Consider the following 72,089-nt stretch of genomic DNA (forward strand, 5'->3'; position numbering starts at 1 on the left):
TTACTAAGTACAGATTCAGTGATCACCAGCAGGCCATAGAAAGACGACGACATAAGACGTGGTTACAGTGAATCTGTAATGAATTTAGATTAGGAGCAGTTGAGATGGGGGAACACTTCCTCATACACTGTGACAAATGCATGTCCTTAAGAGACTCACTGCATGAAAATGACAAATTAATAAATATTACTTGGTGATGGACCTACTTCGTTTTTAGAGGCATATCATATTTATAAATGCTACAAACTAAGAGTTAATGAGTGAACACACTTTTTCATTATTAGTTCCATTAATATGTTTATATAAATATATATATGTTTTTGTTTATTTGTTTTGCTAGTTTACGTACAATGCTTTTTGCAATATGTACCTAACTATGTCATGCCAATAAAGCAGTATGAATAGAATTGAATTGTTTGAATAATTTAATTATTTAATCCAAAAACTATCCTTACTTTATACTTTATTTCTAAATAATTTGTTGTACCTCTAAAGAAATTAGTTTAAATACGTTAAGATACACAGACTGATCTCAGGCCTGTTTGTCAGGTGAGTTTGATTGTGGTTGGAGCTGAAATCTGCAGGACAGTAGCTCTCCAGGAGTAGGGTTGGAGACCCCTGGTATAGATGATCCTAGCAAATTAATATATATATATATATACTCACACACACACATTTATTATATATTTTTTTTTTTTTTTTTTAATTTGTATATATTTTTTTGAAATGATGCTCTCTCTCTCTCTCTCTCTCTCTCTCTCTATATATATATATATATATATATATATATATATATATATATATATACTAAGATACATTTAAAATAAAATATAAGTAAACATACGCAGACTGATCTCAGGCCTGGTTAATGATCCTAGCAGATTTCCTACAACTTCAGCACTTTGAGTAAAGACATGGACATCTGTGTGAAAATGCAGTACTACACAGCATTCAACATGATTTCCTTTCGCTGCAGACACTGAACTAACCTGTACCATCATGCCATGCTCAAATGACTCTGATCTTTCTCTGATCTCACTCTTCTCCACTCACCACACACATACACACACACATACACACATTTTCTCAATAATAAGCTGTAGTTTCTGCACAAAGGCCAATTACACCCCAGCTGCTAATTCAATCACAGTGACAATTCAGTTGGTCAATTCTATTTGTTTCAATTAGGTTTGACTCATGCAGTCTGATCACATTTTACTGTTATCTTCTCCTTTATGATGATTCTCTAGATAATTAGATAAATTAATATTAGTCCATGACATGTCTTCTTAAAGCCAGACTGTAATGTTTTAAATTCTTTCTAAATTTTTATGAAAATATTTAATGTAATGTCTTCAAACAATGGTATACAATGTATTAATTAGAATTAGTTACAAACCCGATAACACATCAAAGCTGTGCTGTTTGTGAGCTGCACTCTTATGTTGTGTGATATCCTTCATTATCAGAGTTCTAACATTAAATTCAAATTTTGCTGAATGTGGTCAAGGGGTCTAAAGAATCATCTTCCACTTCTCTTTCCCTTATGCAGCAATAACAGCATAACTCATCTATATATAGTACAACAACTGTCGATGCGTCAATAAAACCGTCAATACGTCGAGAGGAAAAAAGAAGAAAGAAGAAGAAGAAAAAAAAAAAAAAAAAAACTCAGTAGGCTACACATTTACCTGGAAAGTGTCGCTATGATTCACGTCGCGGTTCAGTACTGCATTCAGTTTTACTCCTGAGTTTGACTGATCTGATCTATCGCTCGAGATTTAAAGAATAAACGGACAAAATAAACAACACAGTATCTTAATGCTTTGCATTTACGAAAAGTTCGTGAAGCTTTAAGCGGATTCGTTAAATCACTGGTCTTCTAAACTGCTGAACTGACCCTCCCCGTTCTAGCCCTCGTCTGTCTGAGCTTCACATTAAGAACACACTATTAAAATAATTTCTGCAGTTTTGCACGCTATTTAACCTCTTTATCAAATATGAAAATATGAAACTATTTTGTTAACTGATTAGTAATAGCCTACTAAACATCACAAGTAGTGTTTACGTAATAAAACTATTGAGTGTTTTATATTGAATTAATGAAAATTTTTGTTTATCTTTTTATTTGTCCGTTTCCATCATCATCGCTCGGATACAGATAGTAAAAGAGATAGTAAAACCTCTCTGATGATAGGCTATTCATTTTGCGGATGAACGCAAAGCGGGCATTTTGGTTTCTGTGTTTCAAGTTAGTTATAAAGAATCAATTTTACATCAAGGGGATACTTTCGTAATAAAGGACTTAGCTGCTTCGGCTATTCATCATTAGTATGTAGCGAGCAGATAGGTCAAAAGAAATGGTATTGCAGTAAAGAGTGAGTATTCTTATCTCTCTATAGCAGGACACGCCGATCGATACAGGACCTGAGCTATACTACTCTTGCAATCAATGGTTGATTTTGTCTTCTGCATACATTAATAGAAGATTTAAGATCTTTTTGGACATAACTTTTGTAGAGGTGATGAAGTAGATAAGAAAAAACAAATCGCTTATAAGGAAACGTTAGCCTATACATAAAAAAACAGGGATGAGACATCATAATACAAGTCCAATAGCCTACATTGTAAGGATTTTGTATTATATTAAACTATATTCTGTATGAAATTAACATTAGGACCAAACAGATACGACAAATACATTGCAATAATTAGGCAATAAACAAATGAGAGAAAAAAAAACACATAATAAGAACACAAATAGCCTAGTCCTAATTAATGTTAAGCTCATAAACACGATACATTTGTTCTTTACGTGTGTTCGTCTCTCTCTCTCTCTCTCTCTGTGTGTGTTTTTATTATTATTATTATTATTATTATTATTATTATTATTATTATTATTATTATTATTTTAATCACTTTAAGGTTATAATTATTTATATATTATTTACCATAAAAACAAACAAACAAACAAAAAAATCTTTTTTGTGCTCATATTCATAGGCTATATGTAGGCTAAGTGTCTATTAATAATAATTTATTTACTGAGCGATTTTATCAGGTCAGTTTCATGCAGTCATGAGCATCAGATGACGGGCTGTGGTGAATTGGTGTCCTGCTACATCCTAGCGGTCGTTCTCCGCAATGGGCTCAACTCAAACCTTCACCAAGTCCCTCACACACGACACACAGTCTCACACATGGACACACACCTCTTCAGCGCCATCACCGACAACTAACAAACTTCTTGCGCTACCGCTTCGCCCAGCTGAATATAAACCAATACGACAGATACAACGGTAAAGAGAAAGAAAAGAAAAGAAAATTAAAAAAAAAAACTTTATTTTTTCTTTTTCTGCTTCTCGCGGACGTTCTTGAATCCAGCTGATTTGTATTTGTAGGCCTGGAGAGTATTTAAACGGGCTTATAGAAGACCAAACCTTCGGATTCCCGAAAGGAATGGATACAACGGATCATGCGTTAAACTTGTGAACTTTTCATAACTCTAACATTTTAACTTACTTTTTAAATACGCTCAATTTGTGCTGCTAAGAGCATTAAAACGGGGTGGGGTTGTTGTCAGTTAACCCATATTCGGGAATCTTTTATTTTTTTTTCACCGGTGGCGAACATCTTCATGTCTTTATCGAGAGAAAGAGAGGCGATGAATATGTTACGCGTTCATCGTATCGACTAATGGAAGAGTGGAACATGCGAACCAGCAGAAAAGTTATTCTGAAACGGAACAACCCGTATCACTCACTTTCTTCTCACTAACTGTTGGGAATATACATTTATCCCATTTAAGGTTCAGAGTAAAATCATGCTAAAAGTAACTACTGAGGATAAGCCATACAAAGCAAAGAAAACAATTGACCTTCATCCTTTTTCTCTGGGCGTTAGAGGTGATTTTGGGTGTAAGGTTTAATTTTAAGGTAAAGTAGTAAATTGCGGAATCCGTCCCTCATTTCCATATTAGTGTGCCCACTGGAGCTCTGCCAATCCAAAGTATCATTTACTGTCATAATGATACATCCACATAACACCAGATCAGCTCCGTTATTTTTTATTTAACTTGTCTTTTTTTTGTTTTTTGTTCGGATCTATGTTTGTTTATATGAATGAGGAAGATCTCGCAGCAGAAGAATGTCCCGTCGAAAGCAAGCAAAACCACAGCAGCTGAAATCGGACGAGGACGCTTCACTTCTGGAGCTGTTTCCTGAACACGGTGAGCGTGTGTGTTGCAATCCCTTTTCTGTGGTGCGTAATTAAATCAGCGCAAATAACTAACTCTTTTTAATTTTAAGGTAATGTTATAAAATTATTTTATTTAAAACTTATTTTTTTTCTGACTTTATATTTTAGCATATCTAAGTCAAAGCGGACGGTTAATATGACGTTAAAATGCTTCAGCTGAATTTACATTAGTGTAGTCCTCGATAGATATACATGATTGAAAATATTTGGACTGATTTTCTTAAATGTGGCACTCATATTTAAATAACAAACAGCAAACGATGTATTTTGGAATTTATATGAAATTTCAAATATTAGCTAATATAACAAACAATGACAAACTAATAAAGCTAATAACAAGCATACAATAAATTTGCAATACAGCGAATATTGTTCAAGTTGACAGATTCACCTACAAAACCTAATTTATCTGGTGTGTTTGTGTGTGTGTAATTATGCAGAAGCATCCTAAAAACAGGTTTGTTGCGGAGTCACTCCAAACATTTAACTGAATTTCTTTACGAAGAAAAACGGGCTGATTTTTTGCTTAAAAAGCTTTTCTGCTTTCATTTTATATATATATATAAATATAAGCTATATATATAATATATATATAAGCATTGAATTTGTTTCTTAGTTTTTTTTTTCTTTTATAGCTTTAACAACAAATATTTTGACAAACTTATTCACTAAATCACTGCCAAAAGGAAAGAAGGAAAGAAAAGTGTCAGTTTCACATGTGTAATTACAATGGCACAAACTCACTGACATTGCACTCATGAATTAAAACAATTCGGGCTTCTACATGTTTCTATTTTCTACAAAAACAGTTTCTGGTAAATCAGTTAATAATTTTAAATCATCATCATCATCATCATCATCATCATCAATTAATCACATGAAAGAAAAACCTACCTCATATTGCTGTTATTAAGGCTCAATCACTCTGAACATTCTTATTGTAACATTTCTTCTAGTTTTAAATATCAGCTACTTTATCATATTTATTACTAAATTATTTATTATACTTTTATGTATCTTTTTTTATTTATTGTATAAGGTTAGTATTATGACATTATTATCTGTTATATGTTATGACTCTTTAGGAGTCACTGTATTTCCTATGTGGTGTTAATCTGTGACAATCAAAATGAATGTCAACATTAAAGCTCCTCATGACTCAACAACCTCATGACTAAGTGTGAAGCAGTAAACAAGCAAAATGTCTAATAGACACAGCAGCAATACATATAAAATGTTTATTTAAAAAAATAAATTAACAATAGTATAAATATGCATGTAATCCAGATAAATTCATAAATCTATTAATACATACATATTTGCCATTCTTGTAACATACATTATAATAATCGCAGTAAGTCAAGAGAGAAATAACAAGAATGGCACATTGAAAATTTAATGACAAATTAATCTAACATATTTGAACCCTTGTAGTACTGAGTATTTTATATCGACTTGCATTTTGTTTTTTGGCAGTATACATGTATGATCTGGATTCTAATGCATATGATTAGCAACAGAAGTATTGATTGTCTTCCATTACAGTAATCTAATGATGCGATAGGTCATGCTGTGAGAATTTGGTCTGACTAAGGTCTAAATGTCCAGTACACCATTGTCATATTTTACTTGCAATGTTTTCCAGTAAGAATGTTTAAGTAACTTCATCCTTTTCTTAATGAGTGCAGTGTTTCTTTAGACATATCCTCTGTTCGTCTTTGCACAAGTATTTAAATGCTCATTTTGATTATCTTTCAGTTGCCTGGGTTTTGAGAGAGAGAGAGAAAAAAACTTTTGTGTGGGAACTCAGTGATGTGCCAACAGAAACACTCATTGTCCCCAACACCCCCACTGCACTTAACCTTTGGCTTTATGGCACCATCATGGGTGGCCCATAGATGTCAAGATTTAAATACATTTTGTACATATGTTTTGATGACCTGAGGAAAGTGTCTTACATATGTTCTATGAAGTATTAATTATAATAATCTTACAATGTTGTGTATGTAGAATACTTTCAGCCGCTTTGGCTTAAGCGGAAAAATATCACAAACAGTATTTATTTATAAAAAAGGTAGTCAGTGAGTTTCATTTTAAACATTTGTAAGTCTAGGAATTTGATTTGTTTTAGGATATGTGTTATATTTTATAAGAAAATTTATTTTGGAATGGTGAAGACTGAGAAATGTATTTACTTTGCTCTATCTTTTTAAAACTGAAAGTCAAATGCATAATCTGGTATAATATAACATCTGGTAGAATATAACAGAGGTATGTGTATGTGTGTGTGTGTGTGTGTGTGTGTGTGTGTGTGTGTAAATATACTCATCTGGCATAATAGCATTTGCTCTTTGTTAAAATACAGAATTACATCCAGGAAAAAAATTAAAAATAAAAATAACAATTTCATCATATAATCTATATCAGTCTGTATGGCACATATAAAAATATTTATATATAAAAGAAAATAATTATGATTAAATAGTTATAGTAAAAAAGAGAAATTTAGTTTGTCTTTGAAATAGACAGTATAGGAATGTGTCATATTTATTTATAGTTTTCTTTTGTTCTCTTTTTAAAAATAGGAAATAAAAAGATTATTATTACTATCCTTTTTTTTCAAAATATGTAATCATTTTACAGTAGAATATACAGAGTAATTAATCTGCTAAACATTACTGACTGCTAGGTGGTGAAAAAGGAAATACAATAAAAAAGCTGACAGGTCTACATGGCAATGTTTAACACTGTTTATTTTTTATGTAACATAATTAACAAAAATTCATACCCAACCCAAACTCCCAGTCAAGCACATTACGAGATAATTGCCATGAAGCATGTGATGCATACAAATGCACAAAATAACTGCCCAAATTTCAGAACAAATGTATGATTTAAACAGTTCAGATATGATTAGGTATGAATTAGGGCTTGTATGATATGTCAACTGTACAGAACATGCAATAACTTCAACAGCTGTAGTTTAAGAGAAATACAGGTATATTATATAAAAATGTTTGCAAAACATAGATTACATATCTGACAGTACTAATGAAATCTAAAGTTTCATGATAGTGGTAAATCAAAGTGAGACCTGATTTGTACATATAAAGTGGCCTTGGCTTATATGAAAACACTGGAAATCAATGACTTGCATTGAATCCCTTATAAATTACAATGTCCACAACTGATAGTCCCAAATTAGATAGAGACACTGCACAAAGTCAATTATTAGCTCGCTATATAGAGAAGAGTGGAATTATCAACATTTATGGTTAAGATGAACACAATCATTAGAAAGGGTAAAACTGATTTGATTGTGCAAAATAATAATAATAATAATAATAATAATAATAATAATATATTAATTTTTCCCTTCATTTTCCACTTCTTCTCAGTCATAGGTGAAGGACTAGATGATTCAGACAGTGGAAATGAGAGCCGCAGTGGGAGTGAAGGGACCCATGTGTGTGAAAAGTGTTGTGCTGAGTTCTTTAAGTGGACTGATTTCTGTGAACATCTGAAGACCTGTACCAAGAACCCACTTGTGTTAATTATCAGTGACAATGAAGTGACTTCAGACCAAGCACAGGACTACTTACCTGAGCCATCACCCATGCCCAGCAGCAGCAGTGAGCTGGCAGAAAGTGAGGATGCAGTAGAGGAAAGCCACATGCCCGCTGAAGGTGTTGAAGGAGCAGAGATGATACTGGACCCGTGTGTTGTCCTAGAAAAAGAATATGAGCCCATGGAAGTGGAACTGTCTCCTGAGAAACCCATAAATTCTGAAGATCAAGTTACACTGTCAGAGCCAGACATAAGCCTGCCTCAACTTGAAGATCATAAGCACTCTTCTGGGGCAGGATTCCCTATACCCAGTACTAATGTCACATTGGGAACACTGCATGGAACCCGTGTGGCTGTGGCTCAGTTCTCTCAGAATGCCCGGGGAGCACTAGTTGGTGAAGCATCAACTATGGCCATCCCTATGATCCTTGACCAGCTCATGGCCTTGCAGCAGCAACAGCTCCACCAGCTTCAATTGATAGAGCAGATTCGGAGCCAGGTGACGCTAATAAACAAACAAGCCTCCACACAGACAGCTGTCAACCATCAAGTGGACCACAGCATGACTGCTGCCTTAGAAGTAACCTCATCTTCCAACATACCCACAATGCCTGCGCAGCTTAATCTACGTAGCTTCATTACACCTTCTGTGCATCAGCTGCCTATTCAGGGGCCTCCCTATTTAAATGAACAGGTCTCAGCCTCATTATCTTCAGCTCTGGAGGTAGCCTGTGCCAGTGTTCCTCAGACTGGAGACCAACTGGCCAGTTCTGGGATGAAAAACAATATCACAATGAATTGCTTATATCCATCAGTCAGTAATGTGGTTCCTTCTCAAATGCCACCATGCTCAACGTCGACTGGCAGCAGTAGCTGCGCCACTAGTAGCACAGGAACTGGGGGTGAAATAAGTTGTGGTATTTCACTTCCAAAAAACACACCTAGTCCTCTAACACTGACTCATGGAAGATCACTAACATCCCCCTCCAGCCTTCCTCTTGTACCTCACAGCTCATCCAGCAGTGTTATCTTCCCTAATCCTCTAGCCAGTATTGCAGCCACAACAAATGCTCTTGATCCTCTTACCGCCCTAATGAAGCATCGCAAAGGAAAGCCCCCAAATGTCTCTGTGTTTGACACCAAACCTAATTCAGAAGATCCCTTCTTCAAACACAAGTGCAGATTTTGTGCCAAAGTGTTTGGAAGTGACAGTGCCCTGCAAATTCATCTTCGTTCCCATACTGGTGAAAGGCCTTTCAAATGCAACATTTGTGGTAATCGCTTCTCCACAAAGGGTAACTTAAAAGTCCATTTTCAGAGACACAAAGAAAAGTATCCTCACATTCAAATGAACCCTTATCCAGTGCCTGAGTATTTGGACAATATTCCAACTAGCTCAGGTATACCTTATGGCATGTCATTGCCCCCAGAAAAACCTGTTACCACATGGCTGGACAGCAAACCTGTTTTGTCTACAATCCCGACATCAATAGCACTGCAACTCCCTCCAACAATACCCAGTATTATAGGAAGCTATGGGGATTCAACTAGTTTTACCCCTTTAAGTAGGTCACCTCAAAGGTCATCACCACCATCAAGTGAGTGCACATCTATGTCTCCTAATCACCTCATTGGTGAGGCCAGTATTGCACAAATTTCCAGTTCACCACAGCCTAGTATGGTGAGTGACACACCACCAATTCTTAAACCTGAAGCCCTTCATCTACCACCCATCTCCACCACCAGGCCTGGAGAAACCAGCATATTGACTACTACCATATCCCAAGTGATTTCTACAACCACAGTTACAACCATAACTAGCACCAGAACACAGATCACGGACTCAGCAAATACTCCCTCTGCTGTCTCTCATTTATCACTTCAAACGGTTTCCAGTCATTTTAAGCCCAAGTTTCCTTTTGGTGGCCTCCTGGACTCTATGCAAACATCAGAGACCTCTAAACTACAGCAGTTGGTGGAAAATATTGATAAAAAGATGACAGACCCCAACCAATGTGTCATCTGTCATCGTGTGCTTAGTTGTCAGAGTGCTCTGAAGATGCATTATCGCATCCATACAGGAGAAAGACCCTTTAAATGTAAAATATGTGGTCGTGCTTTCACAACCAAGGGTAATTTGAAAACACACTTTGGGGTTCACAGATCAAAGCCTCCTCTCCGGGTACAGCACTCTTGTCCCATATGCCAAAAAAAGTTTACTAATGCAGTAGTTCTGCAGCAACACATCCGCATGCATATGGGTGGACAGATTCCAAACACACCCCAACCTGAGAGTTTTCAGGACATGGATACAGATCTCTCATTTGATGAAAAGAACTTAGATACCATTAGCAACTATGATGAAGAGCTAATTGATGAGATGGACCAAGCAATAGAAGATGAAACAGATCATAAAGAAGGGAACGTGGACCCACCCAAAAAACATTTATACACACAGATGTCTCCAAGCACTTCACCCCCAACCTCTCTTATATCTAGCATTGTTGGTTTGGAGAATGAAATTAAGCTTACTGACTCAACAGTTAAAACAACCAATTCCTTCAGCCTGATGCCTCCAGAAAATGTGAGTGAAATAGATGGTGAAAATGAAGAGATGTTTAAGAATGATTCATCTTCCACTGTAGGAGACTTGGAGAATCACAGTGTTGGGAGTCCAGCACAATCTGAATCGTCTGGCTCTATGCAGGCTCTGTCTCCTACTTATAGTCAGTCTGAGAGTCATCGCTCCAAGTCCCCTACTCAGTCAAATAACAGTGAGGATGAAGCTTTGCATCTTCCTTCAGTGAATGCAACAGTGAAGTCTGAACAGTCAGATACCCCTTCTCCTGGATCAGAAAACACAGGCGCATTAGATCTCACTGCCACACAGCACACTAGGTCATTTGTCAAAGACGATAATCCCTTCAGTCTGCTGTTCCTGGGAAAAGACAGAGGTAGTCATGTATATATTTGTAGACAGATGTGTGTGTATATACGTATAGTATATATATATATATATACACACACACACACACACACACACACACACACACACAGTTATTTAAACTATTCTTCTTTTATTTTACACATTTTTAATGCCAGTATATACATTAAAAACAAATTCAAGTAAATAAAAGAAAAAAAAGTCCTGTAATTTATTTGTGTACTATTATTACAATTTTTTTTTTTTTTTTTTTTTTTTTTAAATACTCAGTGTTTTGTGATCTGAGAAAAGAGCAGTGTAATTTTTGAGTGTGGACAATCAATAAATCACCGGCCGTGTGTGAGGGGCCCCACTTGCCAGTTGGCCCCCAGATACCTACCACAACCCCTCAGACAACAATAAGCCCCAATCTTACACCGATGATGGCACCACCTCCACATCCACCTCGGCGGACCCCCAAACAACATAACTGCACATCTTGTGGGAAGAATTTTTCATCAGCTAGTGCTCTTCAGATCCATGAGCGCACTCACACAGGAGAAAAACCATTTGGCTGTTCCATCTGTGGCAGAGCCTTCACCACAAAGGGAAATCTGAAGGTATGATTAAAATACATTTAGCCTATGTGTGTATATTAATTTATATTTATGGTATTACATATAGAAATATATTTGTTTGCAGTGGTGGACAGTAATTATTTTTAAAGTATATCTTTCCACTTTATAAGAGTATTTTTATTTTGTGAAACTTTTACTTCACTACATACCAAAGCATAGTATTTTACTTTTTACTCCACTACATTTCTTAAAAATGTCATTCTTCATTATTTTGAACTGGAGAACTCTGAGATGTGATATCAGTGTCTGATGCATTGACAAGCTGATTCTTTTCAATTAACCTGTTAAATCGGTCTGTAAGTCACACTGCAGTCAGATTGCAGCTGTTCTTGAGTCAACAACTCAGGTCAACAACTCAACTGATTCAAATGATCTGGTCAAAGCAAGTCTCCAGTTAACAATTCAGTGAATTCACAAGTTTGACTCAAAACGAGCAGAAAACATGAGATCCACGGAGCTTGAGAGCGCATGTGACTGATGGCTGTGACTGATGTAAATAATATTGTTTGTCAATACACATTTTGTTTTTTTTTTACTTTGTTTTTTTTGCTAGTTTGCACACCTAAAGTATCAATAACCTAAGTTGATATTTGAATGTATTTAATGTTTTGATAGTGTATGACAAGCCTCCTCCCACAGGTACTTTGAGCAGTAGGGTTATATAAAATATATACTATAAAATGATGAAATATAAAATATAAATATATGAGTAAAAATTACAAAAGAAACATTCACCAGTCAGTACTTTTTTACTTTTAATACTTAAGTACATAAAAAATGTAATACTTTTGCACTTTTAATTGAGTAAAATCGAAACAGAGAACTTAAAACCTTTACTGGAATGATATTTTATTAGGGTATCTGTACTTTTTATCAATTACTTGATTTGTGTATTTCATCCACCACTGGTTGTTTGCAACAAATAGAAAATCACACTAGATAAACAACACCAATACAAAGCTTCGTCATGAAACTCTAGATGGTGCAAGCGATAGGTTTTAACTCAGTCTGATATAATTACATAATCATTTACATGGCACAACTGATTGGTTTCTCTCAGCAGCTAATGAGCTTGCTGCTCAACATTCAAATGCTTGGCTAGTGCTTGCTGTAGCAGTTACAGTGTGCTTCAGAAACCCTCCATCTTTTCCAGCTCCACCCCCACCTAGATCTGCTACAGGGTAATTTCATGTTTGCTATACATGGGGTTTATTTCATACGTTATATGTGCAGCAGCAGTAAATCTTACATGCTCACAGGAACGTGGATGTATAGGTAGTAGCAATCTCGGTACTTGCTCTGCCGCAGCAGCGTAGCAGATTTGTTCTGCCAAGACATTACCATTGCCATCCATATTACTATATTAAACTCTCCAAGAGTTATCATGACAGAAATCAAATGTAATAGAATGAATGATATGATTACTGATCAATTTTCAAATGAATTACTGTTAAAACACCTATACTGTAATTACTGAATTTGTACAATTGCAGAATATGTAAACTAATTAGAGGAAAAGCACAGAAGGTACATAGGCATTGAACCATATTGAACCACTGGAACCATATTGTATTTGTATTGACTTTCCACAGCGCTTATCAGATCTTCTTCTGAAAAATGTTATCAAATGTTTTTAGCAATGCTTTAGCATATTGACAGATGGTGATCCTGCACCCAGGAATGACCACAACACAGCCCTTCATTGTCAGCAAAGGCCATAATGAGACAAGCTCTTGGCCTAGGTACAGATGCTCAGCAAAGACCTTGAACATGTCATGCCTGGACCAGCTGGGACCAAAAAGCAGTTTTATTAAGAAGAATGTTCATCGTCAGTGGCATTCACAGACCACTGAAGGGGCAGGGGATAAATTTTGTTACCTTTGATCAACGTTGAACTGACTCTGAATAACACTGAAAAACCTGAATGGCACTAAAGGTGATCAGACAGACCAAACCATAAATCGTAGAGACTTGAAACTTGGAGGGATGGTAGTACTCACACAATCTACAATGTCACCAAGGGTCGGCCCAATTGTCCTGACGGTGGTGCTACAGCGATCAAAAATCCATAATCACTCATAACTCAGAAATGGGGCAGCCCTGACGTAGCCGTATGATAATTTAATTGAGCTGTTACAGCCATTATAAAGTGTTTGAATAGCTTTTTTAAAATACTCTCCAAAACCAAACAAATTTAAAGTCTCCAAAATAAAGTTATGATTGATCAAATGCTTTAAAAAAGTCAACAAATAAAACAAAACTATTATCTGTAATAAATTAGCTATAATCAATTAAATCTAAAATGAGCCTAATATTATTACAAATGTGTTGACCTTTCATGAATCCTGATTGACAATCATTGACAATTATAGGATCAAGACATTTCTTCAATCTCTCGGCAAATATACGTGCAAAAATCTTTGCATCATTATTAATAAGTGTAATTGGACGCCAATTTTCTAAAAATAATAAATCTTAATTAGGCTTTGGTAATAAAGTGATCAAGCCTTGTTTCAGTGAATTATGTAAATAATCTTGTTGTATTGCTTCATTAAATACACCTAACAAAAAAGGTGATAATTCTACTTGAAAATATTTATAAAATTCACTAATCAAACCATCATTTCCAGGTGACTTAGGGTGCTTTCACACTAGCACTTTTGGTGTGCACCCAGGTTCGATTGACGTCAGAGTTCAGTTCGTTTGGATGATGTGAACGCTGTCTTCCGAACTCTGGTGCGCACCCACGAACCGTACCCAAGTCCACTTAAAAAGGGTGGTCTGGGGTACAGTTCATGTGAACTCCGGTACGGTTCGCTGCTGATGTGAACGCAATCGTATCAAATCGCGGAAGTGATCTGCTATTAATGACGTATTGTTTGATAAAAATGTGTGTTTGTGTGTGTCTTTCACTCACTTTCCTCACGAACGTGACTGACACGCTGCAAACAGAGAGCTGTAACTTACAGTATATCTCATTTCCGTTCGCCTTCAGCGTTCTTTAGATCATTTGCAGTACATTTGAAAGACAGATGTAAATAGCGTAATGTTCCGAAGCTTTGTAAACAAAACGAACGGTTAAAAACGTAAATATATAAAAGTGCAGAGAGCAATGTTATGCATATGCCGCCTTCTCCTGCACTGCCGTTACTAAGCAACTCGGTAAACACCTGCTGGCTTGATGACGAAAATGAACCGCGGTTCGGACCCAAATAACATAATGTGAAAGTCGTGACATTTGCCAAGTATGGTAACCCATACTCAGAATTGGTGCTCTTCGTTTAACCCATCCAAGTGCGCACACACAGAGCAGTGAGAAGTGAACATACCGTGAACACACACCTGGAGCAGTGGGCAGCTATATATCCAGCACCCGGGGAGCAACTGGGGGTTCAGTGCCTTGTTCAAGGGCACTTCAGCCATGGGTATTAAGGGTGGAAGAGAGCGCTGTTCATTCACTGCCTCCCACCTACAACTCCTGCCAGCACCGAGACTTGAAAATGCAAACCTTCGGGTTACAAGTCTAACTCTCTAACCATTAGGCCACAGCTGCCCCAAGTGAACGCAGTCCAGTGGGGGCAGGGGAAGGGGGGAGCAGTCGAACTCTGGTTCAGACCAGGCAAGCGAACGAAGTGCGAAAGCACCCTTATTGTCTTTTAATTTGTTAATAGAGTGAAATACTTCATTTAAAGAAACCTCTTGGTCGCACATTTTACAAGAAGACTCACTTATCTTTTGAATGTCATTTTTAATAGATTCCAAGAATGACTGTGCATTACTCAACTTCTTAACATAGGAATATAATTCCTATATTCATATATTTGATCTAAATCTAATTGTAATTGTAGTAATTTATTTCTCTTTTCTTGATCTATATTAGAATTTTCATAAAGGCTTATAATTTTGTGTATATTTTTTTCTTCATTTTCTCGTTTATGTTTTGCTATTTCTTTTCCGCTCCTTATGGGTAAAGTTCTTATTTTATACTTCATGAATTCCCAATTTGTACCAAAAGAGTAAGATTTGCTTCCTTCCAGGAATCTATGATAACCTTTTATTGCTTCATCTCTAAACTGCACATCTGTCAATATATTCTGATTAATTTTCCAATACGTAAAATTCTTTACATCTTTGGATTTAGTTGTATTTAATGAGAGAAAAATAGCTTTGTGATCTGTAAGAACTGATGGCTCTATGGAAACCTCATTAATGTAATTAATTAAATTCCTTGAAAATTAACCAATAGTGTATACGTGACTTTTGAGAAAGATTTCTTTTACACCACGTAAACTGAATTTTTTCTGGACACTTATGTCTCCATATATCAATCAAGTCAAAAGTAGAACATAAATTATACAATTCTGGAAGAACAGACCTGTTACTTGGACGGTGTGGATAGCAATCCTTTTTTAGAATCCCATATTATGTTGAAATCCCCTCCAAGTACTAGTTTTGCATTACTATATTGTTCCACTGTTTCTTCAATTTGGTCTTGAAAGTTAAAAAAAAATTTTTTTTTATTTTGTGTGGTAAAATTACTTGCATATATATTCCCCAAAATAAACAATTCTGCATTCTTTTCAATTACCAATATTACCCATCCACCCGAATCGTGCATTTTAGTTTGAATTATTTTCCCCTTAAATGTACCTTTTAAGATTGCAACACCAGCTGCTCGATTACTCCCATGTGACATTCATAAATCATCCCCCCATTGACATTGAAATTATAATCTGACAAAGATGCATGTGTTTCTTGAATATAATAAAAGTCACATTTATATTTACTGCAAAACAAAAAAAAAACTGCTTTCCTTTTCAGCAAATCACGAATTCCCCTGACATTTAAAGATAAAACTGACAAAGATACCAGTGTGCTATATTAACAACTTTAGGCTTAACAAATGTGAAACAAAACATGTTCCCAAAACCTCAACAGTATAACTTCAACCCAGACTGGCCTTAATAATACTTAACTTAAATCAAAACCTTTAAAAGTTATACTGTACAACATAACATTTTATCGTTATATTTCAAATAACAAAAAGATCCATTCTGTTTGTAAATTGAAATAAACATTATGTTCTAAATGTCATAACTCCAATGATGACTGCATTGACACCAAAATATATAATTATGTCCATATACAGTTCTTGATCAAGATATACGCATGTATAATCATATTTAAGGAGGTATTTCCTTTCCATCAATGAAGGCTCGTACGCCTATGAAATAAGCCTTCTTTCCTGCCTGCTGAGCAGCCTCCACTTTTGGCCACAGTTGTTTACGTATAGCTTTGTCCATGTTCATTAAGTCCTCGCCAAACCGTAGTTCCTTGGAATTCAGGTAGATGCTGGTTTTCACTGCTTTCCAAAGCCTGTCTTGTAAGGATCTGAACACAAATTGATGTTTTATTAAAAAGGTTTGGGAAAAGCACGTCAGATACTTAGCCTAATCAACACTGGTGGAGCACAATCAAGTAATCAACACCACAATATAAATACCGCTGACTTACCACTATCCACTGACAGTTTATCAGCATTCGGTTTGCACCTTTTGCCATTATATGGCAGACTCAGCTTCTCCTATTTAGAAGATGAGATCTATAAAGGGGATTTCAGTTCTCTGGCCAATCTGCCAGGCCCAGGATAGCTCCTTCTCCGGCAGACACCGCCACCGAGCTCCATGCTTCATTGCGGCCACTGCTCTGCTTGACCAGCCACACGCTCCCCACGACGCCGAGACTTAACCTCGCCTCTACCGGCATCACTTCCAATTTTTCCCCTGCATCTTTTTATCTTTCGGCCGTGCTTACAATCCTACAATTCTTCCAATCGGAATGTTGACCGCATTTAATCCTGAGGCAAACGCTGATTAATTCCGACGCTCCGTCTTCACGAAAGGTCAACAAAGCGGATCTGTATGATCTAAGTTATTCGTCTCCCAGCAATCAGCCAAACCTCACTCCTAAATCCACAACAACAGGGCGGCCAATATATCGAGCAAAATTCGCAAGACCCGAACTCGCCTCGCTCGACACCTCCATTGCCCCGATGCACACAAGACCCGGCTCTCCTTAAGCGCTGGCTCACAGCGGCAGGCTTCCAATGAGCCTGGGCCGTGCCGCTGATCTCACCGCAGCAAAGCCTCACTGGTTTCCCGCTTCGACTCAACCTTTTACCACGGCTCTTCCGGCTGCAGCGTAATATGCAGCCAGGCCTCAAGCTCTTGCGCTAGCAGAACAGGCCGTGTTGGAAATACATTTTTAGGTAAAGTCGCTAAAAGGTGTCGTTGGTCACTGAAAGTTGTTAAACGACATTGTGACACAAAGGATCTTGATGTTATGTTTTAGCCACATCGCAAACAGCGTAGAATACAAAGAAATTTCTCAGATTTTATTAATTTTCGCAAGTATTTTTATTTTATTTTATTTTTCATTTATTTTAGATTAAAGTTTGATAAGGTTTGAATTTGAGAGAGATTGATTTGTGATATGTTTATAAATGATTACCGATTATAGGCACATAAGGTTTACCACAAGGAAACAATCAACAAGTGCAACCTAATTCACATGTGACGTGAGTATTACTAGGCACCTCTCTCTCTAATCTCTAGCCAACGTGCCGCATCGACTAGCTTTTCAATACTTTCTTCTTCATGTGATTAAGAAGAAATGCATGTCTTTTTAACATCTACGTAATAACTTTTAATTCTTTTTTATAGCTAAGCTCAGACTTTTTCAGATAGTTGCCTATATATATATATATATATATATATATTGCTATGTGCTTTGGGGAAACAAGTTGCTAGGGTTGTTTAGGTATTGCTAAATCTAAATAACAAATGGCTAAATTGGCAACACTGCAGGCTTCCCGGGCATTTCAGCATTTTCCGTCAAAATGTCACAAACCACCCTTTCCCGTGGCCTGCAGCTGAAGCAAGCCTGAGGCTGCCGCCGTTTGTAGCACAGGCCCACACTTATAGTTTTTTTAATTATAATTTCTCCTTTTATTACAATCGCGGCCCCCGCTCCTCTCCCTCTCAGCTCTCTACTTCATTTAAAATCACAATATTCTCTTTTTTATAGCAACATCACTGCCCGTTCCACCAAATGCTGTTGCCTTGGAGCCACCTCCAATGGTTCACAACATCCGGGCTCAAATCCTGGCAAATGCGGAATTAGATCCTTCATCTAAGGTCATCACTAACAATTAATTGGGTAACAGAGTTTTCCGTGGATTATTCTGTTGATTAATCGGATAAATATCATTTATTTTGATGGTAGGAAAAAAAAGAAAAAGAGGGAAAAAAAAAAACACAAACAATAGCCTTTTAAATGACCTAAAATACATATATAATAGCAATGAGGCTTTGGTGATTGGTTTAAATTAAGTATGAAAAGCAATTATTGATACTGTCCTATTGAACAAAACTTAACATAATGTTATAAACAATGTAATGTACATGCACATTATATCAGAAGCCTCCAAAGGGCACCAACGTCCCGACAATTGTTTCTACATGTCACTGTGCAGTCTAATCCTCATTTGGCTAAACATTTAATTCAAATGTACACAACCTTTAATATCGGAAAATTCTTTATGACAGAAATGCTACTGCAATCATAAATCCTCGAACGTGGACATCAAAATTTTGCCATTTTTCATTACGTTCAGCCATTTCACTGAAATAATCTGTTCAGCTTTCTCCCATAGGCAGCATGAATTAAAGAAGGGTTTATGATCAGCCCTTTCGAAGCAACACCTTCTCAGTTTTGCATTAGCCCATTGAAGTGGGTACTCTTTTCTGCGATAAGAAAATCCCAATCGATCTGTCAGCTCCATATAATTCACCATTTCCAAGCATAATCACCTCAATTGCTCTGAATGAATTCTCTCTCTCAACTGTAGAACAACGACCATGCAACCAATAAGAAAAAAAAAATAAAAAAAATCATGGGTCTTAGCACTTGGCTGGCAATAGTCAACATCACCTCAGCTTTCAAAGCTATGCCCATGCATCCAGATTCATGGCACTTATTTGGGGTACACTGACGCTTAACTTTTGTATGCAAGCCACACCAAGATTTTCTGACACATTATCGGAAGCATCTTTTTGGATTTGCTAAACAATTACGCAAAGTAATCATCATAGCATCCACCCTTTTAGACAACTCAAATTGCTCTGAGTATTGAACTCCCGGTCATGTGCTGCAAGAGTGTTCCCGGCGGAGCAAATGTTTCTCTTTCAACTACCGGCAAGGCTCACCCATCTGATGCAGCGAGTATTGAATTCCCGTCAGATGCTGCAATAGCTTTCCAGGTCGAATTAATGTTTTATTTCAACTAACGGTGTTGCTTACCCGTCCATGCAGTGAGTATCGAACTCCCGTCGAAGGCTGCAAGAGCCCTCCTGGTCAAGCATTCTTGGCCTTTCTGTCCGACTACCGGTGAAGCTTACCCATCCGTGTTGTGAGTATTGAGCTCCCGTTGGACGCCGGTGACAGCCTCCCGGCCACAAAACTTTACCTTTCTGTCTTACGGTCAGCGAGGCTTACCCGTTCGATGCTGTGTGCTCCCATCGGACACCGGCGAGAGCCTTCTGGCCAGACAACCTTTACCTATCCATTTTACAGTCGCCAAGCTGATCTATCCAATATGCAAGTATCAAGCTCTTGCGGGAGGCCAGCGAGAGCCTTCTTTTCCATTCTATGGTCATCGAGGCTTACCTGTCCGATGCCATGAGTATCAAGCCCCCATCGGACGTTGGCGAGAGCCTCAGGGCCACACAAACTTACCTTTTCCATTCTACGGTCGTCGAGGCTTACCCGTCTGATGCTGTGAGTATCGAACCCCATCGGACATCTGCGAGAGCCTCACGGCCACACAACTTTACCTTTTCTGTCTTTTGGCCAGCGAGGCTTACCCATACGATGCCAGGAGTTTGAGCTCCCATCAGATGTCAGTGAGAGCCTCTCGGCTAGACAACCTTACCTTTTCCGTCCTTCGGCCAGCGAGGCTTACCCGTCTGATGCTGTGAGTATCGAACCCCATCGGACGTCGGCGAGAGCCTCACGGCCACACAAACTTACCTTTTCCATTCTACGGCCTGTCAATCCGACTTACGTTTTTGGTCGCTTTTACTTAACAGTTGGAACGGGATCTCCCTTTTCTATAACGACTCATTCGAATCTTCTATTTCTCTACAGCTTTACACTGACACCGCTCCATCCGCCGGGTTCCGTGGATTATTTGGTAACGAATGGTTTGCAGACAAATGGCCAAACGAAATTCTTAACCTCCCTCCTGAAGCTAAATCTTCTGCTCTATTCGAGATTTACCCTATCGTCATAGCCTGTTTGCTTTGGGGAAACAAATGGCACCGTAAAAAGATTTCGTTTTTATGCGATAGGAAATCAGCAGTCGATATTCTTAATAAAGGTCGTTGAGATTATTCTTTTATCAATCGTTTTTTAAGACGCCTCACATGGAATTACGTTATTAATAATTCTATTCTCAAAGCTACATATGTTCCTCTTATTGATAAAAAAGCTGATGCTCTCTCACACTTTAAATTTCAGGAATTTCTTGTCTGTTACCCCAAAGCTCACCCATCCAGTCTGCCTTGCCCCCCATTCCGTTCAGCCAAACTACTCTAGACTAAATTTGCTCTCTACATATCTGGAAGCTGCTAGCAAATATATGAGGTTTGGGATTGCCAGATCTACACTGAAAGATTATGACTCTGTGTGGTCTTATTTTTAAGTTTTATGCGCCTTTAAAGTCCACTGTGTAAATGCCAGTAAGTTTCAGCCTCCCACTATTAAAGCAACTATAGCAGGAATCCAGTTCCATCTTTGTTGCCGAGACCATAGAAGCATCAGCCTCTTCAATCATCCTTCCATCTCCCTGCTCATCAAAGGAATCTCGAAGGCTCATCCAGGGAAGAAAGATAAACATTTACCTCTAACCCTTCCACTGTTACATAAATTACTGAAACATCTCAGACTTGGGGTCTTTGGGACTTATTCAGATGTCCTTCTAGACTCAGTCCTGCTCACAGCTTTCTATGATTTCTTGAGGTGTGGGGAATTTACTTGTAAATCACTTCACTTTGATCCTAATCATGATCTCACCATTTCAGACATTTTACTTGACAGCCACCAATTTATCCTTATGCTTAAGCACTCAAAGACTTAAATCTGATAAAGGTGTCCTTATCATTATATCAAGTATTAATTCTGTCTTTTGTCCTCTCCTTTCCTTGTCTCGGTACCTGAAAACCCGGCATCACACCCTACATGACGACCCATTGTTTCTTAAGAAGGATGGCAACCCCTTGACAAGCTCCTGGTTTGCCTCTAAATTCAAGCAGCTCTGTCGGCTTTGCAGTCTTGATCCAGAAGTGTACACTCCGCACTCAATCAGAATCAGCGCAGCAACTACAGCAGCGCCTAAAGTATCGACCTCCACTCTTAAAGAAATGGGCCGTTGGTCGTCAGCTGCTTACGAACAAAATATCAGACCTAATTGCAGAGATACGATTGAAGGCCAAAAGTTAATGAGTTCTTAATGTATTGTAAGCAACACTTGAATGCTTACTAGGTGTTGCTGGAAATAATAAACGTAAATCTGGCATTACTTTTGTCTCCATACTTAATTCTGCATAGCATTTCTAAATCCGGCAGCCAATTATCTTAGACTTTAATAATAAAAAAAACAAAAATTTTTTTAAAAAGGCGTGACAAGTCCACATAGCCAGTAAACTTAAGTTCATGGCTCTCGGGGCAGCAGCAGTAGCGCACTAGTCATGGCAGATAGATCTGCAGGGTTGAGGGGTGGATTATATGTTAAGTAGCCCACAGCCTGCTTTTCTCTTTCTAGCAGCAGCAGCATGTTTCCCTTTATTTTATGATCTGTGCATTTAGCCAAAGCAATTCTACTTGCTCTGCAGCAGCAGCAGCGTACCAGATCTAGTCTGCCATGGCCAAACATCTGCTTCTAATTTTATCAATAAAGCTTTTACAATCCTTTCCGAGAGTTGTCATGACTGAAATATGTTTTTTCTGTTTTGGAGGGATGATTATTTTTAAATCATGTAATCATGGCTAGTTTTTGTACATTTCATTTCATTCTGTAACCTACTTGTTCTACAGGTCTGTGTGTACTAGTGTTAAATGCTACTATTGCTGTTTGACAGCGTTAGTAACGTTTATGATGTTAATGATAATATCATGATAATTTTTGCGTTTCTCTTACTGAATGTTGTACCCTGTCAGCAAAAACCTGTCTATGGGCTTTTTTGATTGCTGTCAGTTTAAGTGGCAGTGATGCAGTGTTGCCAGATATTGCTACAAAAAAAATAAAAATAAAAATAAACCAAAATTATTTCCAATCTTTTGCAAATAGGATAAGAAAGATATCGATGAATAAACGACAACTTACTACTTTATTAACTTTCTAAAATGTTAAATTAAGTGGAAAAGATGAGTCCAAAGATGCTTATAATAGCTGGATCTGGCAACAAGGCTGCGCCCGCAAATTAAGTGGAAAATTTGTGTAGAATGATTCTTTTTATCAGCATCTCATAGCGATCATTTTCATACCAGGGATGCTAAACATTCTTGCAAACTGTCTAAACTGAATTATACATGCAGGCATTCATATGAGGAGTTTAACAGCAAATTAGTCATTCAGAAAAGGAATGTTATTTTTGAACATGAAAAATTTACTGAGGTCTGGACCTCGGTGGCCTCATAGCTGGCTATGGGCCTGTTTGATCCCCCTGATCTAAGTGGTTACATGCTTGCTAAATTAAACATAACTCCTTTATAGGCATGTGCTTAAAGGCCTTAAAGCGCTTGAACTCCGATAATTGCTGCTTGCAGATATATTTTATTTTAGAGCTGCTTTACAGGAGAAATTAAACAACTGAGAAACTGAAACTCTTTATAGCTGAGTTTCCATAATTAATTTCTCTATTTCCTGTTTATCTCTGTGAAGCTGCTTTGACACAATCTTTATTGTATAAAGCGCTACAGATATTGTCAAGCTACGCTGTTCAGGGAACACACTGGAGTCAGGAGGAAACATTTAACAGAACACATAATCAAAGAAACACTGGGAATAATCCACAACAGGAGCTTGAGAAACACATGAGACAATAAGTACCCGACCAACACAAACTGAACAGACTGGGGCCATAAAGACAGGATAACGAGGGACAGACCAGTGTGGGGAATCAACTAATAATCAAACTAAACAAGGACAGGAAACAGACCAAATAAGGAAAAACAGGAACTGAAACATTTGACAAAACAGGTCAAATTCTTAAGGTCAAACAGGTCAAATTAATTACATATGTAATTACATGCAGGTATTTTTAAAATATAAGTACAATGTAAAACCTTGTATGTACACAATAAGTGCATTGTACCAAATTATTAATTGAAATGTAAGTACATAGCAGTTAAGGCCACTTAATATAAAGTGGGACCAACATTTATTTTAACAGATCTGCCACTAAGGTGCTTGGCACTGTAATTCTCCTTGCAGCTATATTGTTACTAATTTTACTTGTTAATAACTTCAGATGAGATTAAATTTACTAAAGCAAGTTTTCAAAGTTATATGTAATTGGTATACATTTATAAAGCAGACTAATTTTACACAAGTATACTTAAAACCACATCAGAAATGCATATAAATACAGAGTATCTATATATTTGTTTGTTTGTTTGTTTGTGATGCATATAAACTGAACGAGCATTTTCATTTCAGGTCCACATGGGAACCCACATGTGGAACAATGCCCCAGCCCGGCGGGGAAGACGACTGTCCGTGGACAATCCGATGGCTCTCCTAGGGGGAGATGCCATAAAATTCAATGAAATGTTTCAGAAGGATCTTGCAGCACGAGCAATCAATGTAGACCCAGGCTTTTGGAATCAGTATGCTGTAGCCATTACCAATGGACTAGCAATGAAAAACAATGAGATCTCTGTAATTCAGAATGGAGGCATTCCATCCCTTCCCATTAGTCTAAGTGGTGGTGGCATTCCTGCTGTAGGTGGAATGTCAGGAGGGATGGAGAGGTCTCGCACTGGGAGCGGCCCTCCACTTACTGGACTTGAGAAGACCGACCTGGAAGTGAGAACTGGACATCCCTTCTCCAGATTCAGGGAAGAGGACAATGGAATTGGGATTAACTGATGATGTACATTAAGAAAAGGATACAGAAAAAAGGGGTAATGAATTAATACAAATTTGGAAAGTAATACTTAATCCAGTTTGAGGTATGTATTGTATTTTACAAATGAAGTCTGATATGCTGTTTAGATTTGGAACTGCAGTATTTAGTGTTCTTCAGTCCTACTATACATTCATTCATACAAAAACAAACAAATAAAACCTTGAGTCTCATTTGAAAAAAAAAATTGTCAAGAAAGGTTTGCATGGTTCTTACTGGTTTCTATCAGTATGTTTCTTTCTGCAGTGGTATTACCATCTGACCTATATATGTGTCAGCTGACATGGGCAAAAAATAAAAAATAAAAAGAAAGAAAAAAAGACGATATATTTCTATGTGGACAGATAATGGTTGCTCACAGTACATGAATGGGGGGATGGGGGGGATGGGGGGCATAAAATTTGAAATCTTTGCTTTTTCATTCATTATTTAGATGCTTGACCAGATAAAAAAAAGGTGTTACTATTTAATTTTTGCATAAATTTTCCAGCCATGGTCCTATATTAATGTTCTGTGTCTTAAAATTTATTATATAGATTAAAAGCAGGTATTAATATAAATATATATATATATATATATATATATATATTATATATATAGTATATATATATATATATATATATATATATAGTTGTTCTGAGTTTCTATTCATTTATTTCATTTAATTTTTGTTAATTTTAATTGTAAATATATATTGAAGTAAATGCAGAAAAAAAAATCACTATACCAATGCAATCATATTGAGGAGTGTTTTTTTTTGTTGTTGTTGTTTTTTTTTTTGTTTTGATTTAGATTTTCTTTCTTTTAGAGGTGTGTTTTTTTGTTGTTGTTGTTTTTTTTTGTGCTTCTTTTTATCCTTTGTAAAGAAATAAAACAGCCCTATAAAAACACTTTGTGTTAACAGCAAGTACAAACATAACTGGAATGAATATTTTGTAACACAACACAACACAACACAACACACACACACATAAGAAAAAAAAGAAAACGAAAGAAAAAAAGAAGATTTTTATGTTTGTAAATGCACATTTTAGAGGGATGGTCTTGTTTGTGAGATTGTATTAATGTGGGACTGAGCTATCTATGTTTATTTCATTTATTATTATTATTATTATTATTATTTTATTTATTTTTTCATGATCACTTGTAAGGTTTGTAACTGTGAGTTCTGGATGTAGCACAAAAATATGAGCTTTCTGCCCCCAAATTTCAGGACATTATGTCCAGTCAAGCTCAAATAAAATAAGAACAGATTCTGTTTAATGCTGTCTTTGTTTCTACTTATGACCATTGCTTTTCCATCATTAATTTTGTCTCAGAATTTAAAACAGTTTTAACATATTAATTAAAATATTTCTGTAACCAAAATTAGAGCACTATCACATAAATATGCATTGGCCCCAAAACAAGTATTACTCACCTTTGGAGACTCACAAATTTCTATATTTCATGGCAATTAGATACCAGATATCCAAACAGTATTTCTGTATTTGTGCATTTCTGTGTTAGAGAGAAAAATTTGTTATGTACCTTAATGCACATATGTATTTAAAAGTGTGATATTGTGTGTGTGTGCGCGCGTTACAAACACATACATTTACTTGTATGGGAATCAGCATCAGAATGAGCTTTATTACCAGGTATGTTTACACATAAGGGGAATTTGTTTTCGTGACTGAAGCTTCCGCAGTGCAACAGAATGACAGCGACAGAACAAAAACACAGATAATAAAATAATAAGAAATAGAACAAGTAAGGAATAACAATATACAAATTGACAATTGTACAGTAGGTGGACATCCAAAACGTTGTTTCTACCGCCGCTCGTACCGCCGCCGCGGCGTCTGCAAAGTGCATTTGCAGCTTTTGACCGCTGAGTGGCGCTTTAAATCACACGTTTTCAAACAAGCGCATCAAAGCACATTTTCACAAATAGACGTCAGCTTTGCCTCACCGAAGTGTTATATTTGATTGCAGGTCGGGGAAAATGAAAGGAAAAAATACTTAATATTCACAGATGAAGTTTAGTCCTTATGAAGATATGTGCGGTTTCTTAGAACGAATTCAAGCAGGATAAGTGTCAAGCCTATGAGCCTGTGCTTATATTTTCTCTACACCATATTTTAGATTAGACACATTTAAATAGTGTGCAGTATTATTTATATAATATGAAATTATGTGTGTTATATTATTAAAAAGAAAATGTGGTTTACTTTGCATTGGAGCATTAAAAGTGATAGCCTATTGTGGAGCTAGGCTTGCGTGGTTTTATAAACTTATTTTCTTTATTTTAGTAAAAACGTAAGGCACTGTACAATTTCGCTCCCATTATTTAGGGCCTAATTAAAACAAGAAACGAATAAATTAAACCGGCACGATTTAACTAAATCATTGCAACTCTAAAGAATGGATGGATTAATAAAACGTCCTCACTTATCAACAAAGTGCACATGATGTAAAAAAAAAAAAAAAGAGCTTTACTAATTGACAACTTCAGTGATTTTAAATGGAGTCTTCTTTTGCTTGCTTTCATATAATTTAAGTAAGTAGTTAAAAATAAATAAATAAAATAAATAAATAAATTGCAGCCGCATTTAAATGCAGGTTTGTATAATATTCCGTAAAAATATCAGTGCAATATTTGCTCTGCATGATGCTGAGTGCACGCAGCATTTATTCTTATTTGTCTACATATTTTATATTCATTACAAATCTTGTTTGGTTTTATTTTGGATAATTGCATGTAAAAAATTATTTACTTTGTAATGCATATGCAAAATGTGAATTATTATTTATATTCAAGTGTTTGTGCAAAAAATATTAATGCATGACAGGGAGGCGCCCTCTCGATCACGTAATTTTTTTCCTAATAATGAAATAACTGAAAATTGTGGCGTCTCACATACATGAGAAATATATCTACAGAAAGCTTGAAATGTCTTTTAAACGAAACAATTCAAAACGAAAGCATTATGTAATCTGTGAAGGTTGTATTTCTGTTTAAAGATGCGTCCATGTGGAGAGTCAGCACTGTGAATTTCATCTTGCAGCCGACAAGATAACATTTGTTTATTAATAAATAATTAAAATGTCTCCTTTTTCATAATTATTAGGCTACTTCTGCCTGTGCTTTGTGACGAACTTAATGCATGTTCTTGAGCGTGGAATATATTAAGGCTGGATTAGTTGTAAATTTAATATAAACTTGCGATTAGTTGAAATAATGACAAATGAATGACTAGTAAACTAGAAAATCTTACGTGGGGAAGCAGACCTATTAAATACCATCTAGACATCTCTGTTAAAGTTTTGAAAGAATTTTTTACACGCGTTTTGCATAAATTCTTCCTTCAGAACGGTCTGTAATGGAGAGATGCCTTAACACTGAGTTTTCCTCTGAAAACACAAAAACGAAAATTTAAATAAAAATAAATATTTTATGTTTTGAGAATGATTGGGCTCAAGCATCCCCGCGCGTTTGAGACACGCTGCCGAGCAGAGTATGAGCGGAGCGGAGTGATTCTGACTGAAGAGGAGCGGATTTTTTAAAGGTGCCGAGCAGTCGTGGTTTTCACTCGCTCCAGCACCGCTCCATCACGAATACAATTCATGCCAACAGCCCGTAATATAACTGGCATATTTAGCAATAATTCACATGATAAACATATTTAGCTATATCTTGATATAATCTCTCCGATCAGAAGACTATAATGACGGTAATAGTCGAGCGGGATGTTACAGGCTAGTTCTCAAGGGGTTTGTCTTTATTTTACTGATTATTTTTGGGTTAAAGCATGATTTAAACAGACACAGCACATTCACACGTAATCGCTGTCGCAATAATGCATTCAAAACAAATGTAATCTTACAGTAGGCTACTTCATCTGTATCTGATTTTGAATGAGCAGAAATCTGTAACAAATGCATCGATCTGTAGATAAAAATAACTGACGAAAAATGTAAACTGGTTATTTTCCTCACAAACAAAATTTGCACAGCAGAAAGCAGCAATTATACCTTTTAATGCTGACAATTTTATTAGTTTGGCGTTTGGTAGGACAAAAAGTTTGCACACAATAGCCTATTCCCCTTTGAAACTCTCCTGTAACTTTATTTATTTATTTTTATTTTATTTTAATAAGCTATTATGAACATAACATTTCAACTTTAGCCACGGAGTGAAGGCGGAGCAGTGTTTCTGGTATCAATGATCGCAGGAGCTTAGTGATTATTAAATGCTCGGAGCGCGGAGGGAAATTGTTGCTGCTCCACTCTGCTCACATAGGCCTACTGTACTGCCGAGTGAGAGAGATGTTTCGCCCAATATGAACAAGGCCGTCCGGTGTAGACACAGTTAGTGTCTGCTATATTTACAAATAATTGATATAAGAAATAAAAATAAATACATAACCTAAACCAGCGGCATAACGAGATGAAAATATAGACTAGAAAACTGATTTAGGCCTACACTTTGTCACGTAACGCACACAGACAGGTAGATCCAAATGCAGTGTTTATTAAAGGGTAATCCAAAATCATAAACAGTCCAGGCAGGGGTCAAAACCAAACATAAACAGTCCAAAACACAAAACATCCACTAGGGAACCAGGAAAAAGCAGGGTGACATGCAACAAGGACTCCGTAACAATGACAGAACAACCAGGGTATTTATACACAGGTGCAAACAATGTAAGTGGTGACAGATGAATACAATGAAACAGTGATGAACAGATAAGGCTAGTGGGAAATGTAGTTCTGAAGGGGGTGACAATAAGGGGAAGTGAGACCTCTAGTGGCCACCCAGGGAGACACAAACCAGACACCGTGACACTACCCCCCCTCTAAGGAGCAGCTTCCAGATGCTCCTCAGAACAAAACAAACACAAAACAAAGAGACCAGGAGGGAGGTGGACTGGTGGAGGCAGAACAGGGGGAGGGATGGCGGGCCATGCCCGTGTAGGGGAACTGGGACCGGCAGCGATGGCTCCCCTGGTAGCCCAGGTGGCTCGGTCAGATCAGGGGGCCATGGTGGACCCGAAAGTTCAGGGGACCACGAGGGACCAGGCAGTTCAGGTGGCCACGGTGGACCCGAACGTTCAGGGGACCACGAAGGGGGGACCAGGCAGTTCAGGTGGCCACGGTGGACCCGAAAGTTCAGGGGACCACGAGGGGCCAGGCAGTTCAGGTGGCCACGGTGGATCAGTCCATTCTCGTTGTGCAGACGGCCAGGGAGGAATTCACCATTTGAGTGGCCCGAACGGAACCTGCCCTTCGGGGAGCCAGTGAGGAGCAGACTGTGGCGATGGCCAGGTCACGGCATTAGACACCGCCTCGGGAACGGCCTTGGACAAGGACACCGCCTCGGGAACGGCATTGGACACGGGTATCGCCTCGGGAACGACCTCGGGTTCGGGCACCGCCTTGGGAAACGACCTCGGGTTCGGGCACCCGCCTCCGGAACGACCTCGGGCTCGGGCACCGCCCCTGGGAGCGGCCTCAGGAACGGCATGGGACAAGGACACCGCCTCGGGAACGCCCCTGGACACGGGCATCGCCTCGGCCTGTGCATCGGGCACCGCCTCGACCTCCGGAACCGCATTGAGCACCGCCTCGGCCTCCGGAACCACCTCGGGCACCGCCTCGAGCACCGCCTCGGCCTCCGGACCAGCATCGGGCACCGCCCCTCGGTCCCTGGACCAACATCGGGCACCGCCTCGGCCTCCGGGACAGCATCGGGCACCGCCTCGGCCTCCGGGACAGCATCGGGCACCGCCTCGGCCTCCGGGACAGCATCGGGCACCGCCTCGGCATCGGGCACAGCCTCGGGCACAGCCTCGGGCACTGCCTCGGGCACCGCCTCGGGCACCGCCTCGACCTGCGGAACAGCATCGGGCACCGCCTCGGCATCGGGCACAGCCTCGGCATCGGGCACAACATCGGGCACCACCTCGACCTCCGGAACAGCCTCGGGCACTGCCTCGGCATACGGGCACCGCCTCGACCTCTGGAACAACATCGGCCACTGCCTCGGCCTCCGGAACCATCTCGGGCACCGCCTCGGCCACTGGAACAACATCGGCCACCGCCTCGGGCTCCGGAACCACATCGGGCACCGCCTCGGCCTCGGAACCATCTCGGGCACAGCCTCGGCCCCGCCTCGGCCTCCAGAAACCATCTCGGGCACAGCCTCGGCCACCGGAACATCTCGGGCACAGCCTCGGGCACCGTCTCGGCATTGGGCCCAGCATCGGGCACCGCCTCGACCTGCGGAACAGCATCGGTCACTGCCTCAGCCTCGGGGCACCGCCTTGGCATCGGGCACACAGCCTCGGGCACCGCCTCGAGCACCGCCTCGGCCTCCGGACCAGCATCGGGCACCGCCTCGGCATCGGGCACAGCCTCGGCATCGGGAACAACATCGGGCACCGCCTCGACCTCCGGAACAGCCTCGGGCACCGCCTCGGCATCGGGCACCGCCTCGACCTCCGGAAACAGCATCGGTCACTGCCTCGGCCTCCGGAAACCATCCATCTCGGGCAGACGCCTCGGACACTGGAACAACATCGGACACTGCCTCGGCCTCCGGAACCATCTCGGGCACAGCCTCGGCCTCCGCCTCGCATCGGAACCGGAACCATCTCGGGCACAGCCTCGGCCACCGCCTCGACCTCCAGAACGGCATCTGGCACCGCCTCGACCTCCAGAACCACATCGGGCACCGCCTCTACCTCCAGAACAACATCGGGCACCGCTCGGCATCAGGCACCGCCTCGGGACCTTGGACACGTCCACCTGGACGGACAGCGGCTGACTGCTCGGGAACGTCCTCCTGGACGGCAGCGGCCTGCTCGGGAAAGTCCTCTGGACGGCAGCGGCCTGCTCGGGAACGTCCTCCTGGACGGCAGCGGCCTGCTCGGGAACGTCCTCCGGGCTTTGAGGAATGGCTGACGCCTGTCTCCTCCTCCTGCGGCCTCTATGATGGCATGCCGGTGGCTCCTTGACGGAAGACTCAGGCGTTGAGTCAACCATCTTGTCTGCCAACACAGGTGTAGATTTCGACCATCTTGTGCAGTGGTGCTGGCTGGCGGTCATCTCGTGCTGTGGTGCTGGGCTGGCGGCCATCTTGTGCTGTGGCGCTGGGCTGGCGGCCATCTTGTGCTGTGGTGCTGAACTGGTGGCCATCTTGGGCATTGGCGCTGGCTCAGCGGCCGTGATGTGAACACTCCTGGGAAATTCTGGGATCATGGCACATCCTGGAAAAAGTAACTTAATACTGTCTCCGCGGCCATCTTGGGCTGTGGCGCTGGGTGGCGGCCATCTTGTGCTGTGGCACTTGGCTGGCGGCCATCTTGTGCTGTGGCGCTTGGCTGGCGGCCATCTTGTGCTGTGGCGCTGGGCTGGCGGCCATCTTGTGCTGTGGCGCTGGGCTGGCGGCCCTCTTCTCTGGAGAAGACACAGGTGTGGTCGAAGTATCCCATTGAGCACGATGGCGCAGGTAAATGGGTAAACCCCAAAAGTCTAGGATCTCCAGCCCCTTCATCTCCCTTGAGGGCAAAGTGTCATCCAGACAATTGTTTAAAAAAGTCCTTCAGTGCTGCATCATTAAAACCCAACCCGACCGCCATGGTCCAAAACAATTGCGCCAGGCCACCCACCTCACTCTCCCCTTTGACGAAGGGTGGTAAGTTCCGGAGTCTCCCCCTCCGTTCCTCCATGGTGGCTGGGGGAAACGGATTCGAAATCCCACACCGCTGGATCTAGGGGCATGACGGAGTCCTTCTGTCACGTAACGCCACACAGACAGGTAGATCCAAATGCAGTGTTTTATTAAAGGGTAATCCAAAATCATAAAACAGTCCAGGCAGGATCAAAACCAAACATAACAAAACAGTCCGAAAACACGAACACCGAAACACGAAACACGAAACACGAAACACGAAACACGAAACACGAAACACGAACATCCCACTAGGGAACCAGGAAAAAAGCAGGGTGACATGCAACAAGGACTCCGTAACAATGACAGAACAACCAGGGTATTTATACACAGGTGCAAACAATGTAAGTGGTGACAGCTGAATACAATGAACAGTGATGAACAGATAAGGCTAGTGGGGAAATGTAGTTCTGAAGGGGGTGACAATAAGGGGAAGTGAGACTCTAGTGGCCACCCAGGGAGACACAAACCAGACACCGTGACACACTTGGTCTGTCCTCCGTCCATGACACTGACTCACTGCGGAGCTGGGCATTTTAAATCTGAACAGCTCTTAACGCCGAGTGGATTGGCATGATGGGCTAGTATTAAAAATAATATTTTTTATATTAAAACTTGTTTTGAACAATTTCTTTGTCATTTGAATATTGATTTTAAGTAGGGAGGCAAAAAAAAATCGATTTAAATTGTAAATCGGATTTTTTTGTGAAAATAATTATTTTCACTAGACCAAAATAATAAAAAATTATCAATTGATAATTAATCATTATTTTTGCCAAAATCATTGTTATTTGTGAACGTAGGCGTTTGCGGAAGGCTTTAAGACCAGGCGGAATCCTCCGTAAGCTGCTTCCCGCTTCACAGCGCGTGGGCCTAGCGCAAAACTGACCCAACATTACAGCAAGGCAGGAAAACATTCAGTCTGCCTGAAGGAAGAGTATTGCTTGGAAGTTAATGCTGTTAAATAGAGAGTAAAAAAAAATAATAATAATACAACTAGTGTAGGCTATCCTTAAACTTGGAGCTCATTATATTGAAGTACAAATCCAAACACCAGAAGCAACCTACAATCTCAGTGTGCTTTCACTGAAAAGTATGCATTTTTTATTTATTTATGTCACAGGGCTATATGGTGAAATAGTAATAATATTTTAGGTTGAAAACTTTAAGTGCCATTGTTTAAAAAAATGCATCAAATTTCATAGACCTTCAGTTTTGTCATGCTTAAAATCCATGCCAGTTGTAATTTCACGGATTTTAACCTCCTAAATTACTACCACCCACTTCTATAATGGTGTCAAATTTATTCAGACCGATGGCATTTTTATGACATTATTTATTTTTTATTTTTAGAATAGGCTAATGGTAACATAAATGGATGAATCAAAACAAATATAACTTTTTAACTGCAGGCAGATATAGGCCTATATTATTGTACATTACAAATATTTGGATCCCTTATTTTATTAAAGAATAAATACTTATTTTCTTCAAGAATAAACATTATAAATAAATAATTAAAGAAAGAACCCTTTATTAGCCCTTATTTGTAGGTTGTAGGAGATATGCGAGCGATTCATAGATTAAAAAAAAGAAAAAAGTGGGTGCTTGGTTTCAGAAAACGAATACAGCTCGTAAAAACTGCTCTGATTGATGAAAAAGTCATGCTAACTTATTAATTCATAGAAATAATTTAATTATTTTTTTTTTTCGAGATTCAACTTGAATTTTCAATACTATTAAACTGACTTTAAAATATCAAGGAGTTTATAAGTTGAAACGGTAAAATGTCACAGTGCATGCTAGACTAAATGAACTTCTGTCTTGTTATAGTATCCGAAGACTTGAGTGCATTGTTAGCATAAAAACTAACAATATAATTTTTGATTTTTTTTTTTTTAAATGAACAATTCCTGTATAAAATGTGACAGCAACCTTTATATCAACCATTTTGAAAATCGTCACAGCTGTAGCAACGCAGGAGGCAGATTTGAAGTTATATTTGTTTGTTCACGAAGTGAATGTGATGCACAAGTCATTTTAGATGCCATGGAAAAATAAAGCTAGATAAAAACATACACGAAAAACCGCTACAAAAAGAAATTACATTTGTGAGAGTTGCATTTTATTACATTCAGAAATAATAACGGCAGGCCCTAATAACGGCTATAGGCGAATGTGCCAACAGGATATTTTTAGTTCCCTATCACTTTACAACAAATCCTTTAAATTAAAAAAAATTATCAGAACAGAACAAGAATTACAACATATATAATTCTAATGGATAAATATAATTGCAGCAGGCTATTATAATATATAGCTTATAAACAACAACAAAAATAAGAATAATTAAAAATAATATAAAGCGAGACATTATGTTGGGCTTATCTCTCTCATTTGGGACCAAATCAAACATGTTGCCCATTTGAAGCTAAACTCTTATTCATTAGGTAAAACAGGCTTTTGATTTCACACGTGGTTTCAGTATCGACGACGAAAAAAAAAAAAAATCATAATTAGCAAAATTATGCCAAAGTATGCTCGCGCCGCATGGGCTCGAGTGACACGACTGATGTTTCAAAGAATATTTTTTTTTGTGCGGTGAGGCACCAGCGCGATTTCAAAGTCACCATTTCACACTGTATTGGTCACCCACAGTAAATGGCTAATTCAAAAAAGCAAAGTGTTAGGCAGTTAACATCAAGAATTCCGTACCCAGAGTTAATAAGAATTCTGTTGAAAAATGCTGGACCGTTCTCATTCGCTCTGCAAAGGGAACCTGAAGATTATTATTATTATTCTTATATTTTTAAACCAAGAATTGAACCGAAATTGAAAACCTTTCTATGGATATATATATGTATATAGTTTATTATACTATATATATATATATATATATATCTCTATATATATATCATCTCTATATATAATATTATAATAAAGGAGCTGTTTTGTAAAAACAATAGACAGCATAAGAAGCCTTGTGTAAAGGTTTTTTTTATTTTTTGATGATGTAGACTGAGCTAAGAATCTCGCCACCGCCTATGGCTTCTAAGGATATATAATCTCTATGCCCAATTTTATTGTTAGTTTTTTAAATCTTCATTTCATTTTACATTCGGGCACAGCTCGGCAACCGGAACCAATTTGCGGGCACAGCCTCGGGCCAGTTTCGCGAATGATTTTAACACGCGTTCTGATTTGCGTTAACGCCGCGGCCCTGCGGCGGCGTTACTGCCGCAGGCGCGGCACAATTAACCACGACCGGTTGTATAGGCAACCGCCTCTGGTAGATTTCAGCAATTCCTTAACCTTAAATAATATTTTCTTTTTTCAAAGTCTCCATCATAATGAGCAATTAAAAAGCGCACAGGTTAAATAATATTTTCTTTTTTCAAAGTCTCCATCATAATGAGCAATTATTTAACTTAGCTCGGTCACCATTTCGACCTCCGGTACCACATCAAGGAATTAGTCGGGGAAAGTGTTCTTGTTATTCTAACTCAGGCAAACCTGAGCAAAGGTCTTCATAAGACTAGTCTTTGGAGACCCCTGTCGGCAAAGTTTAGCGGCAACTGCCCACCACATCGGTGTAAATTTCAGTGCTCCTTAATAGGTGATTTCAGGTGTGTCCAGAATTAGGATCGGTGGCACCGCCTCGACCTCCAGAACCACTCGGGCACGCATCGACCTCACAGTCAACAACATCGGGGCACCGCTTCGGCATCAGGCACCGCCATCGGGAACTTGGACACGTTCCACCTGGGACGGACAGCGGCCTGCTCGGGAACGTCCTCCTGGACGGCAGCGGCCCTAATTTTTCGGAAGTCCTAATGGACGGGCAGGGCCTGTAAACTGGGATCACGTCCTCTATGGCCGGCAGCGGCCTGCTCGGAACGTCCTCCGGGCTTTGAGGAATGCTGACGGCCGTCTCCTCCTATTGCAGGCCTCTATGATGGCATGCCGGTGGGCTCCTTGACGGAAGACTCAGCGTTGAAGTCAACTATCTTGTCTGCCAACACCGGTGTTAGATTCGACCATCGCTTTGCAGTGGTGGCTGGGCTGGCGGTCATCGTCGTGCTGTGGTGCTGGGTGGCGGCCATCTTGTGCTGTTGGCGCTGGGCTAGGCGACCATCTTGTGCTGTGGTGCTTGAACTGGTGGCCATCTGGGCATTGGCGCTGGCTCAGCGTGCCGTGATGTGAACACTCCTGGGAAATATCTGGGGATCTGGCACATCCTGCATGAAAAGTAACTTATATGTCTCAGTGCCGGTCATCTTGGGCCTGTGGCGCTGGGCTGGCGGCCATCGTGATGCTGTAGGAATTGGCTTGCCGGCCATCTTGTACTTTGCTTGTGGCGCTTGGCTGGCGGGCCATCTTGTGCTGTGGCGCTGGCGATGGCGGCCATCTTGTGCTGTGGCAGCTGGCTGGCGGCCCTATTCTCTGGAGGAAGACACAGGTGTGGTCGATAAGTATCCCAAATTGAGCACGATGGCGCAGGTAATGGGTAAAACCCCAAAAAGTCTAGGATCTCCAGCCCCTTCATCTCCCATTGAGGCAATGGGAGTGTGTCATCCAGACAATTGTTAAAAAAGTCCTTCATTGCTGCTATCATTATAACCCAACCCGACCGCCATGGTCCAAAACAAATTGCGCCAGGCCAACCAACCTCACTGCCCCCTTTGAGAAGGGTGGTTAGTTCCGGAGTCTCCCCCTCCTGTTTCCTCCATGGTTGGATGGGGAACGGATTCAGAAATCCCACACCCGCTGGTGGTCTAGCATGACGGAGTTCCTTCTGTCACGTGAACCACACAGACAGGTAGATCCAAATGCAGTGTTTATTAAAGGGTAATCCAAAATCATAAACAGTCCAGGCAGGGATCAAAACCAAACATAAACCAGTCCCAAACACGAAAACAAACACGAAACACGAAAACAAAACACGAAACACGAAACACGAAAAACACGAACATCCACTAGGGAACCAGGAAAAAAGCAGGGTGACATGCAACAAGGACTCCGTAACAATGACAGAACACAACCAGGGTATTTATACACAGGTGCAAAACAATGTAAGTGGTGACAGCTGAATACAATGAACAGTGATGAACAGGATAAGGCTAGTGGGAAATGTAGTTCTGAAGGGGGTGACAATAAGGGGAAGTGAGACCTCTAGTGGCCACCCAGGGAGACACAAACCAGACACCGTGACACACTTGGTCTGTCCTCCGTCCATGACACTGACTCACTGCGGAGCTGGCAGTTTTAATCTGAACAGCTCTTAACGCCGAGTGGATGGCATGATGGGGCTAGTATAAAAAATAATATATTTTTATATTAAAACTTGTTTTGAACAATTTCTTTGTCATTTGAATATTGATTTTAAGTAGGAGGGCAAAAAAAAAATCGATTTTTAAATTGTAAATCGCGAGGATTTTTTGTGAAAAAAATTATTTTCACTAGACCAAAATAAGAACAAAATTATCAATTGATAATTTTAATCATTATTTTTGCCCAAAATCATTGTTATTGTGAACGTAGGCGTTTGCGGAAGGCTTTTAAGACCAGGCGGAATCCTCCGTAAGCTGCTCCCGCTTCACAGCGCGCGGGACTAGCGCAAACTGACCCAACATTTAGCAAGGCAGGAAAACATTCAGTCTGCCTGAAGGAAGACGTATTTCATTGTAAATTAATGCTGTTAAATAGAGAGTAAAAAAAAATAATAATAATACAACTAGTGTAGGCTATCCTTAAACTTGGAGCTCATTCTATTGAAGTACAAATCCAAACACCAGAAGCAACCTACACTCTCAGTGTTCTTTCCACTGAAAGTATGCATTTTATTTATTTATTCACAGGCTATATGGTTGAAATAGTAATATTTTAAAACTTTAAGTGCCATTGTTTAAAAAAAATGCATCAAATGTTTCATAGACCTTCAGTTGTCATGCTTTAAAATCCCATGCCATTTGTAATTTCACTGTATTTTAACCTCCTAAAGTACTACCCCAATTCTATAATGGTAAATTTATTCAGACCGATGGCATTTTTATGACATTATTTATTTTTATTTTTAGAATAGGCTAATTGTAACATAAATGGATGAATCAAAACAAATATAACGTTTTAACTGCAGGCAGATATAGGCCTATATTATTGTACATTACAAATATTTGGATCCCTTATTTTATTAAAGAATAAATACTTATTTTCTTCAAGAATAAACATTATAAATAAATAATTAAAAAGAAAGAACCTCTATTAGCCCTTATTTGTAGGGTTGTAGGAGATATGCGAGCGATTCATAGATTTTAAAAAAAGAAAAAAGTGGGTGCTTGGTTTCAGAAAACGAATATAGCTCGTAAAAAATTCTATGATGAAAAAGTCATGCTAACTTATTAATTCATAGAAATAATTTAATTATTTTTTTTTCGAGATTCAACTTGAATTTCAATACTATTAAACTGACTTTAAAAAAGTTTATAAGTTGAAACGGTAAAATGTCACAGTGCATGCTAGCCTAAATGAACTTCTGTCTTGTATAGTATCCGAAGACTTGAGTGCATGTTAGCATAAAACTAACAATATAATTTGATTTTTTTTTTTTTAAATGAACAATTCCTGTATAAAATGTGACAGAAACCTTTATATCAAACATTTTGAAATCGTCCACAGCTGAGCAACGCAGGAGGCAGATTTGAAGTTATATTTGTTTGTTCACGAAGTGAATGTGATGCACAAAGTCATTTTTAGATGCAATGGAAAAATAAAGCTAGATAAAAACATACACGAAAACCCGCTAAAAAATAAATTACATTTGTGAGAGTTGCATTTTATTACATTCAGAAATAATAACGGCAGGCCCTAATAACGCTATAGGCTAATGTACCAACAGGACATTTTTAGTTCCCTTCACTTTACAACAAATCCTTTAAATTTAAAAAAATTATCAGAAGCAGAACAAGAATTACAAATATATAATTCTAAAGGATAAATATAATTGCAGCAGGCTATATAATAATATAGGCTTATAAACAACAACAAAAATAATAATAATTAAAAATAATATAAAGCGATACATTATGTTGGGCTTATCTCTCTCATTTGGGACAAATCCAAACATGTTGCCCATTTGAAGCTAAACTCTTATTCATTAGGTAAAATAGGCTTTGGATTTCACACTTGTTTCAGTATCGACGAAAAAAATAAATAAAATCATAATTAGCAAAATTATGCCAAAGTTATGCTCGCGCCGCATGGCTCGGTGAAGGACTGCTGTTTCCAATGAATATGTGCGCGTGAGGCACCAGCGCGATCAAAGTCACAATTCACAATTATTGGTCACACAGTAAAGGGATAATTAAAAATGCAAAGTGTTAGCAGTTTAAAAAATCAAGAATAATAACAGAGTTAATAAGAATTATTTGTAAATGCTGGACCGTTCTCATTTCGCTCTGCAAATGGAACCTGAAGATTATTATTATTATTATTATTTTTAAACCAAGAATGAACCGAAATGGAAACATTTTAATCCGTATATACGGATTAAAATGTTTTCATTTCGGTTCATTCTTGGTATAAGTATATATATATATATATATATATATATATATAATGACTGTTTAAAAACAATAGCATGCATAAGAGCCTTTGTGTAAAGGTTTATTTTTTTATTTTTTGATGAGTAGACTGTAGCCTAAGACTATCCTATTTTTAGTGGCTTTTAAGGATGTTATAATGTATATTATAATGTTATTGTTGTTTAACGTCTTCCTTTCATTTTACAATTACATTCAGTTCGCAACCGTCCCTTTGTGCCACCTGGTGGTAGTTTCGCGAATGATTTTAACACACGACTGATTTGCAGTTAACGCCGCGGCCCTGCAGCGGTGGTACCCACGGCGGCATTACCCATTTTGGTTGTCTACCATCTGTATGTGCAGGTATGTTACTATAGACAGTTTTGTATGTACAGGTATATTATGTGCAAATTTGTAGTGTGGACTAAGTATGTGTGTTAGATAAATAAGTGTATGAGTGTATAAATAGTGTTGTGTGTTCCACAGTTATTGTCAAGTGTTCATGAGATGGATTGCCTGGGGGAAGAAATTGTTCCTGTGTCTGGCCGTTCTGGTGCTCAGAGCTCTGTAGCGTCGACCAGATGACAACAGTTCAAAGAGGGAGTGTTCTGGATATGAGGGGTCCAGGGTGATTTTGCCAGCCCTTTTGCTCTCTCTGGATGAAATCAGTTCTTGAATAGAAGGGAGGGTTGTACCAATGATTCACTCAGCAGTCTGGACTACCCTCTGTAGTCGTCTGAGGTCAGACTTGGTAGCTGAGCTGAACCAGACAGTAAGTGCAGAGGACTGATTCATTGATGGCGGAGTAGAACTGTTTCAGCAGCTCCTGTGGCATGTTGAACTTCCTCAGCTGGCGAAGGAAGTACAACCTCTGCTGGGATTTTTTCACAATGGAATCAATGTGAATGTCCCACTTTAGGTCCTGAGAGATTGTGGTGCCCAGGAACCTGAATGACTCCACTGCAATCAAAGTGCTGTTCATGATGGTGAGTGGGGGGAGAGCAGGGGGGTTTCCACGATCATCTCCACTGTTTTAAGCGTGTCTGCAGTCACAGTGCTGTTCATGATGCTGAAGTCAAGGTGTTTTTCATGATGTCTGTAGGCAGACTCGTCATCATGCTGAATGAGGCTGATGAGTGTGGTGTCGTCTGCAAACTTCAGGAGCTTGACAGAGGAGTCTTTAGATGTGCAGTTGTTGGTGTACAGGGAGAAGAGCAGTGGGGAGAGAACGCAGCCCTGAGGAGCTCCAGTGCTGATTATACGGGTGCTAGATGTGTATTTTCCCAGCCTCACTAGCTGCTGCCTGTCTGTCAGGAAACTGTTGATCCACTGATAGACGGAGGTGGGCACGGAGAGCTGAGTTAGTTTGGGTAGGAGAAGGTCACAAACAGGATGCTCACATAAGTCCCTGGTCTATCTAGATGTTGCAGAACATAATGCAGTCCAATGTTGACTGCATCGTCCACAGACCTGTTTGCTCTGTAGGCAAACTGAAGAGGATCCAGCAATGGTCCAGTAATGTCCTTCAGGTGGGCCAGCACCAGTTTTTCAAATGACTTCATGACCACAGACATTAGAGCCACAAGCCTGTAGTCATTTAGTCCTGTAATTTCGGATTTCTTTGGGATGGTGATGATGGTGGAGTGTTTGAAGCATGAAGGGACTTTGCACAGCTCCAGTGATCTGTTGAAGATCTGTGTGAAGATGAGAATATGGCATACTCTACTGACTTACTCTCCCTAACCTAAACTTTAACTCAAGCTCATAAAAGATCACTGCAGCAAAATAATAAAATAGTATTCTCTTTATGTACTTTTTTCTATTTTCCTGTAGAGAATATCTCTAGGAGAGATAAAATACTATAGATCTCACAGTGAGTTTAACTCAAGGAAATAAATACATAAAAAGTAAATATATGGTAAAAACCTTTTTTAAGGCAATGTTGTTACATGTGTTATATGTATTTACTATAGTAATTACAGTAAATTATGCATTATTACAAGTAACTAACTCTAAATCAAATCTTAAAGTACATGTTAGTAAACATAGTTAATTAATATTTGACCAAGTTAGTTAACCAAGATGGAGGCGCATACACATCGCGAGGCTCAGTGTCTCTCCAGTTTTTGCAATTCTGCAGTATTTTTCCTGCTCATCTCAGGTCTGTTTGTACTGAACAGCTTTGTCTTAACATCGTACTCCCGATAGGAGCTTTTGGATATTGGTGTGCACTTTTCCAATGGTTTTATCACCAATCTTCAACTCATCCCTGAGGTCTTCAGAACACCCGAGGCTACGCACTCTACCTGGCCGGGCGGAAGTGCTCGCAGATCATAAACAAAGGCGGGGGAAGCACAGAGGTCTAAGAGCTAAGGTAAAGCTAACACCTCTCCGGCTGTCTTTACCCAGCATTTTCCTTGCTAATGTGCGGTCACTGGTGAACAAAATGGATGAGTTATGACTTCGCATCACCGACAGTAAGAGGCTATTGGATTGCAATGTCATGGTTTTCACAGAAACATGGCTACACAGCGACGTAGCCAATAATGTCACAACTTGACCCCAAAGAACTAGTTAATTATAGACCGATCTCGAATCTCCCTTTTCTGTCCAAGATACTAGAAAAGGTAGTATCCTCACAATTATATTCCTTCTTGGAGAAAAATGGCATCTGTGAGGGTTTCCAGTCAGGATTTAGACTGTATCATAGTACTGAGACTGCTCTCCTTAGAGATACAAATGACCTGCTCTTATCATCTGATCATGGTTGTATCTCTCTATTAGTGCTATTGGATCTTAGTGCTGCGTTCGACACTATTGACCACACTATTCTTTTGCATAGGCTAGAACACTTTGTTGGCATCAATGGAAGTGCATTAGCATGGTTTAAAATCGTACTTATATGACCGCCATCAATTCGTAGCAGTGAATGAAGAGGTATCATATCGTTCACAAGTGCAGTATGGAGTACCTCAAGGCTCAATACTAGGGCCGTTACTCCTCATGCTTTACATGTTACCCTTGGGAAATATCATCAGGAAACACGGTGTTAGCTTTCACTGTTATGCTGATGATACTCAGCTCTATATTTCTTCGCGGCCTGGAGAAACATACCAATTTGAAGAACTAACGGAATGCATAGTCGATATAAAAAACTGGATGACAAGTAATTTCTTACTGCTAAATTCTGAAAAAACAGAGGTGTTAATTATAGGACCTAAAAGCTCTGCATGTAATGACCTAGAACGCTGTCTAAGACTTGATGGCTGCTTTGTCAATTCTTCGTCATCAGTTAGGAACCTAGGTGTGCTATTTGATAGCAACCTTTCCTTAGAAAGCCACGTTTCTAGCATTTGTAAAACTGCATTTTTCCATCTCAAAAATATATCTAAATTACGGCCTATGCTCTCAATGTCAAATGCAGAAATGTTAATCCATGCGTTTATGACCTCAATGTTAGACTATTGTAATGCTCTATTGGGTGGTTGTTCTGCACGCTTAGTAAACAAACTCCAGTTAGTCCCAAAATGCAGCAGCTAGAGTTCTTACTAGAACCAGGAAGTATGATCATATTAGCCTGGTTCCTGTCAACACTGCACTGGCTCCCTATCAAACATCGTATAGATTTTAAAAATCTTGCTTATTACTTATAAAGCCCTGAATGGTTTAGCACCTCAGTATTTGAACAAGCTCTTGTTACATTATAGCCCTCCACGTCCGCTGCTTCTCAAAACTCTGGCAATTTGATAATACCTACAATATCAAAGTCAACTGCGGGCAGCACCTATTTAGCGCCCAAACTCTAGAATAACCTACCTAACATTGTTCGGGAGGCAGACACACTCTTGCAATTTAACCCTCTGGAGTCTAAGGGTATTTTGGGGGCCTGGAGAAGTTTTGTCATGCCCTGACATTTGTGCTTTTTTCAGTTTCTTATAAATATCTAAATGGCTAAAGTCTAATCTCACTGTAATCAGCACAAACTGGGCTATAATAATATGTGAGCAGCATGTATGTACATGATTTTTTTTTTTGTGATATATTTTGTTTTGCGTGGTTAGTGAAAAACTAAAAATGTTAAATCACTTGAATAAGGCAATAAAACACATACAGAAAATTGGTTCCCGGGACTTTTGAGAACTGGAGCTTGTAGCCTAGATTTTTTTTTTTTTTTCTAAATGATGTGAAAATCATCTTGTTTACTCACTAATAGAAAACAATATATTGATTTTAATTTTCTAAGACACTTTTTGTTGGTAAAAGTCATATGCGAGTAGGCGTCAACTATCATGAATTCACACCTGAGAAAACAAAGGCCTGCATAATGAGCTGCATAATGAGCCATTCAGTCAGCTGTGTCACTGAGAGGGATGAGTTACAAGAAAGAATGTGAGGACAAAATAAATGTATATAATTTTATGTTTGTAGTTTATTTAGAATATATTTAATTATCCCACAACATAATTTAATATTCACTTGTGAGTGCAGTTAAACAGTTTATTAGGAACAATCAAAGCTGACTTTCAAACTGATTTTTTGCATCATTACTCCAGTCACACAATCCTTCAGAAATCCTTTTAACAATCTTATTTTATACAAAAAAAAACATTTATTGTTATTATTATCATTATTATTATTATTATTATTAATGCTGAAAAGAGCTGAGAATATTTTTTTCAGGTTTTTTAGGGGGGGGGATAAATTGAAAGAACAGCAATGTTTGTTACATTTGTTACAGTTACATTTATTGGTACATTTATATTATTTACATCAAGCTTTTGAATGGTATAGTAGTGTATATTGTTATTGAAACTTCATAATATTTCACTTGATTATACATTTAGTCAGGAATTATAGTTTGGAAAAAGTCTTTGGAAAAAGTCTAACTAGTAAAATGTTTACACGTTATGTGAAAACTAGTACAAGTATATAAATAAATAAAAATGAGACTTACTCATGTTTATGATCTCTGCTGGATAAAGTGCTTCATTCTTTTTTTTCTGAGGAAATCCAAATCTCAAATCCTCAACCACATCACATCTTTTTGGGGTGAATTATGTTTCATTCCTCTCATCGCGAAGCAAACAGTAAGATATAAAAAACTTGAAGAACAGTCTCGCTGCGTTGTCTTCTGTTGTGTGGGCGTATTCAAAAGCCGCGCGCTTCAATGAAACATTTGAATCTCAAAAGCGCGTTTAGCGCGGGGGCGTGGTCGCATTAGAAGATAATGAAGGGAGACGTGAAAAACGGACATCGCGTTGTTTTTCATATGGATTACTTTATCACAGAATATTTGTTTTCGGCAGCACTTGTTTAGTTTAAAAGTAGACATGCCAGGCTTTCTATAGATATCTCTCTCATGTCTCTGTGTTGAGTATTCACTGAGTTACAGTTCATTTTAATGACGCGTTTGTAACTGAAGATAAGCGCAGACAAAGGCTGCAGACAGCACTCCTGGTTTGTTATCTTTATTTTATAAGTGCAAAAAGTTTTGTTGTTATTATGTCTGTATACAAAAAAAAGTAGACCCTTTACAGATTCGATTGATGTATTGCTCTTATCTTTACGATCAAAACTGAAAGTTCTTTTCGGGGTTATCAGGAGAAAATACCCCAAAACGCGTATACGCGTTAATCGACTCCAGAGGGTTAAATCTAGATTAAAGACCCATCTCTTTAACCTGGCTTACACATAACATACTAATACACTTCTAATATCCAAATCCGTTAAAGGATTTTTAGGCTGCATTAATTAGGTAAACCGGGAACCGGGAACACTTCCCATAACACCCAATGTACTTGCTACATCGTTAGAAGAATGGGATTCTACGCTCATATTAGTCTGTTTCTCTCTTATTCCGAGGTCACCGTAGCCACCAGATCAAGTCTGTATCCAAGTCAAGAGGGTCACTGCAGTCACCCGGATCCAGTATGTATCCAGCCCAGATTATGGATCAGCACCTAGAAAGGACCTCTACAGCCCTGAAAGACAGCGGAGACCAGGACAACTAGAGCCCCAGAGACAGTACCCTGTAAAGACCTTGCCTCAGAAGACCACCGGGACAAGACCATAGGAAACAGATGATTCTTCTGCACAATCTGACTTTGCTGCAGCCTGGAACTGAACTGCTGGTTTCGTCTGGTCAGAGGAGAACTGGCCTCCCAACTGAGCCTGGTTTCTCCCAAGGTTTTTTTCTCCATTCTGTCACCGATGGAGTTTTGGTTCCTTGCCGCTGTCGCCTCTGGCTTGCTTAGTTGGGAACACTTCATTTACAGCGATATTGTTGGCTTGATTGCAAATTATAGCACAGATACTATTTAAACTGAACTGACCTGCATGATGACATCACTGAATTCAATGATGAACTGCCTTTAACTGTCATTTTGCATTATTGACACACTGATTTCCTAATTAATGTTGTTCAGTTGCTTTGACGCAATCTTTTTTGTTTAAAGCGCTATATAAATAAAGGTGACTTGACTTGACTTGACTTGACAGATGTCCACACTGCATTGAGCAGGATCAACGCACGCAAGGCTGCTGGCCCAGACGGCATTCCGGGACGTGTGCTTAGGGCATGTGCAGAGCAGCTTGCCGGGGTCTTCACAGACATTTACAACCTGTCCCTCACCCAAGCAACTGTGCCAACATGCTTTAAGTCCACATCCATTGTGCCAGTGCCGAAACATTCCTCCTCGATGTGCCTGAATAACTACCACCCCATAGCACTCACACCTATTGTTATGAAGTGCTTTGAACGACTGGTCCTAGCACACCTCAAGGACTGCCTCCCACCCACACTGGACCCAAACCAATTTGCTTACCGTAGCAATAGGAGCACAGAGGATGCAGTATGCACAGTGCTGCACTCTGTACTCACACACTTGGAAAATAACAACACATATGTACGGATGTTGTTTGTTGACTTCAGCTCAGCATTTAACACTGTCATTCCCTCCAAGCTGACCACAAAATTTGGAGACCTGGTCATTAACACTTCCCTCTGCAACTGGATTATGGACTGTCTGACCAACAGACTTCAGCATGTTAGGTCAGGCCACACCTGCTCCACCACCATCACACTCAACACCGGCGTACCACAGGGCTGTGTGCTGAGCCCATTCCTCTACTCCCTCTACACCCACGACTGCAAGCCTGTGCATGGATCCAACTCCATCATTAAGATTGCAGATGACACCACAGTGATTGGCCTCATCAGAGACAACTATGAGACTGCCTACAGGGAGGAGGTACAGCACCTCACCTCATGGTGCGCTGACAACGACCTGCTCCTTAACACCAGCAAGACAAAGGAGCTCATTGTGGACTTCAGGAAGAAGAAAGGAAGCACGCACAACCCCATCCACATTAAAGGGATAGTTGTTGAACGTGTCTACAGCTTCAAGTACCTGGGAACCATCATCTCGGAGGACCTGTCCTGGACCACAAACTCCTCCAGCCTGGTCAAGAAGGCTCACCAGCGCCTCTTCTTCCTCAGGACACTGAAGAAGAACCAGCTGTCTTCAGCCATCTTGGTGAACTTTTACCGGTGTGTGATCGAGAGCATCCTGACCAGTTGTATCACAGTCTGGTATGGAAACTGCTCAGTTGCTGACCGCAAGGCACTGCAGAGGGTAGGGAAAACCGCCCAACGCATCACAGGGATAACACTTCCTGCTATTGAGGACATCCAGAGAAAACGCTGTCTATGTCGAGCTCGCAGCATTCTTAAGGACTCCTCTCACCCTGACCATAGACTGTTTAACCTCCTGCCCTCCGGGAGGCGCTTCAGGAGCCTCCGGACAAGGACTAGTAGACTCAGGAACAGCTTTTTCCCTACAGCTGTCTCGGTCTCCTTACTGAATTCTTCTGTCTGACACCCACCACCACCAACCACACACAAAACAAACACACAATCATTCATCACTCCTCATCATTACTTCTTGTGTAATAAAAAACAAACAAATAAACAAAAACAGTTCACTTGTTATTACTTGCACTACTGTCTGTTCATCCAGAATACTGAATGATCCATTTGCAAACTGGAATATTTTCTATGCAATTTTTACTGTCCATTGCACTAGTGTAAATAATGCTCATAGTTCTGCTTATAGTGTACATACAGTTACATAATCCATCTGTATAATATGTTCATAGTACACCCATCTGTATATCATGCTGATAGTATTTAAAAATCTTTGGACTCAGTCATTTTTTTTTTTTTTTTGGCCTCTAAATGACACCATATCTGGTACATAATCTGGTACCAAACCAAGAATATCATAGGCCTTATCTGTGAGCCTGTACCAGTGACCAAACGTAACAAGGAAATTATTGTGTCTGTTTGGAAAGAAATCTGTGTAAAACTTAATTAGATTTGGCCTTGAATCACATGACACACACACTCACATACACACACGCGCGCACAAACGCTCTCTCTCTCTCTCACACAGATGCAAAAATACATACACTCACACATTCAAGGTGCTCCAAATTTTCCACATTCCACATCTCTGTTTAAATGAGACAGTTTCAGGTGTTCTTTACAGTTACTCTTTACAAAAGATGAGTGTTCATTTAAGAGACCGATGAGAACATTTCGGTATCAAACTCTCACAATTATATAGCCTCATAATAATCTCACAATGTTGAAATTTTGATGCATCATTTATTGCTTATATTTCTGCCTTGCCATCAGTTGTGTTAGTTATTTACAGTATGCACTGTAACCATTACCATCTGTGAGACAATCAGTTTTATACATCAAACTCAGCACTATACTAAAAACAGGTGTGGTCATGTTTGATGACTTTGTGAATTGAGTTTAATGAGTGTGATGAGTTTAAGAATTTTTCTAATAAATATCTCTACTGTTTCTCTACATTCACATTAATTCATTGTCATTTCCACAACACCCTGTCATTTCCACCACCACCCTGTCATTTCCATCACCACACACATTTAAAAAAATAATATTTTAAAAGTTCTCATCACACAATTAAAATGTATCCACAATTTATAAGATCATGATCTACTTAATATAAAAATTCAAGTTATTTATTTTCTAAAAAGCTCGTACCCAAACCAATACTAAATTTCAGAGTGTGACAGGTGTACAGTTCAGCATTTGGTCCTTAGGGTATTTAATATATCTCATTGACAAATGTATAATTATTGTACATTGTGGGAAATTGGTCAAATTTGTTACAAAAAAATGATCTTAGACAATTCTTGAGTGGCATAAATTATTATATTTTTAAATAACAGCTGTACAGGTGCATCTCAATAAATTAGAATGTTGTGGAAAAGTTCATTTATTTCAATACAAATTCTGAAACTCATGTATGAAATAAATTCAGTACAAAAAATTCAGTTAGTTTAAGTCTTTGGTTGTTTTAATTGTGATGATTTTGGCTCACATTTAACAAAAACCCACCAATTCACTATCTCAACAAATGTGAATACTTCATTAGACCAATAATAATAATAATAATAATAATAATAATAATAATAATAATAATAAAAAAAAAAAAACATTTTTAGTGAATTGTTGGCCTTCTGGAAAGAATGTTCATTTACTGTACATGTACTCATACTTGGTAGGGGCTCCTTTTGCTTTAATTACTGCCTCAATGTGGCGTGGCATGGAGGTGATCAGTTTGTGACACTGCTGAGGTGGTATTGAAGCCCAGGTTTCTTTGACAGTGGCCTTCAGCTCATCTGCATTTTTTGGTCTCTTGTTTCTCATTTTCCTCTTGGCAATACCCCATAGATTCTCTATGGGGTTCAGGTCTGGTGAGTTTGCTGGCCAGTCAAGCACACCAACACCATGGTCATTTAACCAACTTTTGGTGCTTTTGGCAGTGTGGGCAGGTGCCAAATCCTGCTGGAAAATGAAATCAGCATCTTCAAAAAGCTTTGGTTTTCAAAAAAACACTATGGACCAACACCAGCAGATGACATTGCACCCCAAATCATCACAGACTGTGGAAAAACTGGACTTCAAACAACTTGGGCTATGAGCTTCTCCACCCTTCCTCCAGACTCTAGGACCTTGGGTTCCAAAAGAAATACAAAACTTGCTCTCATCTGAAAAGAGGAGTTTGGACCACTTCTCCTTAGCCCAGGTAAGACACCTCTGACGTTGTCTGTGATTCGAGAGTGGCTTAACAAGAGGAATACGATAACTGTAGCCAAATTCCTTGACACGTCTGTGTGTGGTGGCTCTTGATGCCTTGACCCCAGCCTCAGTCCATTCCTTTTTAAGTTCTCTCAAATATTTGAATCGATTTTGCTTGACAATCCTCATAAGGCTGCGGTTCTCTTGATTGGTTGTGCATCTTTTTTCCACACTTTTTCCTTCCACTCAACTTTCTGTTAACATGCTTGGATACAGCACTCTATGAACAGCCAGCTTCTTTGGCAATGAATGTTTGTGGTTTACTCTCCTTGTGAAGGGTGTCAATGATTGTCTTCTGGACAACTGTCAGATCAGCAGTCTCCCCCATGATTGTGTAGCCTAGTGAACCAAACTGAGAGACTATTTTGAAGGCTAAGGAAACCTTTGTAGGTGTTTTGAGTTGATTAGCTGATTGATATGTCACTATATTCTAATTTGTTGAGATAGTGGATTGGTGGGTTTTTGTTAAAATCTCTCTGACGCCAGACTGGAGAGTCACCAGATCATGTCAGTGACAGGCCACCGATGCAAGGCTAGTTTGCAGTCATATTGGGCTCCGTCTTTGTTGGAGAGGAGGGTGTGGAGTGACATTCTTACATCTCGAGCCTCAACAAGCAAAGATCCACCCTTCTCCATGCCTAAACCTAAAATAACCCTACCCTTTTCCATGTTTAATTTCACAATCAATGGAAACGTGGAGTTCAACATCCATTAAGTACACTAATAATATAAACAAAAAAAAAAAAAAAAAAACTTTCAGCCAAAACTTTCAGCTAGGTTTTTTGATTTTTTTTTTCTCATTTTTACCTAATTTAATGCATTTCACTAAACTTAATGTAGAACTGCTTCATTTATATGTCTTTATTTTGCATGGGGAGAACTGATGTATTTAAAGAACTATTGTAGCCTAATAACTATTTATTATAATTAATTCAAATAAATTCGATTTTGCTACCCAACAGTGTCTGAATTACATTCAGGAGCACATAAGCTATTGTCAACACTGCCCTGTGCCTGTATAAAATACCTAAGCTTAAATTGCAACATTATGTTTCTTATCAGAGAAAATAAGACCATGGCGCAGGTAGGCTACTTCACACACACAGCTCTTTCGCGCTAAGCTGTTAATTCAAATAAATGCTATAATTCATTCAAATAAATGTAATCTTACTGCACTACTTAATATATTTGTCTGCTCTGTCTTATTTAAAGCGAGCAGAATGCTACATCTAACAAGGTGTAACTAACTGACTTTACGGAGGCAACCATTCTTCGCCTCCACGTCGTGCATTCAAATCATTTAATGTACAGTTAGCCTTTGATTATCCCTTACATATATATTATGCAGACCTGATTACAGTGCAAGAATACTGCAAAAAATTATTTAATCAATTAACACAGAAGTTAACTTTCTAGTGATCCTGAAGACATTGATTAGCTTCCTCAGGTGTGTTTGAATAGGGTTGGAGCTAAATTCTGCAGGAAAGTGGACCTCGTGGGCCAGAGTTGAGAACTAGCCATAACCAATAATGTCTCACAAATTTTCTTAAGGAATTCATTTTGTCTGCAAGCCACATTTTCTTGCCCTGCTTTGCCATTTTTTTTTTTATAATTATTGCATTCCAGACATTCCTGTGGTTATCACTTATAATTATCAAATAAAAAATTTAAATCTTCATTTTTCAGGGTTCATCAAAAAATATAAAGACTTTTGTTTTAGCCAGCAGTGGAGTAATTTTATGAAATTCAATTATATAATTTAATATGCTGAAGTTTTAAAAGAGCTTTGTTTAAAGTAAGCCTTTTTAACTTGATGCAGATTTAGCAGCAGTGCTGGGTGTCCTGTTTCTGTAAGCCACTCATTGTATGTGTGTGATGAATATGATTTACTTATTTATCACAACAGACTGTTGATCATATATTACCAATTGAATTGAAAATATATTTTGAGAGCCTATGGAAAAACAAACCTATACTCTACAGAGTGTATAAACAGTATATATATATATATATATATATATATATATATATATATATATATATATATATATATATATATATATATATATATATATACAGGTGCTGATCATATAATTAGAATATCATCAAAAAGTTGATTTATTTCACTAATTCCATTCAAAAAGTGAAACTTGTATATTATATTTATTCATTACACACAGACTGATATATTTCAAATGTTTATTTCTTTTAATTTTGATGTTTATAACTGACAATTAAGGAAAATCCCAAATTCAGTATCTCAGAAAATTAGAATATTGTGAAAAGGTTCAATATTGAAGACACCTGGTGCCACACTCTAATCAGTTAATTAACTCAAAACACCTGCAAAGCCTTTAAATGGTCTCTCAGTCTAGTTCTGTAGCCTACACAATCATGGGGAAGACTGCTGAATTGACAGTTGTCCAAAAGACGACCATTGACTCCTTGCACAAGAAGGGCAAGACACAAAAGGTCATTGCAAAAGAGGCTGGCTGTTCACAGAGCTCTGTGTCCAAGCACATTAATAGAGAGGCGAAGGGAAGGAAAAGATGTGATAGAAAAAAGTGTACAAGCAATAGGGATAACGGCACCCAGGAGAGGATTGTAAAACAAAACCCATTCAAAAATGTGGGGGAGATTCATAAAGAGTGGACTGCAGCTGGAGTCAGTGCTTCAAGAACCAATACACAAAGACGTGTGCAAGACATGGGTTTCAGCTGTTGCATTCCTTGTGTCAAGCCACTCTTGAACAACAGACAGCGTCAGAAGTGTCTCGCTTCAAAAAGGACTGGACTGCTGCTGAGTAGTCCAAAGTTATGTGCTCTGATGAAAGTAAATTTTGCATTTCCTTTGGATATCAGGGTCCCAGAGTCTGGAGGAAGAGAGGAGATGCACACAATCAACATTTCTTGAGGTCCAGTGTAAAGTTTCCACAGTCAGTGATGGTTTTTGGTGCCATGTCATCCGCTGGTGTTGGTCCACTTTGTTTTCTGAGGTCCAAGGTCAACACAGCCGTATACCAGGAAGTTTTAGAGCACTTCATGCTTCCTGCTGCTGACCAACTTTATGGAGATGCAGATTTCATTTTCCAACAGGACTTGGCACCTGCACACAGTGCCAAAGCTTCCAGTACCTGGTTTAAGCACCATGGTATCCCTGTTCTTAATTGAACAGCAAACTCGCCTGATCTTAACCCCATAGAAAATCTATGGGGTATTGTGAAGAGGAAGATGCGATATGCCAGACCCATCAATGCAGAAGAGCTAAAGGCCACTATCAGAGCAACTTGGGCTCTCATAACACCTGAGCAGTGCCACAGACTGATCGACTCCATGCCACGCCGCATTGCTGCAGTAATTCAGGCAAAAGGAGCCCCAACTAAGTATTGAGTGCTGTACATGCTCATACTTTTCATTTTTATACTTTTTAGTTGGCCAAGATTTCTAAAAATCCTTTCTTTGAATTGGTCTTAAGATATATTCTAATTTTCAGAGATACTGAATTTGGGATTTTCCTTAGTTGTCAGTTATAATCAGCAAAATTAAAAGAAATAAACATTTGAAATATATCAGTCTGTGTGTAATGGATGAATATAATATACAAGTTTCACTTTTTGAATGGAATTAATGAAATAAATCAACTTTTTGATGATATTCTAATTATATGACCAGCACCTAGAATTATTATTTTATTTAAGCATTTTATAGAGAGTATAAAGAGTCCACTGGATTCTCACATATTGCACTAAATAATTGAAAAATAAATAAATATGGTTAGGAATGTTCTGTCCTGCATTTATGTAATAGCTATAGTAGCTGTGAAATATCTGCTGTAACTATTACCAGTGATCACGAGAGAGCTGTTTTTTCAATGATGTAGGAGGCAAAGCAAACATTAAATCTGCCTAATAGGAAACTGATCCTATTTTTTAGGCACCTGGATATTATATATCTGTGGCTCAGTTGTAGAGCATTGCGTTAGCAGCGCAAGAGGTTGTGGGTTCGATTCCCAGGGGAACACATGTTAGGTGAAAAAATTTATAGCCTGAATGCACTGTAAGTCGCTTTGGATAAAAGTGTCTGCTAAATGTAATAAAAATATACCTATATTTACTAATATTATGCAAAAAATAATAATAATAATAATAATAAATAGTGGTTAATTTAAAAATAATAGTTGGTGTGCATGATAAAAATGTATTGATAATAATAATGTTATAACATCAAATGAATACAATGTCTCACATCAGTATCATCTTATCATGAGAAAAATAAATAAATAAATAAATAAATAAGTAAATATATGGTAAAACCTTTTTTTAATGTGACGTTGTTATGTTATATGTATTTACTATAGTAATCACAGTAAATTATGCATTATTACAAGTAACTAACCCTAAATCAAATCTTAAAGTACATGTAAAAAAAACATAGTTAATTAATATTAAAAATAACTTCATGTAATTGCAATTGTAACAATGTCACCTTAAAAATAAAAGTGTATCCAAATGTATTTACTATAGGTGCTCTAAGTTTATTAAAGTTAATTAAAAGTTTTTTTCAGCTAAAGTAACAAGTTTTTGGTTTCTAATTACCATTCTAATTATGGTTGTACACAGCACATTTTAGTGCATTAAAGACCAGCTTTAAACAAAATTTGAAAAAAAACTGAATGCCATCCAGAGGAAAAAAAAAACCATTTAAAATGTCACAAATAAAGATATGGAAATTTCAGTAGCATTCATAACTTTACATCTTGCACACAACCTAAACATGTAAAGAAACTGCCAGGATTTGAACAGTAGTTCCTAATACTGTATTTAGAAATTTACCATACAGTCACTGTATACTGGGTAATTTTTTTTATATTAAATCAAATTACTATGGAGATGTGTACAAAAATGTCATTAAGAATTACTAGAAGTATTTGCTTTGTTTGTTTTTTAAATAGGTAATTTAATTTCATTTGGAGTTACTATTATTGTCATTAGTGTTCCCATTACCTGGAAGCTTACTTAAAACTTATTTCTTCTAACCAGTCTTAGGACCTACAATTTAACTACATATTATGTAATAGTTACAAAATAACACTATGAACAATTAAGGCATGGGGAGTTGCATAACTGTTGCAGGAAATGTTGAACTTGGTGAACTGCCAATGGCATTTGGAGATTTCAAATCAAATACAAAATTCAGCAATGGTGATGATTAACAAATATAAGGGTTAAAAAAAAGGGAATGAAAAGAAAGATCAGCCCACATGATGTGTCACAGACTTTAAATTACTTTATCGTCATTTCTGTTTTCATGGACTCTTAGTTGGTTTTCATTAAAAGTCTGGTCTCGTCTAAGTTAGAGGTTGTGTTGTGGTTTGCCTACCTGCTTAGATTACATTAAAGTGGTTTATTAAAGACTTTTGAAACTTAATCATCATTTTCGTGTTCTTCCCTCAACCTTGTGTGATGACATGGTGATCCACTGTTTATTTATTTTCTTAATTTTTTTTTTTTTTTGGCGGGGGGGATTAAACATGTTGTAACCGGGCCAGCATAGACGGACCCGTATATATGCAATTTAGGGCAATAGACCCGCTCAAGTTATTCAACTAAATGAATATATTGGCACTAGTGCAGTACATGGTCTCTCTATTTTTTTTTCTTTTTTTAAAACAAAGAAAAAAATCCAAAACCTACACAATCAACAAAATCAAAATATCAACAAATATTCATTACCTGCTCCCTATTTATTGCCCCATCTTCCGTCTTGTGTTTGTCAGATCGTTGTTTGAAGCTCCTTGTGTACATGCCTGGTTTCTCGTCCTTGTTCTGCCTGTTTCTCCGCTACGCTGGATCACTTCACTTCTGGAACCCCATCCACTCACCTCTCCACTGGATCGCCCATCTCAGTTCCTGCGTCACACTCTCCTGCTGTCAGGTCCCACCTCTACTTCCTGGCATCCTGTGACTTTATCTCTCAGCATCCAGTTGTCCTGTTGGTTTCCTGTCATCATCTGTTTCAATTCATTAAACCATATTTCACTTGCATTTGCTTCCATGCCCATTCCTTTTCATTAAACTTCCTTAGACTACAAATCTTATACTGGAAGTAACCATCCCTACTATTTCTAGTAAAACCATGAAAACTTAAAAAACATCCATGTGTTCAATGTAATATACAACTATCAAACAAATCAACTGATAGGGTTATCACTGCATCACACCACACCCTGGTAGCTGGGATACTTTCTTGCCAAATACAAGCCCCCCCCCACAATGCAGCTAAATAAAAATAAAGAAAACAAATAAACTACGCAATGTTCACATAACAAAATCAGTCAAATTAAAATTAAATCACAAAAAACTAATGGATAAACATTATGGATAAACATTCTATACTGAGAAAAACAGTGGTCTAATATATTATCTGCTCCCAGGTAGTCTGCCAAAACACAATTACACATTTAAATACACCTACATTCATACACAATTATACAATTTACATTTTGACCATACATTTCAAACATGCAACTTACCCGGGTATTATCAGCAATACTAGCTAATAACAACGGATGATACCGACTGTGTACTCTGTGTGCAGCCACTCTCCACGCTCACCAGTACAATGGCAAACAACCATGTGCGTGTCTCCATAGTGTCGCGCCATACACCATTTTAACTCAGTAGAGCAGAATTTACGAGGCACGCATTCTTCCGTGACATCACCCAATAATTAAATAAACCCACTACACACACCCCTCACACATTACTGTACCTTCAGACTAAGCCAAGCTTTCACCTGATGTAGCCAGATTCTTCCTCTCAGTCCCCCCAATGCAATCTACTTGCCCTCCAGATCAAAGGGTAGGGATGTAACTGTATTCCCCTTTCAATTTGTCCTTCACTTATCTGACTCAAAGCACTTGGATGGAAAACTGTGACTTCTACAACAAATCCATCACCTTCCTCAGCCTCAATCTCCTCCTCACCACTCTCAACTCCTTCCTCAGCCACTGGGGCTCTGCTGACATGTGAGGTAGGGACCAGCTTCAACTCATATCTATGAAGGCACTTAGAGGGACCCATGCCTAAGTAAATCCATGCACTATCATTAACCAAGGATAAATGCTCTTTATGATGGAGAATCCAGCCACTTACACCACCTCCTACTAACTCTTCCCCAGCCACACCCAAGAGAAAATCAATCTGCAAATGTGGCTTCTGACCAAACATAAGTTCATAAGAGGAGTGCTGTGTTGACTGATGAACAGTGGTGTTATATGCAAATAAGAGTTGTGGAAGGAAGTGTGGCCACATTCCTTTCTTATCTGGGGGCAAAGTCCTCAACAAATCCTGCAACATTCAATCAAAACGGTCACACTGCCCATTCCCCTGAGAGTGGTATGGGGTGGTACAACTCTTCTGAATTCCATAAATGTCACAGAGGTGTTAAAGGAACTCACTCTCAAAGCTACAGCCTTGGTCAGAATGTACACCACACACACAAAACCATTTTTCCACAAGTATTTTAGCCACAGTCCTTGCTCTCTGATCTGAGGTGGCAAAGGCTTGAGTAAATTTGGAGAACACATCTGTTACCACCAAAACATTCTCCTGACCATTCCCTGAGAGTGAAATCAGTGGTAATGATTTCTAGAGGTCTTGACACAGTAAGACTTCCCATAAAAGTGCAAAATTTAGGCTTTGTGGACTTAGCCAGTATACACCGCTCACATTCACTACACTACTGTTTAATATCCTTCCACATTCCTGGCCAATAACATCTTTCCCTTAGAAAGGTCATGGTTCGCTGGACACCCTGATGGCCGTGGGTCTTGTGCACATTGTTAAGAACCTCAGCCTACAAAGCAATGACAAGCAATAGTTGTAAGACAGGCTCTCCTATGGGTGGAAGCTGTACTTTTCGATATAATACTCCTTTATCCTCCCTGATCCGAGGCCACTGCCTAATTAGATCCCTAAGAACTTGGCCCTGGACTACTTCTCCCTTTGAGGGCGGTGTTCCCCTCCTCCAGTGTCTCAAGAAAATTCCAATCACCGGATCGGAGGCCTGCAGTACAGAGAGATCAGTTTTCTCTTGCATTGGCACTGCTTTTAAAGCTGAAGCTCTCAAAACATCCCGAGTTGGCTTCGAAACTTGCTGGCTCACAGTCACCTCAGCTGGAACTACAGTCCCATCATTACTACTCATCTGACTAATTCTAGTCAGTGAGGGAAGACGTGACAAAGTGTCCACATTATGATTAGCTGCCCCTGGTCTGTACCGAAGTTCGAAATTGAAAAGAACCAGCTGAGAAGCCCAGCACTGTTCTATAGCTGCCAATTTTGCAGTTTGCAAATAACTCAAAGCATTATTATCAGTATATACAATGAACTTGTTGCCCATTAAATAATCCCTGAACTTCTCAGCTCCAATTTCATAGAGCTATAGTTTGACATATTAGTTTCAGGGGGGTGCAAAACTCTACTTGCAAATGCAATAGGCCTAATCTGTGCCCCTGGTCTTGAGACAAATCTGCTCCAAGACCACGGTGACTCGCATCAATTTCCAAAATAAAAGGCTTCTCTAAATCTGCATACCCCAACACAGGGGTATGCACCAATTTCTCTTTAACGGTTATAAAAGCTCTCTCACAGTTATCTGTCCAAAGTTGCTCAAAGGAGCCTAAAGTTCTATGAACCAGTTTCTTACCACCTTGTTACGACCCCACCAACTTATGCAAGGATTCGGCAACTGAAGCAAACCCTTCAACGAATTGGCAATAATATGAAGCAAAACCTGAAAAGGAACACAATTCAGTCACATTACTAGGCCTTTGCCACTGGGCAACAACCCTAACCTTTTCAGGGTCAGTAGCTACCCCCTCTGCCAAAATAATTTGTCCCAGATATTTCACCTCAGTCTGAAACAGATGACACTTTTGTAGCTTCAATTTCAAATGGTATTACTGTAGATGTCCCAACACCATTTCTAACCTCTCCAAGTGCTGCTGGAAGGAAGTTGAAAAGACAACAATATTATCAAGATATAAAAGCCAAGCATGGAATCGCTGGTCGGCAATTATCTTTCCATAAGGCACATTGCACAACCCAAAGGGCATCCGAGTAAACTCAAAGAGCCCAAAGGGACTGCAAAATGCTGTCTTCTCCTGATCTTGGCTGGCTACGGGAACCTGGTTGTATCCACTAGTTAGATCTAAAGTGCTGAACAATCTAGCCCCAGCCAAAGCGTCCAAGGATTCCTCAATCCGTGCGAGAGGGAAAGCATCCTTATGAGTTCTTAAATTCAACTGTCGATAGTCTACACATAGCCTAATCGAACCCTCCGTCTTTTGCACAACAACAATTGGAGAAGCATATAGACTGCAACTTTGATTTAATACCCCTTGATCTACAAGCTCTTGAATATGCATCTTTACCTGATCGTACTAAGAAGGATGTAACCTACGATAACTCTGTTGCACTGGAGTCTCATCCAGCAAAGGTATTGTATGCTCGACTAAAGTAGTACAACCCAGATCCACTTCCCCACGACTAAATATATCACTTTACCTCTCCAGAAGATTACGGGCCTCCAGTTCCTCCTGAGAAGACAAATTAGGCCATACCAACTGTGAAAAAATCCACTGAAGGAAGTTCTTCAATTACTGCTACAGCTTGAACTATAGCTACCTGTTCTCCAGTGGATCTCTGTGCATTGAGCTGTACCTATGTTTTTGGCTACAATGAAACTAGATTAAATTTTCCAAGAACTAATTTAAGCCGAATCCACCGATCCCGAGTCCCTACATTTACGACAGGTACCTCCCCTTAGTAAAAGGCAGAAGATATAATCAAATCACACTGTAAGTGACAATTCTCCAAAGGTAAAGAATCCAACAAACCTGAGGAAAATGTAGATCCTAAACCAGTGTGACAAATAGCAGGAACAAACTTTAGAGTATCATCTGGGACCAGGTCAGCAGGTCCACATACAGTCATGGCCAAAGATATCGGCACTCTTGGTAAATATGATCAAAGGCAGCTGTGAAAATTAATCTTCATTGTTAATCCTTTTGATCTTTTATTTTAAAAAGTTCGCAAAAATCTAACCTTTCATTGGATAATAAGAATTTAAAACGGGGGGAAATATCATTATGAAATAAATGTTTTTCTCAAATACATGTTGGACAAAATTATTGGCACCCCTAGAAATACTTATGAGTAATTATCTCAGAAGTATATTCCCAATCATATTCATAATTTTTGGTGATTATGAACATGAAATTATCCATTCAAGGCTTCCTGTTTCACAGAAATATAAAGAGGAGGGAAAACATAGCCCAAATTCCCTTAATCATCCATCACAATGAGAAAAAAACAAAGAATATATTCTGATGTGCAGCAAAAGACAATTGAGCTTTACAAATTAGTGAAGTGGCTTTAAGAAAAGAGCTAGAGCAATGAAAATTGGGTCACTGAGCACAAAACCAAGCTTCTGCTATGGCCATTCCAGTCCTCTGACCTGAACCCTATAGAAAATGAGTGTGGTGATCTGAAGAGAAGAACAACCAACATGGAGCTGGGAATCTAAAGGGCGTGAAGTGATTCTGGATGAAGGAATGGTCTCTGATCTCTTGTCAGGTGTTCTCTAACCTCATCAGGCATTATAGGAGAACATTTAGAGCTGTTAAACTGGCAAATGGAGGTTTCAAATTGTATTGAATAAAAGGGTGCCGTTAATTGTGGCCAATGTGTATTAGAGAAAAACATTTATTTCATAATGATATTTCCCCCCGTTTTAAATTCTTAATATCCAATGAAAGGTTAGATTTTTGTGAATTTTTTTAAATAAAAGATCAAAAGGGTTAACAATGCAAATTAATTTTCACAGTCTTCTTTGGTCATATTTACCAAGGGTGCCGATATTTTCGGCCATGACTGTATATGTATAAACATATACATATATATAAAGAAAACATGCACCATACACCCACAGCCTTGTTACTTGTAATGCTGCTGACTACGCTAAATGTAACTGGGCCAGAGTAGACCGACCCTTATATACACAATAGGGGCAATAAACCCACTCAGGTTATTCAACTAAATGAATAGGCACTGGTGCAGTACATGGTCTCTTTATTTCTTTTTTAAAACAAAGAAAAACTAAATTCCCAAACCTACACAATCAAGAAAAACAAAATATCAACAAAATACAAAACCAAAATTCTGACAAAATACAACAATGGCAACAATGAGAGGATCAGATTGGCTTCCTTAGACTACAAGTCTTAGGCTGGAAGTAACCATCCCAGCTATTTCTAGTAAAATCATGAAAACTTACACACATCCACACATGCAATGTAATATAAAACAATTAAACAAATTAACCGATAGTGTTATCACTGCATCACACCACACCCTGGTAGCTGGGATACTGTTTTGCCAAATAAAAGCAATGATAATGAAACAAACAAAACTTACACAATCCAGACTTTTTGCACATAATAAATCAAACGACCTACCCAGGTATTATCAGCAACACCAACCGACAACAACGGACAATACCGGCTGTGTACTCTGTGTGCAGCCGCTCTCCACGCTCACACCAGTACAAAGCCAAACAACCATGTGCGTGTCTCCACAATGTCGTGCCATACACTGTTTTATCTCAGTAGAGCATAAGTTACGTGGCACGCATTCTTCCGTGACGTCACCCAAGAAATAAATAAACAAACCCACTACAATGTATTTCCTGATACTTGCGTATATGTATACTAACTTATAGTGTTGGGCAGTAATGCGTTATAATTTTCAAAATAGTCATTAGAATATAGTTACAAGCCAAGGTCTCTATACATTACTGCCTCGTTACATTACTGTCAGAATGCAGTATTATAATTAAGAGATTGTAAAAAGGATGTAGCACACGCACTGTGGAGTCAAGTGCCAGTGGATTAGAGATCTTCTCCCGCCAGACCCGACGCAACAGAGTGCGGCGCGGGACAGGACCTGATAGGCAAGTGGAGAGACTCATGTGTGCACGGGAGAATAAAGTGATTCACGGGACTCAATGCAAAATAGAAATATCCAAACATAAAATATCTAAAACAAATAAGTTGGTATTCATCTATTGCACAAAAGCAACATGAACTAATATAAAATATAAACGATTAACAGGTGCAAGCATATGCAGAGTTTCTATTTAGGTTATAACACGTGTTTGCAGCGTTGAGCAATACAGTGCTGAAATTTGCATGCTCATGAATCCTCTCATCATAACACATGAATTGTAGACATTATGAAAGATTCATTATTCATATATTTATTGTGTTTTAACAGAGATTTGTGAGATTGCGATGAACAGAGATGTCTTTTAGAGATTATAAATGCAGCACTCTTTGCTGGCATTCTGCCATGCAAAACCATGCACACAGCAGCTGCTTGCTTTAGTTAAAAATAACAGTGTTCTGTGAATGTTGATGCTTTAATAACAAATATTTATCGGGAGCATGTATGCTAGGATTTCATAAATTTCATGGAGAAAAAAGTAACGTAACTGGTAATGTAACTAATAATGTAATGTAACTAATTACTAATTACTTTATAAAGTAATCAGAACAGTAACATGATTGCTTTTAAAAGGAATGTAATCAGTATTTTGATTACATTTTCAGAGTAACTTTCCCAACACTGTTAACTTATACCTACATCTGAATACATCTTCATACAGTACGAGAGACCTCTCAACAGTCCATGCTAAGAAGCTTTTCAGAATAGAAAAGGTGAATGTGTTTACTGACTCCTTAAAAGATGAAGATAATCTGTGAATGTAAATGGAACATGACTTTATACAGGAGACAAAGTATTACTTCTGGTGTGAATTTCATTACAACACATTATAACAGAAAATGCTGTTTTTTTAGAGAGGTTAAATGGAAATATGGGATAAGTCTATATTTTTAACCAGTCTCTTATTTAATTCTTATGAGGACTTATTTCCTTAAAGTGTGGCAGCGTTAGAGTCTGTCAAAAATAAAAAATAAAATAAAAAAACAAAGATCTGATGTCCTATTATGATTATTATGATGTTTTCTCAGGAATCAGTTTGTTTCATGATGGGTCAGTAATTACATTCACATGCTGTTTATCAGCTGCTGCATCTACCTTTAACATTCTAGTGATCAATTACCATGAAACACTTCATCTCTGAATTATTTTCAATAAGGTGCATGATGCTACACATAGTTTCACACAGTTGACCATAACAACAGATCATTAACAAAGATCATGATATGATTCCTGACAGCTGTGAAATGATATTTTACTGATGTGTCTTTTTTGCTCAGTTCAGACCCAGCTGTTATCCAGCTGTGTGCTCCACCTACAGGCCAAATAAAGGAAAAACAATGGTGTCACACTACAATGCCGGAAGGAACACGGAGCCGAGGATAATCAGAAGAGTCTTTATTAATCCAACACAGGGGTAAACTCTAACATGGAGAACAGGAGGAAGACACACGTATGTAACTAGTAGACCCGACAAAACTCAACAGAAAGGACATGGGCTTATAAAGGCAGGATAATTGGAGAAGAACGAGACACACCTGGGATCAAATTAACACAACCACTGGGAGACAAAACGTGGTCACAGGGAGCAAAACACACAGACAGGTCCATAATCCTGACATAACACCCCCTCCCAAAAGGTGCGTCCTTGCACCGTAGGAACAACAGAGGGAGGAATGGGTGGGAACTTGGGAGGAGGTTCCGGTGGAGACCACAGAGGGAGGAGACGATGGAGGCAAGAGCCAGAGAAGAGACAGGAGGAGCTTGGAGCTGGAGGATCCCAGCAGGTCCAAGGCATAACAGCGGCCCAAGGTGGAGCCGACGGTGGCAGGAGCCATGGAGGAGGAATGGCTGCCGACTCCAGGGGGCCGACCAACAGGGGCGGAGGTGGAGGAGGAGCCTGAGGTGGAGACAGAGAGCCAACAAGCCAGGGGGATGCTGAGGATCCGGGGTGACAGGGTGGAGCCGAGGGGTATGGTGACCAAGGCGGAGATCCAGAAATCTGTGGCGGAGCCAGAGTGACTAAGGACCAAGGTGGAGCTGGTGGGAGGAAGGAGCCCAACAGAGCTGGTGGGACAGAACGACTAGGCACAGCCAGTGGAGAGGAGTCCAGAGCCGATGGCAGGTCGACACCCGACCAAGGCGGAGCAGGAGGGACAAGGGAGCCTGGTGGAGCTGATGGATCAATGCTTGACGATGGAGGCGAGGGAACTAGGAGCCGAGGTGTAATTCGATTACGATTACGATCAAAACTGAAAGTGTAATTTAAGTTCTTTTCGTGGCTATCAGGAGAAAATGCCTCATAACGCGTATACGCGTATAATCGAGGGGTTAAATGTGACCCAATTCCGATTTTTTGCTCATATGTGACAGATCGGATCTGTTCTATGACAGTGTAAACACGAAAAAAAGAACATGCATTCAGATATTTCAAGATCGGTTTCAGGCCTCATTCACATGTGAAAATAAATCCGATATAAATCAGATATGTGCCAATGCGACTGTCATGTAAACAGGCAGATCGGATTTTCTGAGGCATTGCGTTCTGTCATTAAAACTGCAACAATTTGGTACTTCTACGCAGGTTAATGCCGTCATACGTGACCCGTGCTGGCAAAATTAGTGTAAATTCGAACGGGCTATTTGAGCTACAGGCAAAAAAAAAAAAAAAATTTTCTTTATTTATACATTTTCTGAGAGGATTACCTTTTCTCCGCTCGCTATTTAGATTTTTTTTTCATATTTAGATTTTTTGTTGTGTAAATCATAAAGAGCACAAACTAAATAAAATATGTCATGTACACAAAGCCTTCATCACATCTAAAGGCTCACACATAAATCTCAACACAAAACTTATTGTTTGTGAATTATTATTATTTTTTTTTTTTACAGTTTATGTCAGAACCCTGTCAGTGTGTAATTTTGTTACATGATCCTCAAATATATGTTCTTTGTTTGTGTGGTTCTTGTCATTAGTTTGAGTGCACAGCGTCAGATGTATTAATGCAGTTTTTTATTTTTATAAATGTCTGTTGCTCACTGGCTCTGATTACACATATACAGACAAACCATGGGTCACAGGAGGGGTGGGATGTTGATCAGTACTGGCTTGCGATGAGTATCATCATGTGTCTCAACCAACGAGAGCATTTGGGGAGGGCCTAAGTCTGCAGCAGCGCTCACATGAATGCTCCGATCAAATTATTTAGACTAAGCATCAACATTCACAAACCACTGTCCACTGTTATTTTTAACAGAAAAGAATGCAACATGCCCATAATCACGACTTCATAAGTGGGAAATTGGACATTTCCGATAGCACTTGAAGACAGCAGAGAAGCACTCTCGCTCAGCACGGTGGATTGCATCATTTTGTTAACTCTGTGGTTTATTATTTTGAGTCATTTGGGACGTGGAAACACACTGCCCTCTCTCAAAATATATTGCTTAATAGATCTATCACTCTTGCTGCTCAGAAATGTTCATGCAATCATACTGCGTGAATTATAAGTTCTGTGCTCTGGTGCTGTTAGTGCTCACATTCACTGATCTATATATAACTGCTGGCCCACCTCTTCCAACCAAGCCCGGCTAAACTAACAGTTTTTTTTTAAGCCTGCTGGGTTCACAAAAGAAGGGGATCCGTGGTGTTCATGGTTGGCTAGCACCACCCACATGAAGAAAACCTATTGGCCCGGGCGTAGATGGTGGGGGGAAATTTAAGTAGATAGGGAAAATAGTGTAGATGGACCAGGCAGGCTTTGAAGTAGACCTTCCTATCATTGCCACAGAGGGGACCCAGACAGCAACATGGTGTTGGCCCAGATCCAGCCCAGATCTGGCCTGTGTGAAATCCATCGGGCCAGATATAGGCCAGATTCGGGCCAACACTGGTTGCTGTCTGGGGAAGGTTGAATCCTCACAGTGACGACAGGGTATCGTCGGACGTGGACAAGGAAGTCCGAATTATTTTATTTCATAAGATTTATGTTACTTTCCTGCCGAATTGTATGTTGATTGCCTGTGCTGGTTATTACACATAGGGCATGTGATTTATGCTTGGAGTTTCTAATTAAAGGTGCCCCATTATGCCATTTTTACGGTTCTTAATATTGTTTTGGGAGACTCCTACAATAGGATTACATGCATGCAAGGTCAAAAAACACTTTCGTTTTCTCAAAATATGCATTTAATATCACTACATTTTCCAGTGATTCTCAAACGATTCATTCAAAGCAGTTCAAGATGCAGTCTCTCTAAACCCCCCTTTCCATTAGCCTGCTCTGCTCTGATTGGTTAGATGACCTAGTCTGTTGTGATTGGTCTACGAACGCTCTATAGAAAATATAAACATCTATTATTTATCATACTTACAGGTTGTGATTCAGTGGAGCAGGTGAGTCAAATAAACAGGATACTGACCCATCTTTCAACAGCAAGCATTTTGTGAATCCCGCGTTGAACTCCCCAAATTTTGAGAAGCAGTCGTCAGTAGAATGACGCGTTTGTGGGTGGGGTCAAGTTGTTTGCGGCCGACCAACGTAGAACATAGGCACGCATTATGCAAATGTGTTACCCCGTGACGTGTAGCCATCACGGAAGTGGGATTTGAATTAGTAAAGACTCGTCTAGGCTGTACAGAGTCGATTATTTGGGAGACAATAACTTTGCAGATCGTTTACATTCACATACAGCTGCATTACACACTGCATGAAAGGCAATATTGGAAATGGCATAATAGGGGCACTTTAAGTGTGCTTTGTATGAGATTTCACACTATTTATTGTTTACTGTGAATTTGGAATGAGTACTCTCTTTTAAACGTGTGTTCACAGTTTAATGAAATAATATGACCAGTGTGTGTAATCAGGATATTTAAGTGAGACAATGCCATATGGCTGCTGCTGTTGTTAAGTGTATTATTTTGTAATTCCTACCCTTGAGTGTGTTTTGAGTGCTCCTCCTGGACCAGACCGGGTTAGAATTAAAGGTGGTGGGAGCATAGGTGTTAATCCGCAATAAGGAAGTTTTGGCTGAATTTATTACAATATTTATATGTAAATCCTGATAGGCAAGTGTCAGTTAGTAGTGGTAGTTCTGGAATAACCTACCTAACATTGTTCGGGAGGCAGACACACTCTTGCAGTTTAAATCTAGATTAAAGACCCATCTCTTTAACCTGGCTTACACATAACATACTAATACACTTCTAATATCCAAATCCGTTAAAGGATTTTTAGGCTGCATTAATTAGGTAAACCGGAACCGGGAACACTTCCCATAACATCCGATGTACTTGCTACATCGTTAGAAGAATGGCATCTATGCTCATATTAGTCTGTTTCTCTCTTATTCCGAGGTCACCGTGGCCACCAGATCCAGTCTGTATCCAAGTCAGATGGTCACTGCAGTCGACCGGATCCAGGACGTATCCAGCCCAGATGGTGGATTAGCACCTAGAAAGGACCTCTACAGCCCTGAAAGACAGCGGAGACCAGGACTAGAGGCCCCAGAGACAGATCCCCTGTAAAGACCTTGTCTCAGACGACCACCGGGACAAGACCACAGGAACAGATGATTCTTCTGCACAACCTGACTTTGCTGCAGCCTGGAATTGAACTGCTGGTTTCGTCTGGTCAGAGGAGAACTGGCCCCCCAACTGAGCCTGGTTTCTCCCAAGGTTTTTTTTCTCCATTCTCTCACTGATGGAGTTTTGGTTCCTTGCCGCTGTCGCCTCTGGCTTGCTTAGTTGGGGACACTTCATTTACAACGATATCGTTGACTTGATTGCAAATTATTGCACAGATACCATTTAAACTGAACTGAGCTGCATGATGACATCACTGAATTCAATGATGAACTGCCTTTAACTGTCATTTTGTATTATTGACACACTGTTTTCCTAATTAATGTTGTTCAGTTGCTTTGACGCAATCTTTTTTGTTTAAAGCGCTATATAAATAAAGATGACTTGACTTGACTAGTGGTACTTTTGATGAAAACATTTCATTGTTGTTGTTGTTTTTTATTTAATTTTTTTTGTTTTGTTAAGTTATGGCCTCTGAAAAGTCTCTATGGCCCCATTTACACTGCATGGTCCAAGTGACCCAATTCCGATTTTTTCCTCTCATGTGGCACAGATCGGATATGACCGGTGAACGTGTAAGCAGGAAAAAACCGCATGGATTCCGATTTTCTTAGATCGGATTCAGGCCTCATTCATATGTGGTAATAAATTGGATATGAATCGGATACGTGCATTTGCGTGTGCCATGTAAGCAGACAAATCGGATATTCCCCAGTAAATGCGAGTCGTACGTGATTAAAAAAGTAACGTTAACTCAGGTGGACGCCACCAACTGAGATCACATGACTTATTATAGGCACGATGGAGGACGAAGTATACACACAGTGGAGCAATGCGGAGGTTTCATGTCTTTTAAGTCCTCTTTTTTCTCCGCCATACGAGACCAATGTTATGCTGATTTTTTTGTTGACTTTTCAAAATATTGTGGAAAGCAAAACACTGTATAATTTTATTTGCATCTGCATCCATTGTATTTTGTGCTGTTTTACTTCCTTTTCTGGGTCAGAATGTCTCCGTTTGATAGTTTCAGCAGTGTATAGTGTAAATGCAAAAATCGGATACTGGTCACTTTTAAAAGATGATGTAAGCGGGTCGTCAAAAAAATCGGATATAGTCAGAAAATCGGATTTGGGCATCAAGACCTGCAGTGTAAATGCAGCCTATGTTATTTTATAATTACAAATGATGCAGCTGAACTGTCAAATCAATGCAAAAAATAAAAATGCGCATACAAAGCAGGCTACTGGAAATAAACTTTAAAAAAAATGAAAAACAATGAAAAATACACATTAAGGGGCAAATTTTAATCTTAATATAGGAACTCTGTATTTGTTGTACAACTGAACTCGATGTAATAAATCGTATGCTTGACCACAACATACTGTTAATTAATTAAATATCGTTTTGCTATTAAGTGCTTGTGTCATGCAATCTACATTATGCAGCGACACCCGACTGCAGGTGTCAGTCACTACGGAAAGGTAACACAGCGTCATGCACCGCGGCAATGTCAGTGACAAAAGACACAGTCCATTGACACAGGTTTTAGTGACACATGCCACTGTCTACTGACACATGCCACTGAAAACCGGAAGTGTCACTGAGCATAGCGGCATGTGCAAATGGCATCTGTGCGTCTGATGTCATGTCACTTAAAGTTAAAACTGCTGCTGGTATGTTTTGCATAAAGTTTTAAATTATGCTTTGAATCCAATGCTTAGCTTTCTTTTGTAATTATTGCTTGAGAAGACACATTTCAATATGTATTTTCAAATGCCTAGGCCTATGTTTAATTCCCTTAATTAAAGTGGTGTAATGTAACGAAATAATAATACTTTGTTACAGTACTTAAGTACTTTTTGGGAGTATCTGTACTTTACTTGAGTTTTTATATTTTAGCCAACTTTTACTCCACTACATTTCCTAATTATAATGCATACTTTTACTCCGATACATTTCCCTGAAGCATATTCGTTACTTACTACAAAATAGTCAGAAGTCAGAAGGACACGGACTGCAGGAAAGCATGTTTGACAAATCAGTGGTCTGGCGTTTGCAAGTTAAATTCCTAAAAACACCCTTTCTCATGTGCAAACAAGTGTGCGCACCACCGCAGATGATTAATTTTCCACTCAAGTTGATTCTGGGGTATACAGCATCATCAGCGATAATATGGTAAGTGTTTTTGTAATGATGTGCGATCTGACATTATCTAGTAGGCTATATCACCAAATCACACACAGAGTGCACACACGTTGATTTATTAGTATATTATAACTCAAAATCCCATGCATTCTAAATTGTAGACGGCAAAAATGCTTCTGTATGCTTTTATATTTATATAATTTAATATAGTTTATAAGTTATAAGTTAATTTACATGACGCAAAGAGTACTGTTTTTTTGCAGATATCAGCATGATAACACATTTAATAATCATTTTATACAAGTTCAGTAAAGCAATAAGTGACTTACAATTTAGACATAATATTATTTGTTTTTGCCCAATTTTGCCAATGAAAATAGTTCCAAACACAGATCACAGCACTGTTTTGCGTCTCTGAGCAATGGACCATGTTTACTTATTGAATGAATCAGCTTTTTGAACGAATCGGCTGATAAAAATGTTTCAGGGATTCACGCATTAACACAGTCAAATGCTTTGTTCCTGAATGAATCAGACATTTGAATGAATCGGTTGAATCTCAATGACTTACTCATTAACAGTCACTTGCTGCCACCTACTGGCGGTTTTAATTTCACATTTCTACTTTAATACGTCTAAATGCTATTTTAGATGCAGATTCCAGAAATGTTTTCTTATGTTGGAATGAAAGGCACTAAGTACCAGATAAAGTGTTTCGTATCCTTACCCAAAAATGCAAAATGGAAGAAAGAGTTAAAACTGAAAACAGTCTTGCTACTAAAGCTGTGTATGAACACACACACACGCACACACACACACACACACACACAAACACACACACACACATACATACATACATACATATATATATATATATATATATATATATATACACATATTTGCTTCTTTTCCATTTTGCATTTACTTGTACGTTTTACTTTCGATACTTAAGCACATTTAAGAGACAAAAAAATAAATAAATTGTACTTAAGTACAATAAACATCACATACTTTAACTCTACTTTTACTTAAGTAATAAGCTTTTTTTTTGTTATATTTCCAGAGTTACAGGTTTGAATGAAATAAAACATTACTTAATGAATTCAAGGCACTGTAATTTCATTATCCATTTGACGTAAAATTATTATATATAAATAATATATATTTATATATATATTTATATATAAAATTTTATTTAATCATATTTGTGATTTATGATATTTTTCTATTAAAATTCTGTAGAAATACTCAATAGGTCTGTATTACTGTTATTTTTACTGAACTATGCACTGCTCTCAGGGCAGGATTACTCAATATTCATATTACTGTAATTTTATTGAACTATGTGCTGCTCTTAGGGCAGAAGTACTCAATATTCATATTACTGTCATTTTTACTGAACTATGTGCAGCTCTCAAAGCAGTCATATTTTACTCAATATTACTCAGGGCAGGAGTGCTTGTCATGATACTGCTCCTGTGGTGGAACGAAGAGACCAATGAGTTGCAATATTCACAGTGTTTATTATATCTGAACTGGAGAAAACACAGGGGAGTCAGGAGACACACGCAGCATGAGGACTAGACGTTTAAGACAGCACGCCAAACACTAGGAAACACAGGGCTTAAATACACATGGAAACTAATATGACACACCTGGGATCAATGGAACTTAATGGGGAATACCTGGAACAAGTGATAATAATCATGACAGGAAGGACCAAATAAGGGGGTAAACATAACATGGAGGGGGGGGGGGGGGCGCACAAAACACGGAACAGTCTGATCTTACTCCCCCCTCCTGGAAGGCGTGTCCTCACACTACACAACATCCAACGGCGAGGGGGGATAGGTTCTCTGGAGATCCCTCAGGACCAGTACCCATTCGGGTCGCTATGGTGGAGCAGGCAGCTTGGGGAGCCATGGTGGATCGGGGAACTCAGGAGGCCATGGCGGATCAGACAGTTCAGAAGGCCATGGTGGATCCAGGGGACTTAGGAGGCCATGGCGGATCAGGGGACTCAGGGAGCCATGGCGGAGCAGACAGTTTAAGAGGCCATGGCAAAGCATCCTCCGAGGCCGCAGCCCCAGGCCCTGCCCCGGCCTCTATGGCATGAGCACACAAAAAACACGGAACAGAGTCTGACAGTACTCAACATTCATATTACTGTTGAATAGGCACTCC

General features: G+C 39.0%; 1 protein-coding gene across 1 annotated transcript; it reads left to right on the forward strand.

Moving 5' to 3' along the window:
• The first annotated feature begins 4,098 nt into the window (after window positions 1-4,098).
• Window positions 4,099-24,990, forward strand: sall3a (spalt-like transcription factor 3a). Its single transcript, XM_042755709.1, is given in 5 exon segments — window positions 4,099-4,228; window positions 7,656-10,779; window positions 11,026-11,089; window positions 11,092-11,367; window positions 24,164-24,990. Coding segments are annotated over 5 exon segments (3,978 nt in total). The 5' UTR covers window positions 4,099-4,146; the 3' UTR covers window positions 24,596-24,990.
• Window positions 24,991-72,089: the final 47,099 nt, after the last annotated feature.

This window comes from Cyprinus carpio, unplaced genomic scaffold (assembly GCF_018340385.1).
Source record: "Cyprinus carpio isolate SPL01 unplaced genomic scaffold, ASM1834038v1 S000006745, whole genome shotgun sequence".
Classification (NCBI taxonomy): Eukaryota; Metazoa; Chordata; class Actinopteri; order Cypriniformes; family Cyprinidae; genus Cyprinus; species Cyprinus carpio.